This window comes from Hevea brasiliensis, chromosome 16 (genome assembly GCF_030052815.1).
Source record: "Hevea brasiliensis isolate MT/VB/25A 57/8 chromosome 16, ASM3005281v1, whole genome shotgun sequence".
NCBI classification, from domain to species: Eukaryota; Viridiplantae; Streptophyta; class Magnoliopsida; order Malpighiales; family Euphorbiaceae; genus Hevea; species Hevea brasiliensis.
In genome coordinates, this window is record NC_079508.1 from 58,805,886 (window position 1) to 58,876,182 (window position 70,297).

General features: G+C 32.5%; 8 protein-coding genes and 1 non-coding gene across 14 annotated transcripts; 4 read left to right on the plus strand and 5 right to left on the minus strand.

Annotated features, from left to right (window-relative positions):
• Positions 1–791: 791 nt before the first annotated feature.
• TRNAG-GCC (transfer RNA glycine (anticodon GCC)) lies at positions 792–862 on the minus strand. Its single transcript has one exon. It is a non-coding gene; the product is annotated as a tRNA-Gly (tRNA).
• Positions 863–2,526: 1,664 nt separating this feature from the next.
• On the minus strand, positions 2,527–4,254 carry LOC110668556 (receptor-like protein 53). The gene has a single exon (XM_021829859.2). It carries the CDS (start codon positions 3,871–3,873, stop codon positions 2,584–2,586), a length of 1,290 nt encoding a protein of 429 aa, XP_021685551.2. The 5' UTR covers positions 3,874–4,254; the 3' UTR covers positions 2,527–2,583.
• A 2,466-nt stretch (positions 4,255–6,720) lies between these two features.
• LOC110668508 (uncharacterized) lies at positions 6,721–10,983 on the minus strand. Of its 3 annotated transcripts, none has more exons than XM_021829775.2 (7): positions 10,701–10,982; positions 8,774–10,483; positions 8,611–8,665; positions 8,140–8,288; positions 7,855–7,941; positions 7,165–7,293; positions 6,721–6,994 (listed from the first exon to the last, which is right to left on the minus strand). In XM_021829775.2, the coding sequence occupies exons 1-7, from the start codon at positions 10,770–10,772 to the stop codon at positions 6,872–6,874; spliced, it is 2,325 nt and encodes a 774-aa protein (XP_021685467.2). In that variant the 5' UTR covers positions 10,773–10,982; the 3' UTR covers positions 6,721–6,871. The 3 variants fall into 3 exon arrangements, with proteins under 3 accessions (XP_021685467.2, XP_021685468.2, XP_057994278.1); XM_021829776.2 differs by having other exon boundaries at positions 6,864–7,008; positions 10,701–10,983; XM_058138295.1 differs by lacking the exon at positions 6,721–6,994 and having other exon boundaries at positions 7,800–7,941; positions 10,701–10,983.
• A 70-nt stretch (positions 10,984–11,053) lies between these two features.
• Positions 11,054–16,360, plus strand: LOC110668509 (uncharacterized). 2 transcript variants are annotated; one of them, XM_021829777.2, is made up of 8 exons: positions 11,054–11,309; positions 12,260–12,383; positions 12,556–12,983; positions 13,104–13,156; positions 13,514–13,551; positions 14,153–14,582; positions 15,257–15,544; positions 16,064–16,360. In XM_021829777.2, exons 2-7 carry the CDS (start codon positions 12,313–12,315, stop codon positions 15,473–15,475), a joined length of 1,239 nt encoding a protein of 412 aa, XP_021685469.2. In that variant the 5' UTR covers positions 11,054–11,309; positions 12,260–12,312; the 3' UTR covers positions 15,476–15,544; positions 16,064–16,360. The 2 variants fall into 2 exon arrangements, with proteins under 2 accessions (XP_021685469.2, XP_021685470.2); XM_021829778.2 differs by having other exon boundaries at positions 12,266–12,383.
• Positions 16,361–23,212: 6,852 nt separating this feature from the next.
• On the plus strand, positions 23,213–25,524 carry LOC110668539 (agamous-like MADS-box protein TM6). Of its 2 annotated transcripts, XM_021829841.2 has the most exons (7): positions 23,215–23,596; positions 23,718–23,784; positions 23,874–23,935; positions 24,033–24,132; positions 24,737–24,778; positions 24,882–24,926; positions 25,022–25,524. In XM_021829841.2, exons 1-7 carry the CDS (start codon positions 23,409–23,411, stop codon positions 25,199–25,201), a joined length of 684 nt encoding a protein of 227 aa, XP_021685533.1. In that variant the 5' UTR covers positions 23,215–23,408; the 3' UTR covers positions 25,202–25,524. The 2 variants fall into 2 exon arrangements, with proteins under 2 accessions (XP_057994567.1, XP_021685533.1); XM_058138584.1 differs by lacking the exon at positions 24,737–24,778 and having other exon boundaries at positions 23,213–23,596.
• A 2,470-nt stretch (positions 25,525–27,994) lies between these two features.
• Positions 27,995–31,576, plus strand: LOC110668501 (aldehyde dehydrogenase family 3 member F1). Its single transcript, XM_021829769.2, has 10 exons — positions 27,995–28,286; positions 28,360–28,428; positions 28,714–28,810; positions 29,021–29,227; positions 29,447–29,571; positions 29,666–29,770; positions 29,862–30,034; positions 30,115–30,205; positions 30,303–30,452; positions 31,146–31,576. The coding sequence occupies exons 1-10, from the start codon at positions 28,092–28,094 to the stop codon at positions 31,386–31,388; spliced, it is 1,455 nt and encodes a 484-aa protein (XP_021685461.2). The 5' UTR covers positions 27,995–28,091; the 3' UTR covers positions 31,389–31,576.
• A 3,302-nt stretch (positions 31,577–34,878) lies between these two features.
• Positions 34,879–36,953, plus strand: LOC110668504 (glutaredoxin-C3). The gene is made up of 4 exons (XM_021829771.2): positions 34,879–35,225; positions 36,001–36,074; positions 36,165–36,263; positions 36,404–36,953. Exons 1-4 carry the CDS (start codon positions 34,915–34,917, stop codon positions 36,457–36,459), a joined length of 540 nt encoding a protein of 179 aa, XP_021685463.2. The 5' UTR covers positions 34,879–34,914; the 3' UTR covers positions 36,460–36,953.
• Positions 36,954–36,962: 9 nt separating this feature from the next.
• Positions 36,963–41,193, minus strand: LOC110668538 (probable methyltransferase PMT27). The gene is made up of 8 exons (XM_021829840.2): positions 39,520–41,193; positions 39,120–39,269; positions 38,766–39,036; positions 38,563–38,673; positions 38,304–38,478; positions 37,965–38,237; positions 37,671–37,865; positions 36,963–37,571 (listed from the first exon to the last, which is right to left on the minus strand). Exons 1-8 carry the CDS (start codon positions 41,002–41,004, stop codon positions 37,355–37,357), a joined length of 2,877 nt encoding a protein of 958 aa, XP_021685532.2. The 5' UTR covers positions 41,005–41,193; the 3' UTR covers positions 36,963–37,354.
• A 9,532-nt stretch (positions 41,194–50,725) lies between these two features.
• On the minus strand, positions 50,726–53,402 carry LOC110668549 (protein SHI RELATED SEQUENCE 1). 2 transcript variants are annotated; one of them, XM_021829852.2, is made up of 2 exons: positions 52,042–53,402; positions 50,726–51,568 (listed from the first exon to the last, which is right to left on the minus strand). In XM_021829852.2, exons 1-2 carry the CDS (start codon positions 52,637–52,639, stop codon positions 51,192–51,194), a joined length of 975 nt encoding a protein of 324 aa, XP_021685544.2. In that variant the 5' UTR covers positions 52,640–53,402; the 3' UTR covers positions 50,726–51,191. The 2 variants fall into 2 exon arrangements, with proteins under 2 accessions (XP_021685544.2, XP_021685543.2); XM_021829851.2 differs by having other exon boundaries at positions 50,726–51,595.
• Between the last annotated feature and the right edge of the window lie 16,895 nt (positions 53,403–70,297).

The window sequence follows — 70,297 nt, forward strand, 5'->3', positions numbered from 1 at the left end:
TTAAATTTTTCTTAAAGATAAATTATTTTCTTTCTATTTTTTTCTTATTTTATTTTGATTAAAAGATTTATAAGAAAAATTAAAATATTTTTACAAATATAACTTAAATTTTGAATCAATAAAATTTTTCTCTAATTTTTTTTGTCTAAGCTACCCTTAAACCATTCCTAAACCGCTTTCAAACTGTTTTTCAAATTGTCTTGAACCGTTCTTTTTTGAATCGCTTTTCAAATCGTTTTAAACTGGAGCTCAAACCGGAATTGACGTCTCAGGAACCGTCTCCTGACGATTTAGTTAAGGTTCATGATTTTATTGAACCTAAACCGACGATTCAGGAACCGTAACCAGTGATTCCTGAAACATGGCCACCCCTAACCGTAGCTAATAATGAATTATACCAACATAATTAGCCAATAATCAAATTTAGCATTTATGCAATAGTCGGATAGCAACTTTGAATTCTAATTCAAGCTCTAAAAAAAAAAAAATCTCTATTTGGGTAAATATGTATTTGAAATGATTGGAGAGAATTTTCATTTTTTAAGTGAAAATTTGTTAATTTTTAATATAATATGAAATAAAAATATTTCCTCATTTGAAATTGACACTTATTTAAATTATGACAATAAATCTTAATTTATTAGTTTAAAAATAAAAATTCATTGATATTACAAAAACAACCTAAGCACATTTAAATATATATATATATATATATATTTTACAAAAACATAAATCCAATTATTAGCATTTTTCTTGGAAAAGAGAAGCTTTCAACCTCCAAAATGTACTGTTGCACCAGCCGGGAATCGAACCCGGGTCTGTACCGTGGCAGGGTACTATTCTACCACTAGACCACTGGTGCCACGCATTACATGCGTGGAAATTCAAAATTCTGTTTAGATTACGAGGTTGTCATGGAAAACGTGATTCGTCCATTACCCTAATATACTATTTCTTTAGCATTTTACAAGTAAATAGTGTCAGGAATATAGCTGGATAGTCCAATAGCGTGTGTGCGTGTGTGTGTTTAATTTAAAAAATTCACTTTCCCACATCAATATATAAAATATTCGAAAAAAAGTTAACTTTATATTTATTTCAATTATACCATTTCTCAGAATAAGTTAAAAATATTTTTATATTTAATTCATGTATTAATTAAGAATTACATTACAGGCATTAGTTACAAAGAGCCTATAACAAAGTTTACCTTAAATCTTTCCAACAAAGAGGAACGTAATCCGTAATCGCACAAACTAATTTTTAGTAGCTGTAAGTTTTTTTTTAATAAATTATTTATAATAAACTAATTTAATTAAATTTTTATATAATTATATTTAATTTTTATTTTTTAAAATGATTTTATTTTTAAATTATAAAAAATTAAATTATTTCATTTTAAACTGAATTCAATTCAATTCCTATAAAATTTTAATTTTTTAAAAAGGGGATAAAAATGTTTCTTCTGAGGGAGTGCTACAAAAGGGGTCAAAGTGTATTTTGTTGGGGATTATTATTAATTAGTGAGACTATAATATATTGATGCAAAAAAGTATTGATCTGATAGTGGGTGTTTTGTTGTTTGAATTAGTTAAATTACCATTTCATGCGTTGTTCTTATATCATCTGTGATGCTACACTTGCTGTGGTTATCGCAACTGTTGCTGATTGCTACGGAAAGTTGTAGTTTAATTGATTATTTTTATTCAATGCCACTTGTTTGTTCGTTTGTCTCAATGAACTGTCATTTGAAAAACCAAATATCTACAGGATGGAGAAAATTATTTTTTATAAATATTTTGGAGAAAATTCGATTGATGATGAGATATATGATTTATTTTTTTTTTCTTTCAATTTTTTGATTTATAATTAAATTTTCATCATAATAGGACATGTAAGTGCAAAACAAAAGATAATTGAGTTTTAATTTTTCTAGTAATCACAATTGCCTATGCTTTTGATATTGTAGGGTAGATCTTTTATTCACTTACAAGAACTTTTGGTTTGGCATAAAATTACTAAAGAGAGACACTTAGAAATTTACTACTAAAATTTTGAAAACTACTACTTGTTTTCAAGGTTTGGCATCGTTCAGCGGAAATGCTATGAATGTGTTTCATCGAAAATTTGTTTTTCATGAAAGCATTGAAGTGAAGATAATGAAGAAAAAAATAGAACACGTGAACAGCTTCGCATCTACCCAAAAAGTAAGGCGGACAGACAGTGGACCACCTACACCAACACTAACGGCGGTCTACGTTACTACGTACGACCACTTCATGCCTGTCTACCCCACGTCTACCATAAATTCACGTGGATAACCAGCATAGTTGTGTCAGAGTATGGGCCAAAAATATCCAGGACTGGATCACCTTAATCTAATTACATCTTCCTCATCATTATTAAACTTGTATTCCTCCACTAACTAATCCTGCTTTATATTATTATCAACCAAACCCTTTCTTCACATGGACGACGTTTCTTCAATTCTTTTTACATATTTATAAAATATTAAACTCACGTAGATCGAGCAATGGACATATTATATTATTTAAAAAAGCTACAGCGATTACATGGATTTGTTTAGGGAATAAAAGCGCTAAAGCTTTTACACTCCGTTAACGATTTCTGATCACCACCCTGACAGAAAAACAAAGTTACCGGGCACCGGTACAAGCAGTTATCGTTTAGTCTCACGTCCACCGACCCTTCTTTCAGCTCCCTTAACGGCACCGGTATCGGTCCAAACAAGTAGTTCCCTCCCAGCAATAGCCTCACAAACGGTGAGAATCCGGATCCTGGCACCGCTGTTTTAATGGCGAATTGGGTCGGTATCATCCCTGTCAATTTGTTGTTCTCTAGTGACAATGCAGACAACTTTGGCATAAAAGCCAGAAACGAGGGTAAAAATCCTTGAAGCTGGTTGTTGCTTAAATCGATGGCTATCAGTTCACTCTGGATGGTGGTTGAAGGAGCAATAGGTGCTGGTGATTGTATGGCTGTGAAGTAATTGAATGAGAGAGTTAGCTGTTGCAGAGATGGGTGGTTAAAGAGAAGGGAAGGGGCTGAGCCGCTCAGTTTATTGTGACTCAGATCCAGTACTTGTAAATAACCCAGGTTTTTGAAACTTTCTGGGATGGTTCCTTCCAAGCTGTTGTTTCTCATGGAGATTTGAACCAGAGATGATGAAAGTGTAGCTGGGACTTCACCAGCTATGGCATTGTCACTAGCATCTAAAAAGTAGAGGCTTTTCAGAGAACCCAACTCGGGAAACTCACCGTATAGCTTGTTCGACTGAATTTCGAGCCTTTTTAAGCTAATCAGACCATTGAAACTTGCAGGAATGGTGCCTTCAAGGATGTTGTTATCGAGGTATAGCTCCTCGAGGTTAGCGAGCGAGCCAAGCGACATGGGTATCTTGCCGGAAAACCAGTTTCTTGAAAGGGCGAGCCGACTCAGACGAGTGAGATTGGAAAAGGACTCGGGAATTTGGCCATAGAAATTATTACTTGACAGGTCGACATTCTGCAGATAAGGGAGGTTCCAAGAAATGTTTGCAAGTGAACCAGAGTAACCGGCCTGATCAAGATTGAGTTCGGTGACTCGACTCGTGCCGGAGACAAAAAGGTCGCATCTGAACCCACAAGTGAAACGCTCACTGAACAAGTTATCGCAAGGATCAACGGAGAAGTCCCAAGAGCTTAAGCAGGAGCCAGGAGTGACAGAGGTTGGCTCAATCCCATTTTTAAGCGCTCTCAAAACTTCAACATCTTGCCAATAGGTCTTTGATTCTACTCTTATCAGGAATAAACTCGTCACTGTAAGCAGCAGCAGAAGCAGAGAAGACAAGGAAAAATGGATGAGATCACCCATTTGGTGGATTTCAGAGAGAGACTTGAATGTGGCCGGGTGAGGTGAAGATAAAAGAAACAAGAAACAATAGCAAGAAATGGGTAAGGAGTGAAGACAGAAGAGGAAGAAAAGATCAGGACCGTTGAATAGGAGAATCAGAAATGTGATTGGAAGTACAAAGTGGGACTAACAAAGAAGACAAGAGAGAGAGATCAGATGGGTTACTCTTTTCGCTGAGTGATATTTCCTCTCCCCTGTGAGTGTGGGTGGTTCCTCCAAGGGGTGCTTGTCAGAGCCATTCTCTAAATGCTCGTATTTAAAGATTTCTATGCGTGAGCTTTGCTTTGGTTGGAGTCTTTAGCGTTAATATTACAAAATTTAAATTTAATTAAAAATTAAAAAAAATTTGTGTAGATGAATCTTTGGATAGAGAGAAAAGGAGAGATTGCTTTGGTGGAGAGAAAGACAGGATTAGTGATTAATATAATGACGTGTGTTTAGCTAAATTTAGTTCTTTCTGTTGAGTAGGCTTTAGTTGCCATCATTTCTTCCATTTAATCATATTAAAAATTATTGGGACGTCGGATTCTAATTCATCATTGTAAAAATTAGTGATATTTGAATCTACCTGTATTTCATAGTTAACTTATTAACGGAGTCAAAAAATTTATAATTTATTATAAATTTAATTAAATTAATTATGAGTTTCTCCGATATTTATACGTAAAGAAGCAATTATATTCTAAAATTTCTCGCAAAAAAGGATTAGCATCGGGGCAACCCTACAAATTAAAGCTAAAAAGCTAAAGCCAAATGATAAAATAAATATTCAAATGTAAAATTAATTATCGAGTTAATGATGCAAAATATCATAACACACAACACTTATAATAATTGCTAATAATATGTTAAATGTTTTAAGAGATGGTAGAGAAGGTAGTTGTTGGGTATTAGTATCAAAAGCCAGCATGTTATATGATATTATACAGTTGTTAATTAAGTTGATGGGTGAGCATTTGGAGCATATGCTTAATGCTAATGGTCCCTGATTTAAAATGATGGTTATAAAGTGTTAGCTGTTCTTCTAACTAACTTTGAATTCTAATATTCCTCTCTAAATATAATAAATAATTCAATACGATTAATTCAATTATTTAAATAAAATTATTTTGATTGTAAATAAAAAATAAAAAAACAAATTCATTATAGCGTCTAAATGTTGATTAGTTATAATAAAACAAATACAAAAGAAAACATTTACACTTTTAAGTAAGAGTTTAGACTTTAAATTGAAAACTGAAGAAAGTTTTGAGTGAATTATAAGAATCCTTTTGAAACCTTTTTTTTTTTTTTTTTTTTCCTTTTGGTAGAAAAGCCTTTTTTTTATTTCTTCAATTCCCAAGTTCCCCCACCTCAATAATCCAATGATGGATTCTGGTGGGATTCTTTTTATAATTCATAGGACATGATTGTTGGCACTCATTTAGCTTTGGACAAATGTGAAATTTATTCAATTTTAATTTTTATAAAATAAAATTTTAAATAATTTAATAAAATCTAATTTAAAAATATAAATATAAATGAAATAATCGTTATTTTAGTGCAATAATGAAATAAAACATGAGAAAAGGGACAGAACTACTGAAATACCTCACCATCATATTCTCAATTAACTTTTTTTTTTCTTTATAATTTGAAAAAAAAAAGTTTATTTAGGAGCGTTTTAGAGCTTTAGTAGGTAAACTACACTAAATCATCACCTAAAGTTTTACAAATTCGTACCAATTCTTGCAAAATTATATTTTTTTTATATGACTTCATTTTTTAAATAATTTAATTTTCACCTTAAAAAATAAATTCCAATGACTATGTATTTTCTAAATAAAAATTAATTGAATTTGGTTCTTGTTCAATTCCTTTATTTTTCTTTTTTATTTAATTTTCCCCCTTCTTTAAACAAAAATTTTCTTCGTTCCGTTGGCGGTTGCAGCATTTGGATAAAAGACGTTATCTTTATCCATTCTGCTCTTAGACCGCGTAGCTCATCCCCTCCAAGCTTGGTTAGAAGAAACAAGCCCTACTTTATATTAACCATTTACAATGCTTTTTTACAAGCAAGAATCAATTGAAAAATCATTTTGACTGTGCAGTTAACAAGAACAAGTTGAAAAACTGAAACCCCCAATTTTAAAATCTTCCCATGTAAACAAGCAGCTAATAGAGTGTACTATCAACATTCTATACACTAGAAACTTTCAAGATTTTTCTGCGTATCCAGAGCTGTAAATGTACAAAATCTATATCTATTGCAGTGGATATTGCATAGGGTTCTTTTCCACTTAGCTACACAAGTCTGGTGAAGTCAAGTATCACCAAAGTCTGGACCAAAGATGGGTAAAAAGTCCACAATGAGTAAACTGATATTTGATACCAGTTTTTTAACACCTCATTCATTTGTCTCTATCCTATAATTGATTTCTGCACCATTTATCATCAAGAGGACAGATACTGCAAGTTTCCTATTAAGTGCGTGCCAATTACCAGACAATCACAAGCACATTCATTATGGTCCATTTCTTTTTCTGTCCCCTTGGTCCCTGGATGTTTCTAGTAGTGGAGTGCAAGAAGTTGATGCATATGAGATCATGGTGGAAGTAACAGAAAATGAAATGGAAAATTACTGACACAATATCCAAATTAAAAATAAAAGTGGGAAAATAAAATTACTGTATTAAACCAATTGTCACTAGATATGATCAGCTATATCCTTCCTTGCTACTTATATTTATTCTTCCTCTCTTTATAAAATGGGATGAATGGCCAACTATATTTCATATACATAATATGTATTGCCATAAACACAATTACTGTCTAAGAAATCAAATTTTTTGTATTATATATATATATATAGTTGGACTGTGTGCATCCAACGCAAGGGTACACAACTACAACATTCACTTTTGTTCACCTAGGAAGCTTAATATAAAAGATAAAAGAAACAGTTGATGGCTTTCTTTACTCATGAAATTCCTTCTGACCATTCAAATTTGATGTTGTTTTGTTGGCAGATTTTTGAGGCATTTGCCAGGTGCTGCCCTACAGATTTGCTGTTAATTTCAAACACAAATGCCATTCCCCCAATCTGCAGATTCAATACTGGCGATAATATTAATTCTCTAGTTACAGCACAACAAATCAGTGCAAGCAATATAATTATCACAAAGGAAGAGCATAAATAAGATAGAAGACAGCAAAACCAATCTAAAACAGTTTAAAGCTTATCAAACAGGAAGATTATTGGAAAGTACATACCTCAATCAAACTATTTGAACCCAGACTCATACTCTGTCCAGTAGCAACTTCTTTGCCATTCAAAAATACTAGACTCTTACCAAGATTCTTCAAGAAGAAGGAACCATCTGCTTCCATCTTTACAAGTGCCTAGCAACACAGGCAACAACCAGTCACTATTCCATAAAATTAGAGGCCATGCAGGATGTCAATAAACTAAAAATGGGTATTTGATTGACATGGGTGGAGTGTTAATGTGACATAGTAGAATCTGAATGGAACAATCCTACGTAGAGCGGTTTATATAGTTACACAGAAAAGTTTACTCTGAACTACAGACAAAAGTGAGGAAACAATGTCAGGGCCTTGGGTTGAACTCAACAATCCTAGAATATTCAAATTCAATCCGTAAAGGGGGCAAAAAAAAAACCCCAATAAGTACTTTTTTCACCCTTAGTTCCTTCTTCTTTCTTAAGCTCTTTATATTATTTCTAATTCCTTATGTCTGCATCAGTTTTACAGTAACATGATCATAGACAATGACAATACGTCAGAAAGTGCAACTCCTTGGAGTCTCCATTAAAAAATTAAAGAGAAAATTTTCATCTAACATTAAACAAAAGAAAAAGGAAATAAAATTGATCTGCTCAACCAACTTTAAATGCAAATCTGAATAACAATTCCATCAGAAGACGCTGAAACAAATGCCACCTGCCGTCTTGATATTTTGTTGGCAGGTCCTTCTCTTCCCAAGTCAATATCGACTTCCATATCATTTGTTGCTCTGCCAAGTATGACCTACAAGGTAGGAGGAGGTCACATACAAAAAGGAAAACAATATTGCATGAACACTAGTAATAAGCAAAAGCTAAGAGATTAATCACAGCCATAAGCACAAACTAATAGATTAATCTTAAATGAAAATCAATTAAGAGTAAAACAATCCCAGTTATGCTATTGGGAAAAAGAAAAAGGCCAAACATTAGTTTAACACACCTCAGTTTTCCTTATATAATGCTTCAAATGGCGCCCATAAAAGACAGCAAGTGCACCTCGAGATGCAATGGCTCTTTGTACAGATGATCCAGCACATTGTTCCAATCTCATAATTATCCTTCTGGTATCCTCATTTTGATACCTTGAGACTGAAAAAGAAAAAGCTCAAAACCATTTATCTTGAGATAACTACAGTTGATTTATCTCAACTTAATGGCCACAGGAATTAAAATATTTCTCTTATTAAATAATTAATTGGCTCCCTTCACTAGGGAATATTAATTAGTAACCACCAGGAGATATTAAACATAATTTGAAAGGCAAGTATCATCTAAACACAAATAATAATAGCATAGGCAACAACTAAATTTGTGACTATTAGAGCAGCAGACTTTGCAACACATAGTTTCAAGGATAAACACAGCATGTAGAATGGAAAAATGTACCAAAAAAGAAACATTGATTAGTTACCTTCCCTATTGCCATAAGAATCTGCATCACCTGGGCACAAGTCCATATCAAGTATCTGAAAGTAAGAACCAAAAATTTAACCAGAGAGAACTTTGAAACAAGTTAAAATGAAACAGAGTTTAAGATGAATCCCCCCTATTAGCCTACATGTAGACAGATTTACCATGGCTTCGATGTCAGAATAGGATGGAATATCATTATCATCATCAATCTCAGATTCTTCCTCATTTAATGTTAAGGGTTTGGCTTCTGGTACTGAAGTAACTTGTTTAGGAGAGCATGGTTTTGCATACAATGGCAAACCCATGGCATTACATGCAAGTAATGCCTCTGCCTTTAGTAGTCCAACTGGACCAGAATTTAGAGTTGCCCGTGCTGCTGTGCATTGATTGGTACATCTGTAAGCATTGCTAGCCTGTCCGGACGCCACATCATCAGGAGATTCACATTTGATTCCACAGCCGATGAGTTGGTTGCCTGGGCTGGTTACTGGCAACATGTCCAGTCTTGTCATCTGGCAAGCAATATGAGATTGTGCAGGATTTGCTTCTTTCTTCATCAAGCTTTGCTTTTGTTTGTCATCCTTTAAATTAGCATATGAAAAAGATGAGTAACCAGCTTCCTTAGATTTTGTTCTCATCATAGAAGCAGCAAATTCTTTAGGAAAGAAAACATCATCATTGGATGGGATATCAGGGTCTTCACTGTTTAAAGTACACTCCATCTCTCCATCACATTGCTCTGCAGAGCATGTATGTGTTGCTGATGTAGATGATGGTAAGTTGATTTCTGAACACAGATGACCATGCTGCTCAACATCACTAGAAAGCGACCTTTCAACAATAGGCTCTAATTCTGCAGTGCATGCATTGGCAGGAATTTCAAGGCTTTTATCTGAAACTATCGTCTTTGATTCTTCAAAATTTGGTGCTCTAATATCATTAGGACAATTCACCAAAGCGCCATCGTAACAAATTTTATCTACTGTGTCTTTCCCATCTATATCCACTAAAAGCAGCTCATCTTCATTTGCAAAGTTTAAGAGCGACTCTGACAGGTCTGCATAATCACATTCTGAGATTGCATTTGAATTATTTAGTACATCAACATCATGTTTGTCTTGCAATATTGCCCCCGAATGGACAACATTCATTCCTGATAAGCTTATTTTATTACTATCCAATTCCATACCATCACGATGCGTCAATGCTTCTTGTTGGCCTTTATCTTCAATGCTTATACTAATTGGCATTGCAGGAGCAGAAATTTCCTCTATTGTTTCCCATATTGCTGGTGGAGAGGGAAGTCCCTGAGCATGAAACAAAGTGCTACTTTCTGGCAACGGACGTGCCAATGCCATTTCGTGAACTCTCTCACTACTCAGAAAGTCTACTAATCTGTCTCTTGCATTACACGGAATACTTTTGCATCCACTATCTTTCTCAAAAGAGGGAAACTCCATGGTAAGTTCATTATCTTTCCCAACAAACTCAAAAGGGTTTTGATCATAGTCTCCAAACATACAACTTCCACCTTGTGGCTGACTATCAAATGCTATGTTGTCTCCACAACTAGCCTCAGCTGCACCAAGAAAACTGATGCTAGGAGAGCTATCAGGTCGGGCACAAGTTTTCTTCCTCTTCATGGCATAGTACATCCGTTGAACACTATCAACTTTTCTTTTAGCAGAAAGATCAGAGCCAACTCTAGAATTGGGGAAAGAAAGTTCAAATTCGACCATACGAGAAGAAGCTTCAGCTGAAATTACAGGGTCATAGAGCAGAGAATACCATCTATCTCGCAATTCTCCAACTGTAAATTTTCGCGAGAATCTGACTGCTCCCTTAGCGAGTGCTTCCAAAGAAGCGCCTGCCTGCAATAACAACAAAAACAAAACAAAATAAAATAAACTAAAATAAAATAAAATTCGCATATTTTCTTCCACAAACCGATTACAAATTTCATTTGCTGAAAGTTACCTAGGGTTTCAAATTAGAAGGAAAACAAAAGCACATATAAAGTACAAATTTCAAGAACATGGGAAAGTTGGACACCCAAAAGAATCGAGCAAAATGAGAAGGGAATTATACCTCAACGGCGTTCTTCAATAACAGGTCATCTTCAGGGATCCATGGAGCAACTGAAGCAGCAAGAGCTGTCATTTCTAATATAATTGTATCTTTATATCTAAGAAAACTGCATATTATGGTCCAATTAAGGAAAAAATTGAGCTTTTGAACTAATGAATTTTCATGGAAAATGAACAGAAAATTACGGTTCAAAATTGATTCGTGGGAGTTGGGAGTACTTTTGAGAGACTGCTTTAGCTTTCCCAAAACGCGGGTAATGCTTCGTGGATATTGGCAATTATAATGTTTCATTTATTTAAAATATAATATTTTTTATTAAAAACATTTAAATAATTTTTTGAATTATTTTTCCAAATAGTAGGGCACCGTTTATCTTCTACGGTTTAGCCACCGCATTCTCCAGTCTCTCAAGCCTCAGTGTAACGGACTCCCATCTCCTTCCACTTTTTATCTTATCTTCCTAACACACGGTACCGTTTAGTTTGTACCCTATCGCCGTTCTCCGCTTCCAGCCGTCGAACTACAGCTTCGCTACTACCTCAACGGCGACCGAATCACTACTCCAGCCTCCTTCATCTCCTTCATTACTCCCCGCTCTCCACTGCAGAGGTTAACCCTTTCCTAACTTCTCTCTTTTCCTATTCTCTTTTCCTACTCAGCTCGATCTTGAGCAATGTAGCTTAAGCTCTTCTTATTTAAATTTTGTTAAATTCGAATAGTATTCTGATTGGGTTTGTCTTCACCTTGCTTCTGGTCGAGTTTGAGCTCATTTCATTCGATTAGACAAGTCAAATTCATAATTATTTCAAAACATTAGAAAATTTAATACAGAAATTTCTATAAATTGGACAATTTTAGTAGTCATTTACTTATGAAGTAGTCTGTTTAGTTATGTTGTGCGTAATAGCATTTGTAATCTTGGAAACCATATTATAAATGATTGGGTTAGCTTACTAATACAGTTTACGGTATTAAAAAAGGACGAAAAAAAAGCAAGTTAATCAAGTGTAGTATAAATGATCTGAAGTAACTTTATCTATTAATTTCTGTAAAGAAATGTATAAAGCAAACTTCACAATGAAAATATCGGTTTGGTAAGTGTATGAATCAATTTATTTACTAGCTTCCAATGCCTGTTCAATAGCCTATCGACAATCTAGATCATGAGTCTGTTGATGAGTTAGCTTATGAATCTATAAATGAGTTGGTAAGGTTAAACGAGATGACTAACAATTAGCTCAATTTGCTTCTGTATAAGACTGTTAGAAATAGACTTGAGCTTGTGTCATTAAACATAATGAATGAGTTCAAATGAGCATTTACAAATAGGTTCAAGCAAGCGACTTGATTTTGGCTTATTAGCCTTAACAAACAAGGTTAGCAAACCTTTGTTGAGCTATGCTCTAAGTAGCTGACAAGCTGCTCAGACTATTTGCAGTTTTTAGTGAACCTTGATTTGTTATGTTTTAGTGAAGTCCTTGGGAAATGGGAACAGGTAGTTGTATTTTTCCTTTGAATTTGTTGTTCTTTTTGGTTTATATAATTCATCAACTTCTCAGGTACAGAAAACTGTGGATTTATTAGTATCATCTGTATTCAAAGAACAGTTCAGATGATGGTCTATCCAGTTTGTTCATTTCACTTACAAAATTGTTTGGAGGGCTTCACTCAATTGACATTCTGGTGAGTTAGAGCACAGAAAGAAAATGAAGTTATTTACATAGGCTTGCAGTAAGGATAATTACAGATGCTTGTAATACACAGTTTGAAAGAATTCTTCCAATTAAGAAAATGGTTATGAAATCTGGATCTTTCTGTAAAAATTATGAACAAAGTTTATGTCACCATTTGTCAGGCGATTGTCTGTTACATATCCATCCAGCAAGCATGTTCCAAACACTGTTTTCTTGCCAACTCTGGGTTATGTGGTGGAATACGCAAATTTCCAAGCAAATATGGTACGGTCAAATTATCAAACATCTGTTACAAAAAGAGTATGTCCCTCTTATGCTTCTTTCAATTCCTTATCAAGAGTTCACCATCGTGGAGCATTGCAAATCAGTGTTAATGCTGAGGAAGCATCAAGTTTTGGCAAGCATTGCCGGTTAAAACTTAGTCAGGATTCTGCTGAGACTGAAACTTTGAATGAGGAGCTTCTGCTGGACAATTACTGTGACTGTTCCAAAAATCCCAGTGACAATAATGAAAGGAAAAAATGCAGAAAGAGAAAACATGGTAATAAGGGGAAGGTACCGTGGAACAAAGGCAGAAAACATACTGCAGGTAACTCCCTTTTGAATGTAAATTAATTAATAATCCACTTGTATTAGTTATATGGCCGATTAATTCTATTTGTAATTTCTATTTGTGTATTATATGGATTTAATTTTCAATATTTTGTAGAGACTCGTGCACTTATCAAGCGGAGAACAATAGAGGCCTTGAGAGATCCCCAGGTGAAGTCATGTAAGAACTCGTTAGTTTTTTGGCATAATGAAGGTTTTAGGTAGGCATTTTTAGAATGGTGAGGGTTCATACCATCTGGCATAACTGCACATTTTTTTTTTTCCATATTTAAAGTCTTCATTGATGTATATGGTCGATGTTTATAGGAGCTTTTGGAATAGTAAGTGAAAATTCATGTACTTACCAGAGAAAATACAAACCTTTCATGTCATTTTCCTGCTTTAATAAATCTTTACTTGCCATGGATTCATAAACACTGCCTATAGATATCCTACTCTTTTTTTAACTCTTCTTTTCCCTCCTCTAAAATCTTCATTATTTCCTTCCTGTACAACTTTCACTTTCAGGTTAGAAAGAAGATGTCAGAACATCCTCGTGCCCATAGGTAATCTTTAAATGATCTAGTCACTCCCTTCAAAGTTCTGTCAAATAGAATATTATTAAGTTTAGTATATGGATTATGGAAAAATAGTATTATGAAACACACAGGATTATTATTAAGCATTCAAATTTCAAATCTTTAATCATAGTTGGGATCAGTCATGCAGTAGTTTTACCACCAAGCATAAAATAATTATATTCAAGTATATAAGCACATTGTGTCAACATATGCTAGGAAGATACAGAGATAAAGGCCACGACATGAATCTTAGAATAATGACTGTAAGTAGGGAAATAACTGGCTATTTGTCATGCAAGATTCACTCAGTTGAAGTTGTTTACAATACAATGGTTTGTTTTAGATTAAATCAACTGATAATGATCATCAGCAAATAATTTCATGTGACCTGCTCTTATGATTGTTAAGCATATTAGTCAGCAAACATTTCTTCTGGTTAATAGAGGATAAATTTTTTAAATATCAGGCATCTTAGCTATAAGTTTTTAGGTCTTTAGCCTGAATATTTGAGTTGCTACAGTCATACTAATATGTCATAATTTATTTAGACGATGAAAATCACAATTCAAAACATATTCTATTGCAGTGATGAGATCAAGGAAAAAATAGGTTTTTCACTTAGACGGCTTTGGGGCAAGCGTTTGAAATGGAAGAAACTAAGAGAGAAGTTCTTCCTGTCATGGACTAAAAGCATAGCAGAAGAAGCTCGGAAAGGAGGCATTGACCAAAAGGAGCTAGATTGGGATAGCTATGACAAGATAAAAGAAGAAATAACTCTACAACAGCTTCAGTGTGCCGAGGACAAGGAAAAGGCAAGGGAGCTAGCAAAGATAACAGCTGAGAGAGCAGCACAGGCAAAAGCAGAAAAGTTAGCAAGGCTTGCTCAGAAGAGAAAAGAGCGAGAAGAGAAAAAAAAAGAAAGAGAAACAAAGAAAAAGGCTTCCAGAAAATCAAAGAAGAAAGCAAATAAGCTGTCAGTTGTCCAGGAGTTGACACTTCAACAGAGATTAACAAAGGTAACTTAAAGGATAACACAAATATAAACCCCATCATTTTAACAAATACTACAGATCATTGATTCAAGAGTGTTAAGTGATTGAAAATGAGTTTTGATTTCTAATAACTATCTATGAAATCAAAACTGGAAGTTAAATTTTATTCAGTTTTGAGCAGATTTTTCAAGGTCCATTTTGCAATAACATACTCTGTTACACGTTAGTATTGATTTAACTAGCATAAGATGGCTTTATGTTTTAAAAAAAGAAGAAGAAGAAGAAGACTAGTGATGTTCTGTTCTTAAGCCAATCAGGCAATTTTCTCTTCTTAATGATTCTTTTTTTCTTTCTGCAGTAGCTTAATTTTAAAGAAGCAATGGTGGGAATCTGACAAGATGGATTCTTATCTTGGAGCTAGTTCTTGTCAGATCTTTAATAAAACAAACTATCATCATAACCACCCTGTTAATTTCTTGTCTTTAACCCTCTGGTGTATCCTGCTGAAAATAAATGGTTCAAGAAAGTCTAATGATCCGATGATATTTTCTTTCTTGGTATGTTTGAAATGAATGAAGCATTTCATGCATGACAAAGCTATGCTCAATAAATCTGCACATCTATCAGGTTTCATATAAATTTCATTCTTATCCAATGTTGTTTTGTTGTAACAATGCCTTAAATTGTCTTTTACATAGATTCGCAAAAAGAAACCCATAAAGGTGATTACTCAAGGAGAGGCATCGATTTCCCATAGTCCAGCTTGGAAGAAATTGGATGTGGCACTTGTGAAGAGAGAAAAAGTTCAAAGAGAAGTTTCACTCGCAGATCAGATCCAAGCTGCCAAAAACAAAAGAACTGAACCCATGGCAAGGGAAGCATTGGCAGAATCATCTACTGATCATTTTTTCCCATGAAGATCACTAGAGTATTCCTGAATTGCATTATTTGCGGCAACATCAAACATGACTGGTATTGACTGAAAGGTGTGAATTACTGGCTAGCCAACCTTACTATGATCACTTGTGCAATTGAACAAATTTTAGATGACGTGCAGTGACTTGAAATGGATGAAATCTTGGACTACACAAAATATCGACTGAAATATATATAGATTCCAATTTCTTTAAATAGTGTTTATCAGTCTCTTGCTCTCTCTTATGAGTTTTTCAATTTTGGGAATTTGGTAGACATTCAAATGGACTTTCACATCTAAAAAATTTGTTGGAATTTTTGGGTTCTGAGAAATGCTCAGTCAATGAGCTTTTCAAAATTGTGAATTTGGGATTTATGCATATGTTGATATAGCTGCTGAATAGGCACCATGTTTTCCATCTGCTTCTGTTAGAACTTAATTTTAATAAGTTGAAATTTCATTTTCAACCTGGAAATCAGTGCAGATTTTACTGAAACTTCATTAGTCTGTTTATAAATTTTCAATTAGTTTGTTACTTACTAAGTTCTATATATTGTCTTAATTGTGGAACTGTCACATCTAATTGCAGGCAAAACAAGGTCAGTCGGGCAACATACCCATTATGAAATTAGATTCCAAGTGCCAACAAAGTTCATTAACCACTTTAGAAGAAAAATATTTGAAGAAACAATTTTCCAGCAGTGTCTGATCACCTAGTGCCTGCAGGGATGAATTATTGAACATGTCCGAGACATTGCAGGGAGAGTGGTTTTTTGGGACTGGGGGATGATTTCATATTCGTATACAGTCAAGTTAGTGTAACAGGGTACCATGCAATGGTTCCTTTTTATTATTATTATTATTATTATTATTATTATTATTATTATTATTATTATTAAGTTGTGTAACACCTTTGCTCTGCTTGGTTTCCGTCTTGATAGATTTTCACAGCTTTCCTGGAAATTTTCAAGCTTTGTAGTGTGCTACCCCTTTGCATGATTTCAGTCTCGATAGATGTTCATGGTTTTCCTGGAAATTATTACATTTTCACTTGCTAGGCGTCAAATGGTAAAGACTCTGAAAATGACTTTAAATTGGAGAACTCTAAAGGCAGGGACAATAGAAGTCGTGGAATTTGGAAGATTATCATCTGCTTTTAGTGCACAAGAAAATAATGCTCCCAACATACATACGTGTGGATCTTCCATAAATTATAGAAAATGGACTTTACATTTATGTGAATAAAAGAGTTTCTATCGAGTGCATGTAGCTTGAAACGGCTTCATCATCTGCATGTCCATTTTTTTTCATGTACTTGGAAGAACAAACATTAATGGTGTTGGGAGAATAGGAAAATCAGATATAGGGAGCAGAGAGGATTTGGAAACCCGACAATTTTTGTCTTCTGGATTTGCAAACTCTCTCTATGGACTCAATTTTTCTTATTTTTAATTAATATAAGTTTTCATTTTAATTTTAAAGACAGTTTTTTTTCCCTCCGATAGATGCTTTATTCATATTAATGATAATACATGACCCAGACACAAGAGCCTGAAATAAGGCCTAATCAGCGGGCATAAAATTACTGGAGCCCAAGCTCACATAACAACACCAAGCCCATGAAAAAAAATAAAAAAAGAGCCCACACCCTTCACATCGAAGATGAGCGGCCGCTGGTAAGGAGAAGCGTTGCCACCAACGCCAGTAAGCCATCATCAGGGATCTAAAAGCACTGAGGAGAACTGAAAATCCAAGCCAGGCAGTATTTGGAATAAAGGAACCTTAGAAAAATCATCCCCAGTCAGTGAGCCAAACTGTTAGAATTATGAGTCAAACTGTTAGAATTATGACTCAAAATTCTAGTGGGATTTGAAAAGATATTTTCCTAATTTGAGTTAAAAAAATATTCCTCAATTGGATATTTTCTATATTGAGTAGAACTCTTATTTTGATGTTATTTCTAAATTAAGTGAGACTCCTAATCAGAGTAAGATTGAGAGAATTAACACTATAAATAGAACAATGGTGGAAAAGGTTATTTGGCTTTCAGCTTATGGAGTGAGGCTATTGCCCATTGTAGAGAGGGGTTTTGCTAATTGCTGAGGATTTGGCTCTGCCCATTACAGTGGAGAGAGGCTTCGGTCTAAGGTAGAGTAAGGACATATAATTCAAGAGTAAGAGGGCTCTTGCCCATATAGTTGAAGGCACTTTTGTGGTGTAGTGTTGTAATAGTAAATATATTGGGTTATGTCTAGAGAAGACTGAGAGAGACTAACTAATATATTTAGTATGAGTAGTTTGATATTATATAAGTTCTCTTGGGTGTAATTGGGTTGATGGATAGTATAGCTATGAGCTTGTAATGATAATTTATTTATTGATGATAGTGGAAGATAGCATGCTCGTGTATGTAGCCCTATATTGAGAGAGTGAATTAAGTAAATATTTTTGTTTTGTGTGTTCGCTTTATTTCTTTGCAGTTTACACGCTTCTACAGTGCACAACAAATTAGTATTAGAGCATGGGGATGATCTTTGTAAGTTTAGTTGAAGCTGGAGCTGCTGCAACATGTAGAACGTCGCACATGCAATAATGTTGATAGTGGAGAGTTGAATTTAAGGTCAAGCTCTTAATGCAAATTGGTATCAGAGCATGGGATTGAAGAGATTGATGATTTGAAGGGTTCAAGTTCAAGTGTAGAGATATGATAATTGAAGATACTCAAGAATTCGAGGTATGCAATGGTTGATGGATTTTGAGTCAAGGTAGAAATTGTTAGAATTATAACTCAAAATCCTAGTGGGATTTGGAGAGATATTTTCCTAATTTGAGTTGAAGAAATATTCTTAATTGGGTGGATGTATATTTCCTATATTGAGTAGAACTCTTATTTTAGTATTATTTCTAAATTAAGCGAGACTCCTAATTAGATTAAGATTGAGAGAATTAACACTATAAATAGAATAATGGTGGAAAAGGTTACTTGGCTTTCAGCTCATGGAGTAAGGCTATTGCCCATTGTAGAGAGGAGCATTGCCAGGATTTGGCTCTGCCCATTGATGAGGGGCACTTGCCTATTGCAGTAGAGAGATGCGTAAGAAATTCTTATCCATTGGTGACAGGTAGTGGAGAGCAATTTTCCGTAATCGAAAAATCGAACCAAACCGATTCAATTATGTTCAATTAGTTCGATTTTAAAATTCAATCGGTTCGGTTCGGTTTATAATTTTGATAATTTCGATTAATCGGTTCGGTTCGGTTATTTTCATAAAAAAATCAAAAAAATCAAAACGAACCGAAATTATTAATATATATAGGAAATCAAAGAAGATCGAACCAAACCGAATCGAACCGAATTGAAATCAAAGAAAATCGAACAGAACCTTAAGATTTTTTTAGTTTTGATTTCTATTTTTTTTTGGTTTTTATGTTTTATTATTTAGATTTAATGTTAAAAATATGAAATTTTATAAATTTCTGTTTGATCGGTTTAAAATCGAACCGATATTTATCGGTTCGATTCGCTTCGATTTTATCTTATTAATCGGTTTGGTTAGGTTTTTAAATTTTTTTGTTTTCAATTTTATCGGTTCGGTTCGGTTCGAAATCGAACCGACCATTAACACACTCCTAATGAGAGGATTCTTGCTCATATAGTTGAATACACCATTTGTGATGTAGTGTTGTAATAATAAATATATTTATTTATATCTAAAGGAGATTGAGAGGGACTAACTAATATATTTACTATGAGTATTTTGATGTTATATAGGTTCTCTTGGGTGTAATTGGATTGATGGATAGTATAGCTATGAGCTTGTAATGATGATTTATTTATTAATGATAATGAAAGATGACATACTCGTATATATAGCCCTATGTTAAGAGGGTGAATCACGTAAATATTATTATTTTATATATTTACTTCATTTTTTTTTTCAGTTTACACGTTTTTATAATACAGGATACAAACCTTGAGCCCCATCAGACTAAAAGGAACGCACCAAGCCGTGGAGGTGCCAGGGATTCGAAAAAGGAGGAGCTGACGTAGAGATCTTAGGCATTCATTTTGGCTTTTAAGAGTCAACCACTGCAATGATGGGTGGGGACTTCAGAGATTTTGCCAACAATGAACCCTCCAAAGGCAAACAAAAGAAAGAAATAAAACAAATCAAGATTTTCTCTGTCTAGTAAAACTAGAGAGAGAGAAAAAAAAAAAGAATAAGAGAAGTTTTTTCATTGTGAGGAGCATATATTTATGATTGGGCATAATTTTATTTTTTTATCAAGTAAAGTCAATATATATCCGAATTTTAAAAATATATGATTAAAAAAAAAACTCATGTTTTTACTCATAAAATTTTCAATTTTAACTAAATTTTTAGGGTTATATCAATATTAAACTCAAACGATCATTTATTTTTGTAAAATGATTGTATTTGCATTGATTTGGATAAATTAAATTTAATTGCTATAATTTAAAAATAAAAAAAAGTGGTTAAAATAAAATTCCAAGGTCTATAAATGATTTTTTTTTCCCGAAAACCTTTTTCTTATGTATAATTTAGCCAAAAGAGAAAAAGCTTGAAGCCTCGAACTTGATTTGATGGTATCTATGCAAGGGAAAATACTGGAAAAGCTGATGGCAAAATCTTGACAAGATCATATTAATAAGATGTCAGAAGTAGCTAGTCCAAGTGGTAAGAGAGAGATGGGACAGCACCAAAGCTAAACAACGTTAATGTCTTCGAACTCATCACTCTCAAGATCATTGACAAGCAACTAGTTAATTACTTGCACCAACATGCAAAGGCTAAGCTTTAGCTGCTACTTAACACTACCTCCTTATAATGCTTGTCTAGCTATCTGTCGACAGGTCTGCATTGGTAATTTCATTGCTTGCCTTAAAAAAGCCTTGAGTAGATGCAGATGAGTGATCGCAAAGCCTTTGTGAGTTTCACATGAGATCTTCAAGCGTATCACAATCTTTTCTCTATTTTATTTGTTGTCAAAATTCATTTCATTAATGAGAATCATAAAAATACAACAGAAATTTTGCCCTCTACCTAAATAGAGATGTAGCCGCATAACAATTAAATATGAAAAAAATAAAATAAAATAAAATAAAAAATAAATATTTAAACATACAAAAAGTTTACACATAAATAATTTCATTAATAATCTCTCAATTTAAGTGATTATATTAGTATTATCTCTAAATTTCAATTTGAATAAAAAAAATTCTTAAATTTCAATTTCATTGTCACTAAAATCCTTGTGACTTGTTATTAAAGTTTAAAGTTAAATTTTACTCATCATTTGTCAACTTAAATAGATTTATTGTAATCGTCTCTCAATTTTATGACTAATTTAAAATTCTAAATCTTCATTTATTTTTGATTAATTGAAAATAAAATCATACTTTTAGAAATAGATTAATATTTTTATACATATTTACAATTAATTGTTTAATTTATTATATAAAAATATTATTTTTACATATATTTTTTTAAGTCGGTTTTAGGTTGATATCTAAAAGATTTACGTCTAATTTATCTTAATTGTTTTAGTTTTATTTTAATGTAAGAAAAAAAATTAATAACGTATAATTATTTTACTTTATTTTTAAAATATTTAAACTCTAATTAAGTATGAATGATTTTTTTGATATAGGTTGACATTGTATATAGTTTTTGTCTTTATTTCTTAAATTAGCAAAATAATATATCTAATCTTAATTATTATTTAGTACAATTATATAAAAAATATTTATTTATTAAATTAAAGTTTACAAATTTTTATAAGAAAAATTAAAATTGAAAGATGTGTGTGATATATTTATCGAAGTTGAGGAATGATAAGTAAAATTTAATAATAAGTTAACCTGGAAACCCATAATCAGTGTTATTAAATTCGGCTCCGAGATTGACTCAGTAAAGGAACTTGGGTGAATGGGTCAGTGGGTCAATGGTCCAACAAGTGAGTCATTAAAAAGTAATTAAATATATAAAATAATTAAAATTAATTAAATATAACACCTATTAATATAAAATAAATATAATTAATTGAATTTTAATTATTTAAAATAAAATTTTAACATTTATTAAGTTATATTTAATAAATTTTAATAGTGTTTTTAAATTTTATATAAAAGTATCTAAGTAATATAATGCATGAAAATTTTTATAAATATATAATTCTCTTTTCAATATTTATGAAATATTAAATTTATATTAAAAAATGAATACATTAAAATAAAAAACACATAGTTACGAAGTTAACTCTATTGATTTTAATTTTAAAGATTTTTTATGATATTTTGAGTTTGATTTTTTATATCAAAAATAAAAATAAAAAATAAAAAAGAGATATTTTATTGAATAATTGAACTTGTTGGATCAATCAGGTCACACCGATTCACCGGTTCAACTGTTAAGTCAATCGGGTCATGTCAGGTTGCTTCCTTATCTAGTTTAATTACAAATTCAGACAGGTTTGAGAACTGGTTTAATGGTTCAATTTGGCCAATTCATTCAAAGTTTAATAACTATGCCCGTAATAACATATTACAGGAATGATACTCAAATTGAAACTCAGGGATTTGTATGATTCATTCAAAGTTTAATAACTATGCCCGTAATAACATATTACAGGAATGATACTCAAATTGAAACTCAGGGATTTGTATGATTCAAATTAAAGTTGAGAGTTGAGGTACTACAAGTGAAATTAACTTGAAAGAAAGAATAATAAAGACTCTCTCCTGGACAAAAGGAATCTGCCTTAAGCTTTCATGCTTGCATACCCAGCTTCTACTACCATTGTCATGGTTGGAGTTGTGCATCACACATCTATTCTCCACCGACCACGGGTGGAGCTTTCCATCTTAGATTTACATTTCATAAGCTTTTGCAAGACTCCTCCATCCCTTAAAAGCCAAAGATCTTCAATAGAACCACAGTTGATGAAAAAAAAAAAAGCTCAAAAGTCTATGAGATGAAAAATAATCTCACCTAAAACACTAGAAGAGCAGAATTTCAGATCTAGTCTAAAATCCAGAGGGAGGACAAAATCAAAATGAAATAGGGAGAAAGTGGAAGAAAAAATGTAAGGAGAAAAGGCAAAATAAAATGAAAGGAGAAAAAAATTTTAGCTAATTATATGCTAAGAAGAGCTTTGATTTTTAGTACTCTATAAGATATAACTGTTTACCTTTCTATATTTAAAAAGAGTGAGATTCATAATTTTATATAAAAGGAGCATGTGCTCAAAGAGCACATAATAATTCTTTAAAAATCTTAAAGAGAAACGGAGGAGGGGCTGTTAGCACTCGGCAAGGGATACCTTGCCCCTCTCCTTAGATCTTCTTTTCTTGAGAGTAGCAGATAAAAGACATGTGGGTTAGAGGCTTATTAGAGATTTAAAAACAAAAAAAAGCATACAATCTTATAATAATAAGAAAAATGTCATTTCAAGCTTTGCACTAATAGGATTTTTTCCCTTTAATTATGTGATATTTTGCTCAAATTAAAGGTTATACTAAGAATTATTGGCTCAAAATTGCTTCCAGTATCCATAACATTACACACTTAAAGACAGGTTTAAGGAAAGGCCTTATCAATCGTAAACAGTAAATTGTATTTATGTCCTGTCGTGTTCAGTGCACTTCTCAACGTGACACGTTAACGCCACTAGCCTATGTTCAAACTCTCCATTTGACAAATTTAGCTACCACTCTTAGTTACAAAACAATCCACTTTTGCTCTCCCTCTACCGATATAGAAACCTCTCCTCTTCTTCCTCTTTTTCTTTTCATCTTCTATTCTCTTTCCCCTTCAACAAGGTCTATGCACTTCCACCCTTGTCTCAGATCAGATCTCATCATTTTGTCCAGTGTGTAACTGGAGTTTCATATCAACGGGAAGAAAGAAAACATGGGTCGTGGAAAGATCGAGATCAAGAGGATTGAGAACCCTACTAACAGGCAGGTCACCTACTCCAAGCGAAGAAATGGTCTTTTCAAGAAAGCGCGAGAGCTCACTGTTCTTTGTGATGCTAAAGTTTCTCTTATCATGTTCTCCAATACTGGAAAATTCCATGAGTTCATTAGCCCTACCACAACGTACGTAAATAGATCAAGTTTCCTTAATTTTTTTTTTTTTTGTGTATGTGTGTTTGAGATTATATGGTTTGCAAACTAAATCCTAATGGAGTTTGTGGGCTTTGTGGTTGATAACCTGAAGGACAAAGAATGTGTTTGATCAATACCAGAAGGCTTTGGGGATAGATCTGTGGAAAACGCATTATGAGGTTGAATCTCTGTTTTATTTGCTTGATCTACGAGCTTTATAAAGTTGCTAAATATGGATTATGTGCTCAATGATGAGGATAATTTGCAGAGAATGCAAGAGCACCTAAGAAAGCTAAGAGAGAAGAATAATAAACTGAGAAGAGAGATTAGGTAATCAACTTCTAAATAAAAGCAAGATATTTTCTTCTTCTTTTGTTCTTTATTTATTTTTTCTTTTTGGCCTCTTTTACAATTGTTGTCCTACCAGGCAAAGGATGGGTGAGGATTTAAATGATCTGAGCATGGATGAGCTGCACGGTCTTGAGCAAAGAATGGCTTCTGCATTGGAGGTAGTACGTGAAAGGAAGGTTAGAATTTAACATATAAATATTTTTCTTTTTTAGATCTCTGGTTTTGGTATTTTCTATTACTTTAACTTAATTATAATGATTAGGGTGCATTGGACTTCTGAAGTTTTAATAATTAGCTGTTTTTAGATTTATTTGTTTTTTTAACATATTCTTGAATTTTTTTGAAGTCAAAAGGTTATTAATGGTGTAAAGAGTAAAAAAGAATAAAAAGAAATCTAGAATGAAATTAATTGGTGAATTGTTCCGTTTAACTTAATTTTGTATAGCACAGCCTTTTCTACTTTTTTTTTTTTTTAATGGCTGATTGATTACTTTAAGTACTTGCATTAATAAGATCAAATCAAGAAATTAAAGGGATTCATATCTTCAGTTAAAAAGCTCAACAGTAAAGCATACGTATATTAACTGTACATGATCATCTTATAGTTTAATTGAGCCTAGCCAATATTATTTTGTTGTTTGGCTTGTGCATTGACATTTATTGAGGTTGCATCATTGCAAAGGATCCCAAATATGGTTCTTAATCTCTTGGATCCTCAATGTTTTTATTGATTATTATTAAGCCAATTAATTATAATAATTTCAAGTTTGTTATGCCCAGTACCATGTGATCAAAACACAGACAGACACCCACAAGAAGAAGGTTAGTGTACAAATCATTACATATAAGATACTTACATCCTTAAACTTGTAATAAATTCTAATGAATTAGCTTTCGGGTTTTTTTTTTTTTTTTTTTTTTGCAGGTTAAAAATTTAGAGGAAAGACATGGAGACCTCGTGCTAGAATATGTAAGAATCTAAATTCCTTTAATAACACATGTATTTTTTTGGTGAAATAAAGGTTTGTAATATTTTCTTCCTTTTTTTTCCATTTGAGATATAAGGAGGCAAAATGTGAGGATCCGCACTGTGGTTTAGTGGATAATGACGGAGATTATGAGTCTGCAATTGCACTTGCAAATGCGGCATCCAACCTCTATGCTTTCCGGCTGCACCACGGCCATCTGGGGACTAACCTTCACCATGGAGGAGGGTTTGGATCCCATGAACTCCGCCTAGCTTAAATGGCTGTATATAGAAGCCATTTAATAATTTCCCTCAATAGACATCTACGTAAACTAATCTAATCTAATATAAAATCTGTTCTACGAAACGCAATATCTAATTGAATAAGATCTTAGCATTCAACTTCAATATACTTTGCTACATATATATGACCTGTATTTGGCCTGAAAGTAGAAATTGCGTTTCAGGGCATGCCCTCTTTGTCTGTGATATATTTAGTTGAAATATTTTTCTTATTATCGTCTCTGATATTTGGAACTTAATGTATTTGGAGAAAGTAATTAATGTCATTTTCAGAATACAAGTTCTCTTGCTTCTTGAATTTAATCTGCAATTGTTGTTGAAAGTCTTTACTGCTATTGATGATGTGGCGGAGAATGAGATGCACACATTAATATATTTAATATAAATAATTAATAGTTTGGCATATCTAATGTGTAATAGGATTAATGCGTAGAATAAGATTTTGAGTTTATTTATGTATTACTCCCTTCGCGCGGTATAAATGGTAATTATATTTAAAATTTTCATGAGAATTAAAAAAATGGTTGAATAATCTCATTTTTATAAAAAGATATTAATAATTTGTTTAATTATCCTTTCTTAGAAGTATGAAAAAATAAATATTAATATGATAAATAATTGGTTTAATTAAGAAGATAGTGATAATATTAATTCTATAAAATTATATAAATATTTATTATATTTTATAAAAATAAAGGATAAAATTAAAAAAAGTTAATTTTTTTAATTTTTTAAATATAATAAATAATTTTAAATAAAATAAAAAATTAAATATAATTATTATTTATGAATGAAAAAAGTAATTTATACTGTGTGATTTGAAATATGATATGCCTATGTAAGTAAATTTGTTTCGTTTTTTTTTTATCATAAAATAAAGTAAAATTTTCTTTTACCCTTTCCATGTTTCGGAAAATGGTATAATAGATGATGGGTAATAACTCTACCGTAAATTTTTTTAGTTGGATGGTAAAATAGAATAGAATGAAATATGAAATTTACGAAAATATCCTTACTTGGTGTTTAATATTATTTGAATAATTAAGTTCTATTTTATTCATGAATAATACTTTGTTGTGACCCACGCGAATAACGTTGATTGACATAAGGCCACTCCATAATAAATTCACTAACTCTCAATGTGTTGCTAACGCGGGCCCTGCACACGGCACCACACTTCGGGCTTATTTTATAATTGAAACGGTGGTTGTGAAAATTATTTTTTTAAATATATTAATTAAAAATATTAAAAAATAATTTAAAATTAAATTTAATAAATTTTAATTTTAAAAATATTAAAATTAATTTTTGAAATTAATTTTTTAATAATATTTAAAATAATATTTTTATTAAAAAAATAATTTTATACCTTAAAACGCGGTACCAACCACTCACTTCCTCATAAGGCAACTAGCGCTCTTTCTATAGTTCATGCGATAAACATGGGTAGGCGACATTAGTCCACTTATTCTTTGGACTTTAAAAAAAAAAAAAGAAGAATCATTTTGTATTTTAAGCACCGAATCCTCCTTTTTATTTATTTATTATTAAACTTTCTAATATAATTTTAATAACTAAACCTCCTTTTTAATATTAATTCAATTCCTAATTCCATTTGTTCTTGAATTAATTTCCAAAATATTTATTTTAAAGTGTATATATTAAAAAAATGTTTGATGAAGTTTTATATATTCTACTATTATCATATAGTGTATATGCATTTTATATATTATTTTAAAAGGTTTTGAGGAGGTTTGAAAATATAAATATATATATATATATATATATTATAAAATAAATTAAAATTAAATAAATGAGAATATAGCTAAAACGTTGCATTTAGTGAACACTTTAAATATTTGATTAGACTACATTCATCATAGATAGGGTTAGAGGAATGGGGACCAAAGGTAGCCTAGCCCACTAGCCCTTTTATAATTTTCTTTTATATATATATATATATATATATAACTAGCCCTTTTAAAATTTTCTTATATATATATAATTATTTTATTTTAATTATTAACTCTAAAAAAATAATTTATATTGTATTATTATGGTGTATGTGATATAAAATATTATAACTATTTATTTCTCATTATATATTTAATAAATTTTTACATTATTCACATCCTTAAAATACTTTTTAGTTTACCAAACCTCTATTATGGTAATTTTGGATTATGTAGTGTTGCTCCTCTCAAATTATATAAACAATGATAGTATTGTTGATATTTTTGGAATCAATTATACATGTACTGTATGAATACATTATTAAGTTTTTCCATTATTTACTGATGGGTCCAATATTTAGACTATAGGTGTATACGCGTCAAATTAGTTGTGAGCTTTGAACGCAAGTAATTAAAGCTCGGCAAGAAAGCGGGCACTCGAATTTGATGGCATTTAATGGTGTTATCAATTATCAAGTAAATATGATACAGACTCCAGATAAGGCCATATATTTGTTGATATTCTTTTTTTTTTTTCTTTAAGGTGTTTAAATATATTAATTATATTTTTTTAAATCAATGTAAAAATATAAATAAATTTATCTGTATAGCACGGAGAAAATAACAATTTAAATTTTAAAAAATAAAAATTAAAAAATATACGTATAAAAGCAGAAGCATTTAAACTAGTTTTTAGAACAAATTGGTTGAGAGCTTTAAATGCTAACCAAGTGGAGCACGGCAATCGAGACTACGCGCACATGCATTTGATGGCATTTAATGGTGTTATCGCCCATCACCTGGCGTGGTGCAGACTACAGAGAAGATAAGGATAGTAGAGCTATAAATAACCACGTGCATTGCCTAGTTTTGTAGAGATTTTTCGTCTGTTGATTGTGCAAACCAGCCGGTAATGGATCAGATCAAAGTTGAAAAAGGTATGGCTGAGCTTAAAGAAACATTTTCAAGTGGTAAAACCAGAAGCGCTGTGTGGAGGAAAACCCAGCTCAGAGCCTTGATTGAGCTTGTCCATGAAAACGAAGAGGAAATTTTTAAAGCACTTCATCAAGATCTAGGGAAGCACCCTGTGGAAGCTTACAGGGATGAGGTAAGTGTGTGTATATGCATTGAAAGAATCTATGACTATGAATTTCCCATGCTTTGATATGTTTCTGTTGCAGGTTGGAGTGATACTAAAATCAGCCGACTATTCTTTGAGCCGTGTGGAGAAATGGATGGCTCCTAAGAAGGTATGCATCTTTGTTTTTTTGTCGATCTTGTTCATACTGAGAGACAAGCAAGAAGCAATAAAGAAATCAACACTTTTTCTTTGATAAAATTGAGAATCAAGTGAGATGATTTTACATAAGCTGTACGAGAATAGAAAAACTCACTCTCTCTTGATCCGATAAGAGCACGCAAGAACATTTGTGTGTGTTAATAACCCACCCATGAAAGTCGAAATCTGCTACGGATGGCTTCAAACCGTGGAATCAACGTTTTGTTATTTATGATAATATGTGGACTTTGGGCAGGGTCATATACCTCTGCTTTTCTTCCCTGCAAATGGAGAAGTGATGCCAGAACCATTTGGCGTAGTCCTGATTTTCGCTTCTTGGAATTTCCCTATATGTGAGTCCAATCAATTTCTTGCCACCACTCTCGTGATTTTTTTCCCCTAGTTAATAGGTCAAAAAATGGATGCAATTCTTATGCTCTGTGTATAGAGTCAGGGGTATTATGTATGCAGAGAAAAAGAATAGGTAATTTATTGTAAGCATAAAAGCTATATGAACAAGCAGTGGAAGATATTACACTGATGCAGTGATCTTTTGATTGCAGCACTGGCATTGGACCCATTAATAGGAGCAATATCTGCTGGAAACACTGTGGTTTTGAAACCTTCAGATATGTCCCCAAAGTGCTCCTCTTTTCTGGCTAATGCCATCCCAAAGTACTTGGATCCTAAAGCTATTAAGGTTGTTGAGGGTGGAGCAGATGTTTGTGAACAGCTTCTGCAGCAGAAGTGGGACAAGATTTTCTTTACTGGTATCTCTTTCTAACTTTCCCCAATTACATGTGATATATATGCACTTTTTTTTTTTTTTAAAGATAATGCTATATATTCTAGTGCCTAAAAAAATATATATATGTGCAACGGGAATAAATTTTTTTATACTTCAGAAATTTCTTAAGAGGGATGGAGGAGGTTACCGGCCCAATGGCACAAAAGGATTTTTTTTTTTCCTAAGTGCAATGCATTTTCAGGTAGTCAACGTATAGGCCGCGTTGTAATGACAGCAGCTGCAAAGCATTTAACCCCAGTTACTCTCGAGATGGGTGGAAAAAGTCCTGCAATCCTGGACGTCACGTCCACTTCCTCTAATATGAAGGTTACTTGATTTATTAAACTGTAAATGTTCTGAAGGCTTGAAATATTCGAGACTGTATTTGGCTTGTCCTGATCACATGCATTTTGGATTTAAGGTAGTAGCTAAAAGAATTGTAGGAGGGAAGTGGGGGCCCTGCTGTGGACAGGCTTGTATTGGTATAGATTATGTGCTTGTAGAAGACGAGCATTCTTCTTTTCTGGTAACAAAAAAAAATGTTCCTTTGATAGATTTTTAACATATATTTATACTGAAATCTGTTGGTCTGACAAATAGTTGTTGGTCACTTACAGATAGGCTCATTGAGGAGGATTATCAGAGAATTTTATGGTGAAAACCCGGAAGAATCGATAAGCCTTAGCAGAATTGGGAACAAGAACAACTTTGACAGGTTATCCAGACTTATTAAAGATCCTCTTGTTGCAGCTTCCATCGTTCATGGCGGTTCAACAGATGAAGAAAAATTGTAAGTTTCTTCATATTTCTTTTGATGACCCAACGATATACTCGAAGAAATATCTGATTCTCTCAACTAAAATCTTGCAGGTTCATCGAGCCAACAATCTTGTTAAATCCTCCACTAGATTCAGAGATAATGACAGAAGAAATCTTTGGCCCCTTGCTTCCAATTATCACTGTAATTAAGAATCACTCCAATACTTTCTCTCTGACTTCAGAATTTAGTGAACTCTTTTACTCTTACCTGAAGACAACACTTTTATAAATACCTGCAGTTGAATAACATTCAAGAAAGCATCGAATTTATGAACTCCAGGCCAAAACCTCTGGTCATTTATGCCTTCACCAAGGATGAAACATTCAAGAAACAAATTTTAACGCATACATCCTCTGGAGGCGTGGTTTTCAACGACACGATGGTTCAAGTAATGCACTAATTCCATTATATATATATATATATATATATATATATATATATATATATTTTTTTTTTTTTTTTATATTTTTTTTATTTAAGGAGGTAGGGTTGAATTATAACTCTGAGCTACACAGCAGTTTTCTTCCTTTCTTTAACATAAAAGTAAATGACCCAATAATAATAATTCAGGAGACTTTCAAGAAAATATGTTGGTCTAATTCATCTCGGAAGCTAGCTCAAAGAGGGAGGAGTGTCCAAAGTCATATAAGAGTAAATTATTCCTATCTCAAATCATTGTAGGATTTTAGCACACTCTTCTCACATTTATAATTAAATACCTAGAATGTAAAATGCTTACGAAATGCCAACATTGATTAGGAGGTGTTTATACCATGGTTTAATTCACTCAAAAATTAACTCTAGGAGGAAGCGATGAAGGCGGTGCAAAAGACATATTACTCTTATCACAAACAAACATGGGATCATTATAACAGCGACTTAAATTTGATATCTTTTTACTTTCTGCACCTTGTCATTTTCCGCACCTGTATCTTTTTCACTTCCTGCACGTTAAAGGGTGGAGAAAAATAATTAGACATCTTTCAAGTAATACACTATTTCTATAATATTTCCTATTTGCTTGCTCATTCATCAACCAAAAACAGAGTTTTCATTTCAATTTATTTTCTACCCTGGCAAGTTTATATGTGATGATTTGCCGTTTGGAGGTGTTGGGCACAGTGGATTTGGAAGGTACCACGGGAAGTATTCTTTTGACACTTTCAGCCATGAAAAAGCAGTTATGCACAGAGGTTTCTACCCTGAGATTGAGCCAAGGTATCCTCCATGGAATAGTTTCAAGCTTCAATTTCTCAGATTGGCTTACAGCTTTAACTATCTTGGACTATTGTTGCTGCTGCTGGGACTGAAAAAGAAATATTAGCGCTGCATTTGCATTGCTTTTTTTCTACTTCATTAATCACATAGACTGAAATTTAAGGAAGAAAACTTTCAAGGAAAAAAAAAAGATAATAATGTATTTGTAGTGACCGACATTGTTCGGTTTGAGAATTTGTATTGTATTATCATTATCATCATTATTAAAAGCTTAAAATCTCGAATTCTTATTCATATATTACATTACATTTTAGCGTTTATTTTTAAAATTAAATGATGAAAAAGAATTTATATAATTAATTTTAATTAATTTAAAATTAAGATTTAATTATTATTGTGTTGTTATTTTATTTTAAAAAAAGTGAAAATTGAAGTATTAAAATAGTATTTTAAAACTTCATAATTAATTATAATATTTTAAAAGTAATTAAATATAATATTTTAATTGAAAGGTTGAAGTTAAAAAAAAAAAAATTGCCTGGCAATAATAAGTTTGTGGGACTCTTATGCACATACATATTAATCTCTTATTGGTTAACTATCTTCATGTAAACTATTAAGCGATGTAGCATTTTGAGGACGAGAAACATCTATGTGGACAAACGGCAACGCATCGTTGTCATCCCATCGTTATCATCGTTTTAAAGAGAACCCCAAAAATTCTCCAATCTAAGCTGGCTTGGCAAAATCAATGAGATCTGAGTCTCGTACGAATATCGATAAAATAATCCGTACTAATATTAGATTCTAAATTCTAAAATTCTTCGCTGTTAGCTTTCAAGAACATAATCAATCGCGCTGCAAGATAAGATGAATAAGAAAGAAGAAGAAAAAGGCAAGCATACCGCAGGAGAAGTCGGAACTTGGCAATTGTTATGGAAGCGGATGCGTGAAGTAAGTGTGGATGTGTATTAAGAGGAGCTTGAAAATATGACACAAGCTTTGTAATTTCGATTCCAATCTCTCTACTTCTAAGCACCCTTGATTTGATTACAATTTCTTTTATTGCAGATTTGATTATGATTTTAGCAGATTGTGTTGTAAGAATTGGTATTGCGTGATAATAATTTGTTGACGAGGGATTTTTTTTTTTCAACTTTTTATATATGATTTTGTAAGCTAAATTTTATTTATTGTAGTTCTTGACTTTGTTTAGTTTGGATAATACAAGTCTATATATTTCTCAAAATAAAAATTCTATATTTTCTATGTGGAATGTGAATTGTTATAATTGGGAGCGTAACATTCCACTATGATTTGTAGCTTTGGCGATGATATGACTTCTTTGTACTCGTAATCTAACTCCTAGAAAACACTGAAATTATGATTTACGCTGCATGATTGTGATCATAATCAGTGACATATCCAGAAATAATTTTTTCTAGAATCAATATATAAAAAAAATATATATATATATATTATTAAAAATTAATAAAAAAATTATTTATTAATTTATTATACATACAATTGTATCATTTTATTTTAATGATATTTATTATTAAAAAATTACAAATAAAATTTTAAAAGTAAATAAATTTTTAAATGCATAACATTTAATTAATTTTAAATTTTATTAAAAATTGGACTTAATAATTAAATTTAGGTTTATTGGAAAAAAATTTAAAATTTTTACGCTTTCATGATTTTAGCTATTTTTTTAATATATCTTATAATCAAAACTTAATTAGTTATCACAATTGTAGCAAAGGGACTAAATTAAATTTGAGAAGATACAAATAAATTATAATATCGTATTTGAAGTTTTATTTTATTAACAAAATAGTCTATTAATTTAAATTTTATATGTAATTATTTTTATTTATAATATAAAATATATTTTACATTATTTTTAATTGAAATTTCATATTAAAAAACACTTTTATTGATTAAAATATATTTTATATAATAAATAATTCAAAGATTACATAATAATAAATAAATACAAACTAATTACACTGTAAATTTCTGTTCTAGTTGTCAATTATGTGAAGTAATTACATTTTAATAAAAAAACTATTTTTTTATATAATAATAGAGTTCATTGATTTCAACTATAAATTTTTTTACCAATTGTTAGCACATAAATTTTTTTCTAGTCTTTAATTTATTGTCTGGTGTATTATTCTTTCTAGACTATTGAGTCATTAATACGATTTTAGAAAAATTAATTGTTATTTTTATTTACAAAATTATGGACCATTTTTTATTATGATTCTATGGCCTATACTCGATTTGTAATTTTAATGGTTATTTTAATATAATGTGATTACCTTGCAAAAAAAAAAATTTACAGTGGTTATTTTGTGATTACTCTATTATCATGTAATTTTCGAATTGTTTATTATATTAAAATATATTTTAATCAATAAAATTAATTTTTTAGTATAAAATTTTAATTAAAAATAAATATAAAATATATTTTATATTATAAATATATTTTACATAATAAATAAAAAATTAGGATATAAAGTTTAAATAAGTGAATTGTTTTGTTAGTTAAATAAAACTTTAGGAACTATATTGCAATTTTTTGTTACCTTCTCAAATTTAATTTAGTCTCTTTGGCTAAATTTGTGACAATTAATTAAGTTTCGATTATAAGACAAAAAAAAAAAAAAAGTTTAGTGAAAAACTTAAAAATTTATTTATTTTTAATCTAATAGGCATTAAATTTATGAAGGGTTAATATATATAATTACATATAAATATAAATGTAAAAATTAAAAAAAAATAATTGACTTTTTTTTTATCCTAAATCTGTCCTTGAGCGTAATAGGTTTTATTATATCCTTTTAAAAATCACGTACAATATGTTATGCTGCTACTCGAATCGAGATGCTCTAGCTCTGATTCTTAAGAGCATCGTATCTACCGATTTTATCATAGCAGCTTACTCAAAATCATAATAATAAATTATTATTTAATCATTAAGTTTAAAGAAATTAATTTAATGAATAATTATTACCCTTATAAATTTTAACTTCTTATTAATATTATTTAGATATTTTAAAGTAATTAGGTTAATTTTTTATCTTATTAATATTTATATTTTTTTAGAGATTAAATATTAATTTTGAGAACCTAAATTAATAATTACCATTTTTAAAACTTAAAGCTTACTACAAGGATAACACGCTGACTTTTCAATGCACATATTAAATGCCTAATATATATATGTAATAATACTCCCTTAAGTGCTTTTTTAAAAAAATCACTTGAGATGGACAGAGTGAATATCAATTTAGTGCTCAGTTTTTCATTTAATATTTTAAATTTTAGTTATTAATATTTTATAAATAGATGTGTGTGTTTCATTGTGTATTTAAGGTTAATTTCATCAATGACCATCAAGGTTAAACTTATTATTTTGTGGTTTCAATTGATTATAGTAAGATAACTTAAATTTTATTTAGCACAGTTTTTAAATAGATTTTTTTTAAAAAAAAAAAAAAAGACAAGCCTTTCTTCTTTTTTTTTTAACAATCAACGAATAAAAATCATATTACCAGCTCCAGCCTTCCAGGGTTGATGGGTTCCAGTATGGATAACCAAAAGGGCCTCCCACAATAGACATGGCATTCTGGGGCCTGGAGCTTGGGCCTTGTTTCTTCCCTGCAATTGCGTGGTTTTCACGCTGGAATTCGTTTCCTGACAATCCAAACCGCTTAGAGAGTCCATATGCAAACAGTGATAATTCCTGGCTGAAACTGAAGATGAAAATGCGTCTTCAAGGAGTTTCAGTTTCTTCGTTTGTGTTAGTATTGTCGTTGTTAGTATTGATAAATGAATCCAAAGGAGCCTATGCATCGAATTCAGCATCGGCTTTTGTACAGAATGTCATCCACTCCCAAAGGATTGTCATCTTCTCCAAATCCTACTGCCCGTATGCCCTAATTCTCTCCAATGTTCATCTTTATCTGTTCTCTCTTTTTATTGCACCGATTATTTCTTTTTTCCTTTTCTCCATGATTAAATTTCCTTTATTTTTTTTTTTTGAAGAAGTAGAAATTTATGGTTTTGGTGTTGATAATTTTGGGAATTACTGCCTCTTCTGGTACAATTGGATTGGAAATAAACTAATGGGAGACTTGTTCTGTTTCAATTATGGGTTAATAAGTTTGGAACCGAAATAGATTAAATTCCAGAATAGTGATCTTCTCTTTGTATTTTTCGCTACTTTATTCTCTGATTCCTATCAAAATTTGATCTATTACTGTTAGTGAACTATTTTCCTCTAGTTGCCCATTAATTCAGGCCTAGAAATATTTGTTCTACTATTCCATCTATGTATTGGATGATGCAAATGCAATCTGCATTCACCTTCCATTTCCAATTGTTGCATTTAATTTGTATTAGATCTGTTTTTCTTTTCATAATTTCTTTATCTCGATATATATATATTTTTTACTATCCAGGCTTCTCTGGCTAATAGTCACAGTATAAAATTGCAGTTACGTTTTCTTTGATTTGTGTAATTGTGCTATAGATGCAGTGGTCTTTTAAAGTTTTCTTACTGTTACTATCCAAGCCTTTCTGGCTAATAGTCATAGTATAAAAGCACCTTAAATTAGCTGATAGACAATTTGAAACGGAACAACTTAGATAATGATCGGGCGATGTGGAATGAGGAACTGTGCTTTGTTTTCCTTTGTCACTAGGTATTGCATGCGTGCCAAGCGCATATTCAGTGAACTACATGAGCAACCATATGTTGTGGAACTAGATCTTCGAGGTATCTGTTACCTGTTGTAGTTCTCATTAACTGATATGCTTCTAATATGAAAGTGTCTTAAGATGGCATTGTTCATATGAACATGTGCAGATGATGGGGCTCAAATTCAGTATGTTCTTCTGGATCTAGTAGGCCGACGCACTGTCCCACAAGTATTTGTGAATGGCAAGCATATTGGTGGCTCTGATGGTAAGCTACTCTAAGCTATGTTCTCTTTCCTAGTTAAAATTTCAACTTACTCCTCAAATTGCAAGCCACTTTCTTTCTGCTTGTAGTTCTTCTTTCGATTTTTGTGGTTTGATACTTTGATTAATGCATTTGTTATTCAGATCTCAAAGCTGCTGTCCAGAGTGGTCAATTGCAGAAACTTTTGGCTACGGATTGATGGGAGAAGTGGAAAGTTCAGAGACAATAGCTTTGAACTGAAGCTGCGGCTGGTGCTAAAAAAATACAATTAGAGCTCCAAGTAAAATCTGTGTTGAGAGTATGTCTCTGTAGGCTGTAGCTCCATGACACTAACAACTTATGTTGATGGAGAGTGTTAAGTTCATCAGTCCAAAAGTCTGAGGTTCAAGTCAAAGAGTAGATCACTTGTCTAGTTTTATCATCTAATCACTTGACAAGCTGAATCTGATTACGTTCTTTTTTGTGTTTAAAATTCATTAGGGGATAGATTCTTTACTAGATGTCTTAGCCATTTAGGATCGCTAGGTAATTTTTGCGTTTTATATGCATTACCAGGATACTTTAAGCATTGAAAATGTTTTTGTATTTGAAATGAGGCATGGAAAATTTTCTTCTAAGAAGGTGGGATGATCACCCGGTTTTCATGGGGTTATGCCGCATTGTTTGAATATACGCCAGATTGAGTTTTCTGCAGCTCGCATTTTAAACACGGCTGAATATGTAATCCATCTTTTATTAATTTGTTGCATTGGGACTTATTTCTGACAGAAAGTTGAGCATGCCACCTTTTTTTTTTTTAACTAAGATTCATTTATTCCACAAGAGAAGAAGAAACTACATGGACAAGATCCAAGAAGCTGTAACTGGCTAGAAGGATTTGTAACCAAAGATGAGATTGAGCATCTGCTCATATAAATCCATTAACTGGCCAATTATGGCACTTTTCATTGACTAAATTTATCCATGACAGTTTTACATGACCACAACAAATACATTTGCGTTGAAGCATAGCAGCAGAAAGAGTCAACGTGACAGGTCTACGAGCTTTCTTGGAGGGTCACACCACTAGATTAGGATCTAATGCACTGCGCTTATCAGGAAGAAGCTGCAATTATTTGTGGCCGCCAATCACCTTTCTGTGCGCTGAGCAAACCTTCTTGGTCTTTGGAGAAGGTTAGATGAACCTCCCATCGCAAGGACTTTAACAGGTTCTCAACTTCCCCTATTGCGCTGGACTCATCACGGACTATCAATTTACCTCCAGGTCTCACTATCCTATCAACCTCTGCCATAGCAGGAGCAAGATTGCACCTGCAAAAAACAGAAGTCCAATTTTGTCATCAGGCTCTAGAAATGGAAAGGTGAACAATAAATAGAATATATAGGCATTAATTCATTGGTTAATATTACCTTTTCTTCAGCTTTGAGAAGAGATGATCAGCATGGAGGAGGTCATAAGTTCGAGGGTAAGTGCTGAAGGATTCACACCAATCATGGTATATACCAAAAAGGCCTCTCTCATATATTATAGGAAGTGTATCTGGGGAGTCTACGTTCACAACATTTAAGACCCATACTTTAAGGTCCATCAGAGCTGCTGCAAAACTGGATGCATAAAGGGTAGCTTACATATTGTCAAAATGTGTCTTCGTAATTCTAATAATCAACAGAAACAACAATTAATAATGTAAAAAGGATCATTACCCTCCATAAACAGCTCTCATGTCCATAATATTTCTGACGTTGGACCAACTGATGCCCAGTCCCTTCATGTATGACTCGCGCACTACATGTTTCCAATGTTCATAATCTGTGGCAAAATCCTGAGGAGCTGGTTTGCCATATATCCCCATCTGAGAGCTGTTTAGCCAGTAAGGAGGTGTCTGTAGCCTAAAAGGCCAATTCTCCGGCCACCGAGAACCTCTCTCATTGTAATCGACAGGCACCTCATGCATGCACGCCTGCAGAGGTACATACCTGAAATATAGGATGTCATAGAGTTGCTAACTTGACTTCACCGAGACTGAGTGGAAGAAAACCTACCAGGCGGCACTTGGATCATCATCACTCTTACACACTGGAGGAACATTTTTCTTTCTTTGATTATAGCAATCATTGGAGGCAGGTTTGCGGTAGATTGCAGCACTAACAGAATTAAGTTTGTCCTTCTTGATTGTCACAAGCTCCCAACACATGGATACCGTCAATGCAGACATTGCTAGAAAACAAATAATAATGTAACAAGATGAACTTGGAGAAAGTTCAAGATGTGAATGGCATGTTTTAAAACAATCCTATATACCTTTCCATATCTCCACATCTTCTTCAAGCTTTTGGTACACAGGAGTTGCCGACCAAACAAAATATCCTCCAGGTCGCAGGACACGGTTCAATTCCAAAAGTAGCATACCGCCTGAACAATTTAGCATTCATGGAGATTAATAAGCAAAGCAAAATTAATGGACTGGCCTGTTATACGCATAGAATAAAGAGAAGGGTGAAGACCATCAGCGTGCCAAGGCACTCTACAGCGAGCACAGTGGATGAGATCGAAGACCATGCTTGGGAATGGGAGACGCTGAGAACCCATGACAGCGGATATGGCAGGTATTCCTCTTTCAAGTGCAAATTGGACTTGGGCTTCATGTTCATCCTTTGGTGCAAAAGACATTGTAAGAACATCCTTTTCGAAAAGGTAACCACCAAAGCTTGCAACCCCACACCCCACGTCCAAAATCACTCGAGTATGCTTCCCCCATTCTATATTGGGCACTGTCTGCACCCTTCAAACGAATCACAATCGACATCCTTCTAATTAGTAAAAAAAAAAAAAAAAAGAAAAATACAAAGTATCTTCACCTGTTGAAGAAATTCAATGTAGTGGAGAGCTCCATGTATGAATTGTGTGCCACCACCTGGGAAGGTCAACAGCTCACCTGTCACCTTAACCCAATTCTGGTGACCCTTCACCTCTGCCAATTTCGTATGAGGTACATTGTGATACCATATCTGCCATATCACAATAAAAAAAGAAAAAATCAAAACAAAACTTATTTCTGAAATTATTTAGTGTGGCCATAACAGCAATGCAGCAAGTTTATCTAATCCAATCATTCAACTGGCTTGTCTGTCTTGTAATGCAGAATGTCAGGGGTTGTTAGACCTCTCTGCTTATTCTTCAAGAACTTTCGATCCTTTTTTTTTTTTAATCTGATACACAATAATAATGCAAATAGCGAGTCCAAGATTTCAATGATACCTTGTCTCTGCTTCCAGGCCATGTGATGGGCCTTTTGTACCCCTCCGGAAGCGGGACCAAACAAGTGGGTCCCTCCTCAGGGCAATGCCTTTCCCGATGCTCAAAGTGCCTGGTAGTCCTTAATTGCTTGATTGCCTTCTCATTGTCCAAGCAGGGTATATAATCAGGACCTGCAGTGACGTTACAAAGCGGCCATGCATATCCAAAGATGCTTTCTTTACGATCTGATTCCTCTTTTCGTCTCTCTTTCTGGATCTCTGATTCGGCTGCCTGAGTTGACCAGGACTTCTTTGATTCCTTCGATTCTTTTCGTATTCCTGTAGTGCCACCACCAGGGAATGATGATTCGCCAGCTGGGTTCGCATCAATTGAATTATCTTCCATTGTTGTGTCCTGTTTTTTTTCTGGGATTGAGTTATTTTCAACCTGAGATTCTTGCTGGATTTGTTGATTCTCAGCTGGGGTTTTTATGTTCTCTGTTGCTTTTTCAGAATTTTTATCCTCGTTTTGTTTGATTACAGGGACTGTTACGTCTTCATATTTATGTTGTTGTTGTGTTTCATCACTAGAGGTGGAGTCTAGCTTTTGTTCTTGTTGCTGCTTCATTCTTTCTTTCTGATCTTCTTCTGATATCTCATTTGGAGATTCTCGAGAAGTCGTGTGGATTCCAGCGTCTTCTTGTCGTTGTCGTTGTTGCTGTTCTTCATATGATTTCGTATTTTGAAATTGCTGATTGTTTTCTGAGCTTTCAGTTTCTTTTTGCTGTTGTTGTTGTTGATCTGCATTTAATTCTCGGTTCTGCGAGTCCTGTGAATTCTTACCTGTATCAGCGTTTTCTTGTTGTTCCTGCTGTTGATCTTCATTTTGCTTTTGATTCTGATATTCCTGTGAATTTTCCCCATTTGCAGACGTTGTATTCTGCTCTCGATTCTCATTGCTCTCATTTCTTGTTTGATGGCTCTCCTGATCAGATTCAGAAATTTCTTTGTCGGTCTGATCAGCTTGCTGGTTTCGAGTCAGTGTGCTCTCCTCAGATACCTGAATCTGGCTTTCTTTCTGCTTCTCTTGCTCCTCACCTGATTCTTTACCCTTCAAACCCTGAGGGTTCTCTTCAACAACAGAACCCTGTTTCCCACTATCCTGTTTGTCATTATTAGTCTGCTCACTAATGGTTTTAAGATCATCAGATTTGATGGCATCAGCAGGAAGATCACCAGGATTGTCTTCAAAAGCAGGTTGATCCTTTTTGTTACTGGGTTCATTATTCTGAGCCTCATTGGTGGTGGCAACATCAGTATCATCCACAGTAGTGGTGATGGCAGTGACCTCGGCAGTCCGGGCGGTGGTCTGTGGGGGGACTATAGAGTTGGAGGCTAGCATCCACACACCTATAACGCATACTGCTATGAATGCTATGGTAGTAATAGTTGATGCATATGAAGAAGATGATGAGCTACGCCTACTACGAGACCTGCCTAGAGGCATTTTTTTGGAGGGTAAAAGAATAGAACAGATGTTTTTCAAGAGAGAATGCTTGATTAGAATGCAAAAGCCAAGGGAGAGGTTTCAGCTGTGCTTGTGGAGGAAGATGATCCAATGAGAGAACAAAAGTTGACAGAAAAGACAACCAAAGAAATTTTCCAATTTAGAATTTCTCAAAGATCCTGAGGAGTCGGAGGAGGAAATTCTTTACACCAACAATTGGGAAAAAAACTGAAGTCTTAAAGATTGCTATTTATGTGTCTTCCTAATCAAAGGTTACTACTTACTTGGTACTTACTAGTCCAGTGATTATCTAGCTCTATAGTACTGGAAGTTTGAAATTTCAAATAATAGTGTGATAGATTACAAAACTAAAAATCTACATTAAAGGTTTACGGTGTATTAGAGACGATTTTAATATCATTAAATTAATAAAACTCATTGATTACCATATTATGGAGCATCCTATAGAATTTTGAGTTACTTAAATTTTAAGAATTATTTGTGTAAAAAACTTTCAATTGTTAAATTGAATTAATATTTACTATGTGTGATTTATACAACTAAGTTTATATATATAATCATTCGGTTCAAATATTATAAAAATGAAAGTTAATGCATTTTAAATAATCTCAAAATCTTATGAACGGTAAAATTATAATTATAAAATATGTTTCACACTTAATCACAAACTTGGTATTCATGCTAAGGTAGGAAGATTAATTTTTCATTTTGAAGAAACATATAAGTTTGAAATTAAAATCTTAATATCTCTATATCTCGATTCATTGATATGAATTTAGAGATGGCAATTATATTATATGTATTTCAATGAAAAACTGTATCATATATAATTCAATGACAAATTGTATCTCATTCTTATTTTGGCAAAAAAAAATATAAATTATAAAATATATTAGAAATAGTGCTCATTCACTCACATAAATATAATATCACTTATCACAATTTATAAAGAGTGTATAAAATACTTTTAGATGCACCTATTAATTTCTCCAATCCTATCCTCAAAAAAATATATGATTCATAGGGCAAAAGGATATAGTATTGGTAGCCTAATGATACACTTAAAAACATTCCATCTCTAGATTAATGACATGTGGACACCGACAAATTGAGACATTTGTATAGACGGAGGAAGTTGTGTCCGTATGTGAGAAGCAGTATATGTAGACGAGCGCTTGATAAAGATCCTACGACCCAGGCTGACTAGATAACTGGCATTGAACCCCTAGAAAAGCTATTGAATAGCACTGGAACTCAATCCCTTGAAATAACACTCAGGAGGATAAGCACAAACCTTTAGCAAACGAAGAGTCATTAAACACTAACAAGACTCATGCATTAATGAGCCAAATAATTCTTGTAATGCCCCTGCTCCAACCATTAGAGAAATTGTCTACTTTGGCCCACCACATCTTGAGCCTCACGGTTTTATCCATAGGTGGAATGAAGAACTTTCTCAGGAGGTCACTGATCCTAAAATTATAATTATAAAATATGTTTCACACTTAATCACAAACTTGGTATTCATGCTAAGGTAGGAAGATTAATTTTTCATTTTGAAAAAACATATAAGTTTGAAATTAAAATCTTAATATCTCTATATCTCGATTCATTGATATGAATTTAGAGATGGCAATTATATTATATGTATTTCAATGAAAAACTGTATCATATATAATTCAATGACAAATTGTATCTCATTCTTATTTTGGCAAAAAAAATATAAATTATAAAATATATTAAAAATAGTACTCATTCACTCACATAAATATGATATCACTTATCACAATTTATAAAAAGTGTATAAAATACTAATATATAGTATTTTAGATGCACCTATTAATTTCTCCAATCCTATCCTTGAAAAAATATATGATTCATAGGGCAAAAGGATATAGTATTGGTAGCCTAATGGTACACTTAAAAACATTCCATCTCTAGATTAATGACATGTGGACACCGACAAATTGAGACATTTGTATAGACAGAGGAAGTTGTGTCTGTATGTGAGAAGCAGTATATGTAAACGAGCGCTTGATAAAGATCGTACGACCCAGGCTGACTAGATAATTGGTATTAAACCCTAAAAAAGCTATTGAATAGCACTGGAACTCAATCCCTTGAAATAACACTCAGGAGGATAAGCACAAACCTTTAGCAAACGAAGAGTCATTAAACGCTAACAAGACTCATGCATTAATAAGCCAAATAATTCTTGTAATACTGCTTCAACTACTAGAGTAATTGTCTACTTTGGCCCACCACATCCTGAGCCTCACGATTTTGTCCCATAGGTGTAATGGAAAACTTTTCCAAGAGGTCAATGATCCTAAGATTTCTCTCAAGCGAGCACACTTAGTCCCGGAATTCTTCCAACTCTCTATGTCATTCCAGCAAAAGATGCTTCTAGTGATTAGTTTTTCCCATTTCAATGTATGATTCGATTAATTCCTGTGCCCCGCATTCCACTACTCTAGGTAGCCTCGCCATCCTAGAAACCTGCTAAGAGTTTATTTTCTTATGTCACTCTCCGCCCTCATTGAACCTCTTTCCCGGGTCAGATCATCACAATTGTGTACGATATGTATGAAGGTTACCCTTACCTTTGACACAATAACCACCATTGCAGAAGTGACAGAGTACCAGTTGAACTACCAAGAGTCAAACTGCATAATAATTCGTTTTTGTCAAATGCAATACTCCAAACTTATGTTCCAACAATACTTGACATTCTCCTAATGACCAAATGGTCAGTATATAAGGCGTGGCCACCAAAGGTAATAAATTCAATTCTATCCCAACTCTTATACAACAACTCTTACATTCTCTTGGCTGCTATTCTTTTTTGCTTGCTCTCCTTTCTCAGTTGCTAACTTAATCATTAGAGTGCCAAGAGGGATATACCCCTTGGCCCTCTAACCTTTCAATGTCTTGCAGAAAAGAGTCAAGCGACTCATGGGACTGCTCAAATAAATCTCAAAATCACTTATATTCCATACCTAATACCATATACCTTCTAACACTATTTCACGCGTCAATCATCTGAGGTATCACTCGTATCACCTATTATCACCTAAGCATTCATTTTCTTTAATTATGCGCATATAATGTATGAGAATTTGACCCAAAAGGTTTATCCAAGATTAATTTGGTGAAAATTATGATAATTAGAGAGATGAAATCCAAATAAGAGAATCCTGAGATCCTATATAAATATAGTGGAAAAATTCTTGACATAAAATAATATGGTGCTCCATCTCCATTATTTAAGATTATCCCAATACGAGGGCTGCAGACTGAAATTTTTTGTTGGAGAAAGTGAAGACACATGTGGAGCTTGCGAGGCTCCAACATCAACATGGACCCTAGTGCAGGGCACCTTTCTTTATCCCCATTTTTGAGTTTAGATATGTCGGAAAATTAGGGTCAATAATAGAGGATCATACAGCATTTGGAATATGTTTTTTGCTCCTTACAGACAACATTATTGCATTCCAATTGTCCGCCTTCTCCAATTCCTAAGGCCAAGCCAGAAATGTCTTGTGTTTTTTCAATATTTTATAATTTCATAAAATATAAAAATTTTTATCAAAAGTGATCTTTAATTAAATACTTGAGATTTTCCTTTTTGCTTTACATCGACAGGGGAGAGGACTAAACCCTCAATTTTATAAATAGAAAATTGATTTTATAGGGACCAAACTATCCCTAAGAAACAGTCACTTGAGATTAATAAATGTATAATACAAAGGGCTATTTTCATTATCGAATTTACGTAAATTATAGAAGGGAGAGGATACTTAAATCAATAATTTATACATTAAAAATAAATAAAATTCAAAATATTTGAATAATATACAAATATTAATCTGCATGTGAGTGGAGGACCAAAATATATATATGCAGACGGGACCAGATTCAGGATGCATGATTTAAAATTAAAAAAAATAAAATAAAATAAATCAGGGTGCATGATCACATGAATCCATTTGGACATTTAATATTTTATTTTATGGAATGTGTGATTCTCGTTATTGCATTGTTTATATGCAATTAGCTCTTCTCATTAAAAACTTCCAGAGAAAAATAAAAGAAAGCATTACTAGATTTTAACCTAACTAATGATCACGTTCACCCATCTTTTTTCTACATATTTATATCAGAAATTGGGAATCGCTAAATACTTTTTTTTTTTTAAATCTTACTCGGTGTATTTATAATTTTTTCTATTAATTTATGAAAAATTAATTTTTTTTAATAAATATTTGATATATTATTTTTTAATATATCAAATGTATCTAAAAATTTATTAGAACAGAAAATTTTTCATGTCAATTAATTATCATTTTATCCTAATAAAAGAGAAGTCAATTGGCTTCTCTTTTTTCAAGAATTATTTTTATATTTTATTTATATTAACCCATTATAAAAATGAGTATTGAAACCTCGTTCTTAATAAAACATATTATAATTTTAGTTAATATATCATCTATTAATTGTTTAGATATATATATATATATATATATATATATATATATATATATATATATATATATATAAAAGCATGGTAAAGTATTACCTTTTTACAATTTTATTAATAGGAAGTCAATTCACCTGAATTTTTTTTTTTTTTTTTCTAAACCAGCTACCGACTTTATCATTGTTTTGCAGAAAGAATCGGAAAATGCCAATCTACACGGATCTCTAAAAGCCTAAAAAGGAACTTTCCCAATGTAAGATTTTAAGTGAAAACTAATAAAAATGAAATGATAAAAGCTTCTGAACACAAAAGCGACAAATTGCTTCTTCATTGGTTTTCTGCATAAAATCATACTCCAACTAATTCAACTCTCAAGCTCAACTCTTATTCTTTAGCAATAAAATTTATAACTATTATCATCAGATTTTATATTTAAATCCCATTTCATAAAATATAAGATGATTGAAAAACAAATAATTACCCTGTAGACAAGAGTATTAAAAGTGAACCCCAAATAGTTAATTTACTCAAAAAAATTCCGCCGAATGGTTTCTGATAAATGAAAACAAGTATGCGCCGAAAGAATATCACGATGATCGATGATTGAAGAGACAAATGAGAGTAATTAAGGGTGGAGCTAGCTTGCTACTTTTATTTTATGGCAATATGAAAGAAGCCAAACGTAGCTTAAAAACACCATGCACCACTACACTTGGCACTTGGCGCTAAGAAGTTGCAGCCTTGCAACTCTAAAACAAGGTTTTATTACCAATTTTCCCACAGAGAGAGAGGCTCTTAGATTTCAATTTTGTTGTTGTTTAGTGAAGGTCAATGCTTCCCAGCAGGTAATTCAGTCTGTCTCCTGCTTTCTCACAAGCGGAATAGGGCTCTCTTAACGGTAAAGTTTGAGAAAAGCCGAAGAATACTTTCAGTAATTGGACTGTTTTGTCTTTTGGGACCACACCAATTATGCCCACCAATACTAAATGCATTATGGTACCGTAGATTCCTATAAATCTGGCCTCACTCTACCTGCTGAAATTGCCTAAACCAAAACCCTATATTCAATAACAAACCCTAGTATTCTATCGTCTTGGTTCACACACAAAATTAATCTCTTTAAGATGCTTAATTTTTGCTTTGTGCCATGCTGCTGCCCTCTCTCTCTCTCTCTCTCTCTCTCTCTCTCTCTCTCTCTCCTCCACCTGTCTCTGACTGAGTTGCTCGATTGTGGATATCTTGTCCCTTTTTGGCATACTTCCAAATAAGAACCAGCCAAGAGCTATATACAGTAGCAACCCAATCCTTGTTCTTGCTTCTATTTTTGCTCATGTAAGTTCATAAACAGAAATGGCAGAGGCTGAAATCTGGCGAAGAAGCAACAATTCTTTGGGCTTCTGAAATGGCAGAGCATTTCTCCATTGCAAAGGTTGGTAATGTCGTCATTCCCTCCCTATCCTCGTGAATCTGGCCTAATTTTTAAGGCATGCTTCGTAAAATCTACTTCCATGAATTTGGATTATTTTTAAGAGGTATTAATATAAAGCAGGCAGTTTTGGGCTTCGCTTTACATTTGTTAGGTGCGTGCGTGTACATATAAAATAGAGATGGTATTTCTTTCCTTTTTGTTGCTCAAGAAAGCATGAGAATCTGAGAAAAGTGGAAGTTCCTGAGGAATAGGACATTCGTTATTTACATACGAGGTCATTCTCATAATCAACATCTCTGTGCAAGTTGTTTGAATACTTTTGGCATTGGGAATGGGATATGATACTCAAATCCTAGTGTTTGATTGGTTAGCTTTACTATATTGGATTTCAATTCTGGTTTGTGCTGCTAGGCTGCTGGTACATCTTCTACTCAAACAATAAGGGATCCAATTATCTACTTCTCAATCATTTTGAACCCAAAAAAAGGGGGAAACGTCACCTATCAAACATTCCTTATCTCTTCTCAGTCATTTTGAACCCAAAAAAAGGGGGAAACGTTACCTATCAAACATTCCTTATCTCCTATACTACACAACTCATCATCTCCACATGGTAATTTATTATCGCAATGTGAATCTTTCACACTTGTGGAAAAATGACTTGCACTGCAATATTGATTGAGACCTGCTGAAGGTTGAATTAGGTGAACCAACCTTTTGATTTGTACCTTAAATAAGGTTATAAAACATTTAAAAGATGGGATTAATGTTTCAATTGTAAGATTAAACGCAGTATGAAGTGAATTGTCAAACTTTTCTTGCAATCACTCACAAACCACATGCATTTAAGATTTAGTCCCAGAGCTTTAGTTTGAAACTCAGTGCTTAACTAGAAAGAAATTAAACTTCATGATCTTGTATGCACTAAAAAATGTAAACCATATATGTATTGATAATTAACTGAAGCAGTGGAATCAAATACTTCAAATTCAAACTCAGAGATGTAACCATGCTGCTTACTTCCAACTTCCAAGGATGTTAGCCTTTCACATGCATAGATATATAACACAGAAAAAAGCATTTACATTTTCTAGAAAGGTTTTCTCAAGAACATATGTTTGAGGTACTGAAGACTGTTATAGATACACTAAACCAAGCGGCATATATTAGAAACAGCTACAACAAGGACAATTATGCATATCAAGCTGAGGATAATATAGAAGGAAAAAAAAAAAAAAGAACTACCAATTACTAAATAATGCAAGCTCCAAAATGGAAGGAAAAAAATGGAACAATTATGCATTGTTATTGTGTGTTGCATAATTTCATCCCCTTGCTTTTGTAGCACTTAGTTTTCTTGAATAGCATGCCAAAAATTGAAGATGCATATATATATATATATATATATATATATATATATATATATATATATGCATGCCTATTTAATTCAAAGAGGATGATGTAGAAGATGCCTATTAACGCAAATAAACTATGCAATCAATAATTTTTCATATCTGACACTATTTGAACACTCAAGCCAAATATATATATATATATATATATATATATATATATATATATATATATATATTATTCCCTACAAAACAGTGAGAAACACTTCTAACTCAAATAACTCATAAAAATGAACACAGCTTCATAATCCATCTATTTGTTTTGATAGCGACATTAGATCTTATAGTAGCATAGGAAAGCTCAATCCATTTTTATGTAAAATTCCAACTCCCTGTCCATTACTTTCCCCTAAAATAAAAAATTTCATTCTCAGGTAGTCAGGCTCATTTTCCCTGATTTAAGAGAGAGAAAATATCATGTATAATTGTTGGTTTACATTTACCATTAATTGTGCATGCATTCATTTTCACAATATTCGTAGGGTACCATTGAAGTTATTGATTTAGACTGAATATTTTCTTGCAAGAATAAATCATTATATATTAAACTCGTATTGTAATGCAAAAAATACTTGTTTTTCCCCTAGGTAACTTCACTGTCACTCTCTTCACCAATACCATCTTCTTAACTGAAGGTTTTCAGCCTAAGTAGAACAGCAGAAATACTAATAGGCAATGTACTGTGCAAGTTGCAGACAAAACAACAACACTGCACTTTAAATACTTTACACAGCATCAACATTTAAGATAATAATTAGGTGCTTCCAGAGATTTTCCATAGAAAGTATGCTCCACTGAAATTCAAGCTTAGATTACACAGTTTACATAAGAGTATTACAAATTTCATTTCCAGTTACAGTATCCAGCCAAATAACTTGAAAGATATCTTAACTTTCCACACTGAGGGTAACAAAAAATTTCAAGCGAGCTTTTTTCTTTTGGTGTTTGTCCATAAAAACTTACCTTATAGACTCAAAAGGACAAAAACTGAACATTTAGCAGAAAATTCATAATCAACAGCTAGCATCTAAAGTATAACACCTTACTTCACATTTGGCATAAAAACAGTCTTCCATAGTTATCCATTTTTTTCCCAAGTTCACTCTTCAGAAGTCACATATATGATAGACGTGGCAATGAATTAACTAATACAAAACCACATCATGATTTTATTTTTAGAGGTTTGATCTTCAATAACTGTACTTACACTGATAATTAACATTTAAAATCACAAGCCCTTGCTCTGAAAACATGTGAAGAATAATTAAAGCAACTCTTTTCATTTAGACTTTCATAGGATTACACGCAAACAATGAACATAGTATATATATGTTAGATAAATTATTTATTCACTAAAACTGAATTGGAGATTATATATCAAAAAAAGATCCAACTGTTTTAATTCCTTCTGTTGATCTTGGGGGAAAAATTTTTATTATTGGTCTATAATAAAACAAGAAATCATAGGCTACCGAGGCTGCCATATGATTGTTAAATCAAAAGAAAATATCCATCTTGATTACAGGTAAACTTGTGGTTAATATTTGAACTCAGTTGATGTTGTAGTACAAGCCACTGCAATGTGACAAAGTTACATTTAATAGCAAAGATACAGAATGGATGTAGCTAGGCTCATTAGTTGTCGGCATTATTGAAAACAAACTGTTTACGTCCAAAAATAATGTAGTATAGGAAATAAGAAACCATTTTTCAAGAAACAAAGACTTTTTCTTATTGGAAAGAGAGAAATATTGGTGCAGAGATGCTATTATGTATGTATAGTAATAAAAAGAAGAGAACATGGTTTGGGTCAGATGGTTTTGTAGAATAAGGAAAGCTTCTCAATCTTACAGTTTCTTTCACTTGATCCAAATTTCCACTCATTGAGAAACAGTCTAAGTATTTATGTGTAAAAAATATATAACAGTAGGTGTATATATAAATACCTCCCTGCAGGTGCATTAAACAAGAGTAGTTGATAAGTAATATTTCCCATTTTATCATCAAAGTCACATCTATGCATGTCTATTCTAATTAAGGAGCTCGAGAGAAAAAGAAAAACAAAAAAATTAATAATATCACATGAGCATGTTATATATATATATATATATATATATATATATATATATATATATATATATACACACACACACACACATATAGATAGATAGATATTTATTCATTCCTCCAGCTTTTGAACTTGAATGTTCTCATGCATGGCTGGACACCGCCCATACCGCGTTAAGAAAAATGATGATGTCTTTCTAGTTTGTCCAACTATAGAAGAAACCATTTCAAACCGGCAAAGTTACGGGTAAACAGGGAAAAGGCAGCTTCCCAAGTTCAAAATGCTGCTACTAGTCACTAGTGCAATGCAAATTCAACACCAAGAAGACAAAAATAATATAATAATCAAGAACAAGAAACAAGCACATACACTACACTACACGCTACATGCTGCGGCTGCCCATCTTGTACCAACACAACTTTAGATTTTACGGGGAGAAGAAAGAAAAATGGAGAAATAAAGAGAGAAAGAAAGGGAAGAATAACTTAGGCATTCAAATTTGCACAAGAACAACAAAATCATGTTCCTGATTTCCTCTTAGTTTCGATCTCTCTTTAACTTTTTTTTTTCCTTGTTTTCTTCTCTCCTTTGCTTCCTTTTTTTTTTTTTTTTTTTCTCTTTTCTTCAGTTTAGGTAGTTCTACTTCAATGAACGTGTAAAATGAACTTCTCTACTACTGCATTTATCATCATCAATATCAAATACTTGCCAATAGACAGTGAAAAAGGTAGAAAAATGGAAGAGACAGAAAGACAACGAAATGTGGTGGTTTTCATTTCATGATCTTGGATTTGGGAAGAATGGCGTACCAGCAACGAAAGTGTTCAATGGAGTTGGGTATAGAGATGAAGGATCCATAAATGCTACCGCTGCACTTGATGAAGCAGACGTTACGCCACCGGTGGGAGAGATTGCAGCGGATGCGGTGGCAGTACCAGCTGTGATTAAGTTAGGCGGTTGAAATCCGCCACTAGCACCAGCGGAGGAGGTTTCAGCAGCAGGCATGTAGGTGCTTTCAGGGCCATGATCATAAAGAATACCTTTGAACAAATGGCCTCCAATGTTGACAGCCGTTTGATAAGCGTACTGATCATCATCATTTTCGTCAATTCCACTCACTCTTACGCAGCGAAAAACAGCGGGAGAGCTAACTTCTGCAGGGAAATTTCCCAGTTCCAACCCTAAACCGTTAGAAGAAAGATCAGCTCAGATTAAACAAGCATATAGAGACAAGAAATAGGATTTTTATTAAATTATTTTATGTGATATGAAATGGCACACAAAAAGCATATACACAGATATCCAGAAAAATACACACACTCGCACGCAAAGAGCAGGAGAAAATAGTTTTCTTCCCTGTCAATCCACTCGTCAGGAATATTACTAGAAAACAATATTAGGAAAAGGAAAAGGGAAGAAAAAGAAAAGAAAGCTGATGTGTTTACTATGGAGGTCGATTTCTTTACACGCAAAAGATATGATCTCTCTTTTCTTTCTAGATACTCTGTTGATGTGCCTCTAAATTCCTCTAAAGAGTCAATCACTGGAACTGTGAGTTGTTGGAAAAAGAAAAGATAAAAAAGAAAAAAATATATGAAGCAAACTTAAGTAGTGTAGATATCTGTACCTGAGGCGTTGGTGGGTAAGCGAGGGCAGGCGAGAGAGGAAGAGCTTGGATTCTCTCTAAGTCTTTTGGGATTCTCTCCCCGAAGTTGCAGTTGCTGTTGCTGCTGCTGGTGCGGCAAGGCATCGAGTTGTTGTTGCCTCTCTCGGCGTTTAGAAGCAGGAACCCATGTGCTTTTAACATGGGTTTGGCACTCAAATCCTCGGCTCTTGCAACAAGTCCTACACCGCATGTATATACAATCTTTCTTGGCTTGGTTGCCGCAATCTTGGCAGCTCATGCCTCCACTGCTGGACCTCATCATCACGAAGGCTGATCTCGACGAAGGCTCATCAGAGACGTTGATTGAGCTCCTGCTGGTGCCTACCCCTAACCCAGCAGCTGAAGAGTAAAGATCTTGCTGTTGATTTTGGTGGCGTTGTTGGAGAAATTCTTGCTGTTGCCATAGCTCAAAACCCTTGTAAGGAATATCTTCATTTTTGTACAAGAACCAGCTTTCTTGTGGGATTTCAGTTGGTGGGTTGTTATTTTGGTCGTCTTGGTTACTTCCTCTACCTCCTCCTCCTCCTCCTCCTCCACCTAGTGAGAACAGGCCAGCCATTGTTCCTTCTCTAAACCTGACCCAGTCGTCAATTGTGAGAGAAAATCCATATCAGAAGCTAGCTCTCTGGTTTTAGGCTTGTGAATAAAGCCCAGATATGAAATGGGTAGTCTCTTCTCTCAAATTTCTTGAATTTTGGGTTTTGAGTGGGAGAGAGAATTTTTCTTGCAATTTGTTTCCTCTTCGTATTTTGTGTTGTATACGTGTATTGTATCCGTGAGTGTCTGTTTCTCTCTCCTCACTTTATCTGGTCTCTAAACAACCGAGCAGTTGCTGATTAGTTTTGTTCTTGTTATTGTTCTTGGTAGCGGTGGTGGAGTGGTGGTTTCGAGGGTAATTGCGCCAGCCAACTAGTAGTAATTCGGCAGCTTTGAAGGATGGAGAAACTGAGGACCAGTATTAATCGGACCTTCAATTCCTTGCTCTACTTCTTTGTTTCCTTTGGGTTGGTTTCCTTTTAGTTGACAGTGTTGGAATTGAGTAGATTCATTTAATTCCAGGACACAGAATTACAGCTGCCGATGCTGCTTCTGCTGCTCTTCTTTCTCTCTCTTTCTCTGCAACGCCGCCATGGCCATTCTCTCTCCTCTGCTACGCCAATTTAATTCTCTCACACCCCATCTGCTTCTCTCTCTCTCTCTCTCTCTCTGTCTCTCTGATTTCTTGCAGTGCTGAGCTTCTCTGAGCAATGCCTCGTGTCTCTATAACAAAACTACTCTCTCTCTCTCTCTCTCTCTCTCTTCTCTCCTTCACTAAACTGAGTCCCTCTGTCCTGATTGGCTATGGACGTCATGATCTCATATCTCTCCCTCAATGAGACCGATCGATCTTGTGCTCATCTAACGGTTAATTCTCATTACACGTGGCGCCACTCCAGCTTTTTCCCCTTCTTTTTCACCGGAAAACCCGCTACTTTCTTCTTTTCTTGTGACCTGCCCTTTATATTTTCCCGTTTATTCTATTCATTTTTTCATGTGCCATTTTTTAACAAATTAAAAAACGTATATTATTTTCAATTTTCATGATGCATAATTATTTTTTTTAACGTTAATTAATGTCTAAAAAGGTCAAAATAATAGTAATAAGATTACCTGCAGGTGTAGCTGTAAAGCATAGTCTCGTCCATTGTCTGGAACCCATGTGTCTACCTTAGGGTCACTTTTGTCATTCTCTTCGCCATGCAAATTTATCCCACGCCAAATTCTATATATATATATATATATATTTTTTTTTTTTTTTTTTTATAGAGGCAGAGAGATTTGGGCAGTGAAAAAGAGGCCTATTTTTATCGATTTTTCAAAATTTTAATAATAATAATAATAATAATAATAACAATCACGCCTTAGATGGTCTTGTGCCTGTGCTGGGGGACACAGCGCCACCTCCTCGTACCTTTTAATATTCTTTTATTATTATTTTTATAAATGTAATAATAAAGATTTTTAATTAATTTTAGGGACATTTATTAAAATAAAAATATTACACAACACAAATTAAGTTAGTTCAAAATGTCATATTGATAATTAAATTAAAATTTATTATTATTTTATTTTTTTAATATATAAGTTATTTATGATAATTTATGAGTCATTTAATTCATTTATAAGCCATTTGACTATAAAATCTCTTCATTTAATATCTACTTATCAAACAATATTATTTAATGTCAAATTAAGATATTAGCAGCTGTTGAAATTTTAAAAATTAATGATATGGAAAATATATAAATTTAGATATATTATATACTATAAGTTATTACATATAATATATTTATTATAAGATAAGATATATTGATTTTTAATAATAAGTTATATTATAAATTATATTTATTTTTTTTTAACTTAAAATATGATATAAAATTGATATATGTTAATTGAAATGAAGTAAATAGTATTTCAAAAATAAAATTAAATATTATAACAATAAATATTGATATTAAAGTAAGTATCATATTAAAATTAGTTTGAAATTTGATAGTGGTGTTAGAGTGATAATGATGGCGGTGGTGAGTTAGTATAGGTAAGGGTGACGGTCAAACTAGTTATATTTATATTTTTTCAGTATATAAAATATTAAAATATGATATAAATTTCACTATATATATATATTAAATCATATATACTCCATAAATACTCAAATCATCACAGTTTACAATCACCACTATTATCGTTATTTAAATCATTTACTTACAAATTATATGAATATAGATAGATATAAATGTAAAAATAAATATTACTTGACATGATATACACTTTTAACAAATAAAATTTATATTTTCGAAGAAAAAAAAAATATATATATATATATATATATATACAAACACACACATTAGAGCTTGTATAATATATATATTTCATGCAATAAAATGTTGGATGAGGGTAAGTAGCTTGATTGGTATAGAAGCACACATCTCAGCATGGTTCAAGGTTCAAGCACTCTCTATGTTAGATGTTATTTTTTTCCATTTAGTATATATATATTTTCGTTGATTTAAAAAATGGATGAGGGCTAATAGCCCGATTGCATATGCTCTCAAGCATAGAATTCAGGGTTCGAATCTTTCATTTGCCCTTTTTTTTTCTTTATAATTCTTTATAATTCTTTTCATTAAAAAATATAATATTAAACTGTAATAATTGTAAGTATTTTTAATCCTAATTAACACTTTTCCTTAAAATTATAATATAAGAAATATTTAGATTTAAAATTATAAGATATATATAAATCATTTACTTATATACATCTAGTTTTATAGTATTAACATCATTTCGCTACTATTAGAATAATCACCTATACAACGATCAATAGTTAAATCAGCACTACCGCTATAATCACCACGTGTACAATATTATCACTATTATTATCATTAAATTATTGTTTTTAATTTAAATATAGAGAGAGATAGTCAAAGATACTTAGATAATGATATAAATAAAATGAATTATAGATAGAGATATTAAGATTATTATTATATATATAAAGATAAATAGAGGGAGAGAGAGAGAGAGAGAGAGATGTGGAGAGAGATATATAAAAATGCATAAATACTCTACCTTATGCTTGGGAGCATGTGCCAATTAGACTATTAGCTCTCATCCGATAAATTTTTGTATACACACACACACAAGAGTTATTTCAAAATCAACACATATTGATTTATATATTTCTATATATCTCTCTTCACATCTTTATCTCTCTCTTACTCTATTTATCTTTATATATACCATAATCTTAATGTCTCTGTCTATAGCTCTTTTTATTTATATCATTCTCTAAATATTTTTAACTAGCTCCCTCTATATTTAAATTAAAAACAATGACTTAATGATGATAATCGTGGTAATATTGTACACGTGGTGATTGTAGCAGTGATGTTGATTTAACAATTGGTCGTTATATAGGTAATTATTCTAATAGTAGTGAAGTGGTGTTAATACTGTAAAATTAGGTGTATATAAATAAATGATTTATATATAACTTATAATTTTAAATCTAAAAATTTTTTATATTATAATTTTAAGGAAAAATGTTAATTAAGATTTAAAAATACTTACAATCGTCACAATTTAATATTATATTTTTGAATGAAAATAATTATAAAGAACCACAAAATAAAAAAAAAAAAGGGACAAATGGAGGGATCGAACCCTAAAACCTTTATCTTATGCTTGGGAGCATGTAATAATCAGACTGTTAGCCCTCATCCACTTTTTAAATCAACGAAAATATATATATACATATATAAAGAATGTATTGTGTTAGGTGCGCTTATAAATAGAAAAAAATGACATAAGAAGGGTTCGAACCTAAACCATGCTGGAATGAATACTTCTATGCCAGTCGGGCTACTTACTTTCATTTAATATTTTATTACATGATATATATATATATATATATTATATAAGCTCTAATGTGTATATGTATTATTTTTTAAAAAAATATAAATTTTATTTGTTAAAATTATATATCATGTACAGTAATATTTATTTTTATATTTATATATAATTCTTCTTTGCAATCTAATTCATTATGCTAACTCATCACTGTTGCATATAATAGCTCATATGTGCATGCATTAATGTAATAGATACACTTCTCGAATCATCAGTTATTGAATGGTGTGCATCGCTGCAAGTAATAGTAGCTTGTTGCATGCACGCTTTCCTTTGCGTGAGTCATGAAATGAGTTATCTCATAAACTCTAAACTTTGAAGTTATTTTTAAGCTGTTTCCTTTCTTTTTTTTTTTTAAGAGTATAATAGTAAAACTATATATATTAATACCATTTGAGCTAGCTCAAATTGAGTTATTTAGTAGTGCTTTTATTAAAATTAATTTATTGGTACATAATATAAAGTCAAGAGGATGGAAGAAAGAGGAAAAAAGAATGGAGAGTAAGAGAGCTAAGGACGAATTCGTAAATAGAAAGAATGTGGTTTACATTCCATTATCATAAACAACGCAAAGAATGATCGACAATAAATAGAGTTACTGACCACGCCGACCTGCAGTTTTTTGGTGTGTTACTGTTTGCCCCTTTTCAGTTTTGTGTGTTACTGACCACACAGAATTATTAGTTTTTATCTGCTAAATTAACTCCTAATGAGAGCTGATTGAAATGATTCCACAACAGTCGCCCATTCACTCCAAATACTTTAGAGCTACAAAGGTTCTAGCAACGAAATATATGATCCATTTCCATCTCCCCTGCTCTTGGGGATGAAGAGAAAGTAGGAGAAAACGATGAAATAGCTCAAAGCCAAAAAAATAGACCCTTCAGTAGAATCACAAGTCAGGCAGACAAACCCAACTTACTCCTAAGAGTGAGCTCAGGAAACTTTGAATCCCTATGATCATTATTGACTGCTAAACTGGTGTGAAAATCTCAAGAATTCGTAGGGTATTGGCCCTCTTTATCCCACGTAAGCCTATCCACATCAAGTGGGACCTACATCATTGTGGGATCGGATGCATGTGACATGGCCAATGCTCTCTTGTTTGCCTTCATGGGGCCCTACCATTTGCCATTGAATCTCTCCCCATACATGAAATTTTCTATGAGAATTATTGGATTATTTGGATTCTCGCTTCTTCAATTTCATATTATTGTTTATATCATTAGTTTCCTTAGCTTTTTTTCTTTGAAATTAATTGCAAAGTTTTCCTTTAAAATAAATTTAAATTAATTCTTACATAATTATATTTGATTTATATTTTTTTAAATTATTTTTTAATAAATTAAAAATAATTAAAATCTTTATTTTTAATATTAAAAGTAATAAAAAAAATTAATTAAATTGAATTTTTATAAAATTATAATTTTTTAAATAAAGAACAAAAAAAAATCTAAGAAATTCATGGCAAATTAGAATAAGCAATAACTGAAAGAGGAAAGACCTGTTGGTCCGAAATAGAGAAAGAAAAATTATCCAACAATTGATTTGATGCTTCGACTTTCCTAGTGTAGATAATTTGTGCTATTTGATTTGATATCTTTAATTTTCACTCTACAATTACAAATGCAATTATTAGTCAAAAGAGTAGGTTTGTTCAAATTGTGTGGGTCGGTTTTAATTTTGGTTGTACATTTTTATTCAAACCTAATCAATACAATAATATGAAATATCAATTGGACAGGCCAAATTAATCAAATTTGTATTTTGTCTATAGGAAATGTACAATTGGTGAGCTACTTGTTTCAATCAATTGTTGGCAAAAATTCCATATCGTCGTATGAATCCAAGAAGCCCTATCACCTTCCTAGTCTAATTGCCTGAAATTAATTCATATATTATACTTATTTGCTTATATATATATATATAAAGGTATAGACCATAGAGTGGAAGTTCCTTTCATGAATAGTGAAAATGGCATGCCCTTTTAGTTGGGGATGAAGTGTTGAGACGCTACCATGCCTCTAAGTTCTAACTAGCATTTTGGCTTTCCAGTTGCCATTGCAAAAGAGAAGAAAAGTGGACCACCTTCTAGTAAGTCAGCATGTGGATTAATAGTGCTTTAATTTAATGGTACGTACTAAAAAAGTCAAATATTTAAACCAAATATCCTATGAATTTGTTGGGCCATCAAACCTACATTTGTTTAATAATTTTTATTCTAATTATAAAAATTCGTATCAATTACATCAATGAAATAAAATTTCAACTAATAAAATCTCATTCTTCACACTTTTAAATAATATAAAAATGTTAATTAATTTCATCTGAAACTTAAACTTAATGTTTTACTATTTTAAAGAAGATTTAAACATTATTGAATTAAAGTTTAAGTTTATCAATAGCATCTAATGAAATTCTGTAACGTATGAGAATGGGGTCATTTTTGGTTGATTTGTCATATGAAATAGTTATGGTTTGTTCGATAGATTGAAAGTGAAAGGATTATGCCATATGTGCTGTTATTTCGAGAGAAAGGGACTTCTGTACGTAGCGTCTACTAAAACAAAATAATGGAGCAAGGCCACAACAGAAATCAAACAGTAGGCTACCTAGACTTCTGTGGCTCAAAAAAGAAAACCAAAAAAAAAAAATTATTAATTTTTAATCACAGCAGAGAATCTTAGATGGATCTTGTTTGTAGCAGAAAACAAGGAAGAAATTTTTATTATTTGCAAATTCCTTATCCCTATTGAATTTTATTATTATTATTATTTTTTAAAAAAATGGAATGCTTTAGAGCTTGAGCAGAAGCTATAATGAAATAGCATGCACGATGTCATTCAACCCCTTATCTTATATGCTAACAACGTTATCAATAACCTTTTCCTTAAAAAAATAATAACATACGATATAATGATATTGAATATTAACCAACCATTACTACATGAAATATATAGAAGATATTTAAGTTACTTCACTTTTATTTTGAGAGGAAATTAAGTTATTTTATAGCTATTACTAAAATTTTGGAAAATAAAAAATAAAAAATAAAAGACCATTTCCTTTGTTGGGTTGTAGTTAAATAATAGGTGTGATTGTGAATGACAAGAAGTATCAAGTCACCAATTTACTTATCAAAATGACACGATTGTCCCTTTTTTAATATCTTAGTTAAATGGAAGCCAAAAATAAATAAGGTGTCCTTATCAAGTTTTCAAAGTTACAGCTAGCTTAATTGCATCATCAACTAATAAAGGCTTTTTACTACTTAGTAAACTCACATCTAAACCCACCTATGGATGTAATTCATTCTACTCTTCCATTGTATATTCAGATTCAATTCTTACCTAAGTAACTCATATGAAATAAAATTGTTTTAATTTAAATCAAACAAAAAGAAAGACTCATGTAAACTGTATAATTACTATTATTAAATTGATTGATCAACTATTAAAAATTTATTTAATTTGTGAAGACAAAATAGACTGAGTTAACTTTATTTTAAAAGTCAATTTAAGAAGATAAGGTTTACCCAATAACAAATGTCTCATATTGGTTTGGGATGAGATATTTAAACTATATATAGGTAAACTTCCTCCACTTTTAAGATAAAGTTAAGTTTAGTTCATTTTCTCTATAATTTAACTTAATTTAGTAATTAAAAGTATATTACTCACTTGATAGATTTTAAGCTCAAGTATCTATATGCTAATTTACTTATAAAAAAAAAATTAAAACTTTAAAAGTTGTTAATTGACTTAATGTAAAATTTTGTAAGTGTGGAGCATTCAATAGTTCAACTAGTTTGCAATAAATACTATCATCCCTCTATAATGTATTAGAAAAAAAAAATTGTAGCTTTACTTTGCTTCACTATTTCATTAATTGTGTAGGCAATTGATTAAAAACCTCACTAAATGAGGAGCCTAAAGTCAATATACATGTATTGGCATTTTTTTTAAGTCACCAATACAAAGAAATTCTTAGTTGGTAAATGGAATTTTTGTAAGCAAAACAAAAAATTGAAAACTACCAAGGAGATTGTCATATCCTTATTAGTTAACAAATTATGTAATATATATATATACTTATTTAAAAAAAATTAAATAAGTTATTTTAATTAATTACCCAAAAATTAATTGAAAAAAATACCACTAAAACATATAAAAATTTAAATTTAATTAATTAAGAAAAATTTTAATTAAAAATTAATTTAATAATAATATTAATAATTTATCATTATTTATAATATCAAATTAATTAAAAAAATTTAGATTATAATTAATATATTAAATTAAAAAATAAATATTATATATTATCTCCTTGCATAGCACGAAATTAGTTGGGTACATAAAGATGGAACCCTCTACTACATTGGAGTAATTAAAATATTAATAAAAATTTCAAATATTCTTATATCAACCATGGATGTATTTTTCATTTTTTTTTTAAATTTGAATAATTTATTAAAATTATTTAAAATTATTTAAAATTCACCATAATATATACTTGATTCTCACCGTTTCAACATTAATAAACTTTTCTTTCAAAAATAAAAAGTGTTTAACTGTGTTAATAATATTCCTAAACCTAATTATTAATGTTATTAAAAGCTTCTTTTATTGTAATGCTTATATTTTCATGAATTAAAAAATGTATTTCCTACTATTGCTTAAGAATTAAAGAATAATAGATAATTTTATAATTAATTATAAAAAATATAGAGTTTGCAATGAACAAATATTAAAAATAATTGAGAAATTTTTTTAGGATAGAGACCAAGTCATATATTCCTATAATACTAAATTAAAATCAAATTAATTTATTCTTTAAAATTTTAAAGAGACCAATGTTTTTAAAATTGTTAATTTTAGTAGTTCCCATTTATATTTAAAAGTTGTTAATTAAGTTTTTAAAATTGCTAATTTTAGTAGTTCCCACATATATTGATTTAAAAAAAAATCATCCATTTGATTGAAATTTTTAATATTTTATATAATAATTAATTACCTATACGTGTTATGCACATTCCAAGATCAAAGTAATTAATTTTCAATCAATTTATTTTGTTTATTATTTAAAAAAAAAAATCTTTCTATGAAGGACTTGAAAGGGATAGAAATTGAGAGAATACGAAATTTTAATTTTAATTAATTAAAAAAAAAATCTTTCCACGAGGGATTTGAAAGGGATAGAAATTGAGAGAATACGATTATTAAAAAAAGAAAAGAAAGATATTATATGGAAAAAAGAGAGAAGTGAATGATGTGTGCGAGTCCCAATAATTGACTCTCTCTGTCTTACATCTCGAGCCCTGTGTTTGTTCCCATGGTTGACTCACCACCTCTCTGCCTTTGTGCCTACTTTTTTAATTTCTCCCGCAAACGAATTCTTTTACATTGAAGAAAGATGCGAAGCCCTTTTCACTCATCTCTGCCGATAGTAATTGCTAATTAATACTTCTCTCCCTATTTAATAAATAGGTTGTTTTAAGTTTTTATATAGTAATTAAAGTAAATAATTATATTATTTAAATTATAATATTTTTTAATTTAATTAATTAATTTTATTTCATTTAATTAAAAAATAATTTAAAAAATTGCTTTTAAAATTAATTTGAAAAATTTTCGATTTAATAAAATTAAAATACAGAGAATAAATTATTAATTTTTGAAAATTAATAGAGATATGTATCAATTAACAAAACTCAAAAATTAAAATATAATTTAACTTAATTTTTTTTTTTTAGATTTTGCCCCTTAATAATGATTTTCTTTAATGCATTATATTTAAGTATATTTTCTTCCATTGAAATATATTACACAACAATTGTCATATATAATATGAAATTCATTTATTTTACTTTTGTTAAAAACATTAATATGCTGCTAAGTAACACTATCAATCAACTTGCACATATTTGATATTCATATTCTTAATTGTGTTGCGCTATGCATGATTCCATACAATAATATAAAATTACTGGACCATATGATTGCTTTCTTAGAAAGCAGTAGAGTGAATATTACATGTAAAAATGCATATAATAAGAAGAGGTATATAAAATATAGGACAAAACCCATAAATGAGAAAGCCACAAATCCCAAAGTTAACAAACTCGTTGGGGTTCAGAAGCAAAGCTATATAGGTAGCAATAAGCTGCTGCAATTTCATGTTATTATCAACTTCTATTTTGGGCAAACCCACATATGGAGCTTATATATAGGTGTCCCATCTCAGCTAGTGGAATTTTTTTTTTTTTATTTCTGGGTGCAGAGAGAAGAGCAGAGAAGGTGTTGGTGGTAACACAATTTTCTTCCTTCGTATTTGCTGGTAGTATTCCTTGTTTGCATTTGGGCATTTGGAGTAGGAGTCAAAAAAGAAAAAAGAAGAGGGGATTTGGGATTGGGAAGTGCGATGTGAAGAGGCCTGGGAGAGAGTTACTTTCTTACTCAAAGTCACAATCAAAACATTAAATGGGCAGCTGACGGCAACAAGGAAGCATGTGATATGGAAATGGTGGAAGCAAGTGAAAAAATAATGTGCAAAAGATTTGGCTTTTTTGCCCTCTGCTGATTCAAGCTCTGGCTTATAAATCTTTTTAAATTTAAGCCAGAGACCCAAAGAACCAAAACCTAATACAACATTCTTTCAACTGCTTCCACACACGCAGAGTAGTCGGAGGACTTGGATTATTGTGTGATAAGGAAATCCGCATTATCTGGGTACTTGGGGCCTGGAGGACTCCAAGAGAGGGAACCTCTCGCATGCATTCTTCTCCTGGCCCACCATTCCTCGTTTTATCTTGAATTTTTTTCCCTATGGTGGGACCCTTTCTAGTTTAGGTTTTGGTCTCATTCTCAATATTATTATGAGTTCTCCTCCATAAATTCTGATTCAAAAAGATTTCTTCTTGAATGACAATTTTTAATGGTTTGATCATCAAAATACTTTCCATATATTGACTTACGAAGTTCATCTTTATCTTATAGGCTTATTATTTACAGAAGTATTATATATAAATTTACAATGATGCAGTGTATTCAAAACATGATATGTGTCATGGTATTCATATAAAGTAATTAAATGGACATATTTACATTTTAAATTCATGATATATCAGATCTAGATATATTTTTTCTTTTAAAATATAATTTAAGTATGCATATAATGAATGAACTATCCAAATTATTAAATTAATAAGTTTAATGATAAAATATTTGTTTTATGTTAAATAAAATATAAAATCCAAATCTCTGTATTTATTTTTTATGAATATTTGAAATAACAACTTAAAAAATGAATTTCTTGTATAATTATCTTCATCATCTTTATTAAAATCAGTTTTGCTTCAAAGTGTGATCAAGAGGTCTCAAAATTTCTGTTATACAGCATGGTATGAGAATTAGTGAGCAAGTAATTAATCAAGGCAGTTCAACTTCAAAACAGACACTAATCAAGTACTAAAATTGTCAATAAAATCAAAGAAGCAGGAAGATGTGCATTTGAATGGGACAACATAGAGGTCTTCCTCCTCTATCTCCATATTAGTGGTGTTATCAGAGCATGAGAAACAATGGGGGAATTCTTTTCCATAATCATATAGAAAACAAGACGACAGAGAATTTATCAAAAATCCAGTCCAAGTTGCTAATGAACCGAATGAAAAATATAAAATCTGAAAATGACCTAATTCCTTTTTTAAAGAACAAATAAATTACTAAATAAAGAAAAAAAAAAAAAAGAAAATGACCCAACAAAAGTCCAGTTAAGGTCTAATTGGCAACCAGTGACAGATTCCATGATTTGAATAGGACTCCATCGACAAGACTGGAATATTACACTCTATCACTTCCTTTAGACCACAAACCATGCCAAAATTTTTGGTGCTGATTCAACGAATTCTACAGATATTCTTAACCTAATTAATTATAATTTTATACTATATGACATGACATAGATCTTTATATTTACAGTAATTAGTATTTATGTTAAATTTTTAACACAAAATTTTAATGTTGTTTATATAGTTGAAAACTTGCTATCATCAGTACAGGGTGATATTTTTTTCACGATTGCTCATTGATGAACATGATATTGAATGATTTGAAGTTTGAAGTGTTAAAAGAAACTTGCTCAAATGTGGGTTTGAAAAATGCCATAGGGTACCATTAATTAGATGAAGAAATATATCTACGGTTGCAAGTTCTCTCATCAAAGTGTCAAGATTGCTTTTGAGAAGTGGCTTCTCACTTTCTCTGCTGCCCCTACTATGGAATGGAGCTAAGCTAGGCAAAGGTGAGTGTATTAGGACCACCATTTTTTTAATAGATTTTTTTGCCTTTAGGCCTAGTTTTACTTAATGGGTTATGGTGGTCTACCCAATATCATGCCGTTTATGCATTTAATTACCTTGTTCATTAGTCAATGCAGACGTGTATGCGAGGTGGCTATTTTAATTAAGTTAAAGCCCTTTATTATGTGATTATACAAAGGATAGTTTGATACTTTAAGGTGGAAGGAGTAATAGATATGGAGTTTGAGTCTTCTCATCAATTTAAATTTATTCACCCTTTTGATGAGAAAAGAAGATGATTATTATTATTTTTTTTTTTGTAATTTATCAATTATTAATCGGTCAAAAAAGTAATTTAGTTGAGTTGCTCATAAAACCATCTACTAAATATTAACTTTAATTCAGTATATTTACTTATCAACAAATCAACCCTTAAAATAGTTGATACATAATAGTTGATGAAATATAACTAAGAAAAGGAGAGTAGAAGAGAGTAAAATAATATTTGCCACTCGTGTGATGTGGTGGGTTATGCTTTGACCACGGAGATGCGTTACAGCCATTGACTCTCAGGCATAACCCTCTTGAGCCAAAATTCTTTAGTGGGCAGACAATGCACACATGGACAGCCTCATATTGATGTGATTAATTAATAAGGAGAGATACACTTGAGAAATCAAAGATTTCTACACCTTGAATTCTTGTTCTCTTCATTTTATATCTTCTTTTTCTTATGTAAACAAGAAAAAAATAGGAACTAATAGTCAACAAAAGAATACTATCTTGTCTATTTCTAGTAGGCTTGATGTGCATGAATCATGACTCGTTGAATGTGCATTTAGAACTATATATAGATAAATGGTTCTTGGGTTCTCTTATATAGACTTCACATATTGTCAATATTTATAAGTTGGGAAATTTTCAGAATATGTTGGAAAGTCATGATTTCTATTTTTATCTTATTTTTGGGTAAGCTGGAAGCTACATCTTCTATATTTTTGAGCGACAGTCACTTCAACAAGCTAGTTACTTGGTGTGAGAGCATGACCTAGTGTAGTGTTGTTATATCTTCTCTTATCATCTCATCATGCGAGGATTGGTCTTTTAATTTAATCCATCCACACTCTATCTATAGTAGTATTCAAGCCTTAAAAAATAATGAATTAGGCTCATTGACTTGCTCATCTTTGATTCTTTTGTGCCTAATTCATTTAGGGCCAATATTATGGAGTAATTATGGTGATGTGGACAAGGGTGTGCATGTTTAGCGTTGAAATTAACCACTTTTTTCATTTAGCTAATATTTTGGCATCTCTGGACTGAATCACAAGTCATGTCCAAATCCAACATTTCTTAACCTTTATGATTAAATCAATTTTAACTAACTCATTTATTATTCAATCACAAGTCATTTCCAAATCAAGTTTTTTTTTTTTTAATATTCTAATTGAGTTTTATTTTGAAAGGGATTCTAATTGAGTTTTAATTAAACACAAATTTATGTTGGAAATAATCACTGTTAAAATTTTCAAATAGAAAAGAGATGAATGAGTAAATGATATATAAGTAAGAGATGGGAATAACTCATAAACCCATTTAAAAATCTTTTGGGTTAAATATAGTGTCAAGTCTATAAATCTATTATTTTGAGTTAAATATAATGTCAAGCCCCTTATCATCTTCTTTTGAGTTATACAAATCATTTTTATTTCCGAGCGTGTTAAACTACCTAAAGGTCCAACAATCTTATAACAAAACTAAAAACAAAATTGTAATACCCCGAAATTTTAATTTTTATGAGTATTTTGGTATTTTAATTTTATTTAAATTTTAGGAATTTTTTTGAGATTTTTCGGATTTTAAAAATCGGGTTCGATTTTCCGAAAATATAAACTTTGATGATTTTTAAAAATTAATTTAAAGACCACGTGGCAAAACTAAAAATATATTTGGAGTCTACGTATTTTTCTGAGTTTTCTGGAATTTTTTCGGAATTTTTGGACCTCGTTTTCGGTCCAGAGGCAGAGTAAAAATTCAAAATTTTGTATTCTGAATCGAACCGGCCGAATAGAACGGGACCGGATAGGACCGATCAAATCGGACCGGCCTTTTCCTTTTTCTTCTTCCCTTCCCCGCGCGCGCCGTCCCTCTCCCTTTTCTCTCTCGTTTCTCTCTCCTCTCCACCCCCACACGGCCAGCCCAGCCAATGACAGATCGGCCGCCACTATTTAGCTGGCCGGCCGCCCGAGCAGTGGAAAACGCACGCTGAAAGCCCCCTGGCGCGCGCCGACTTCCCGCCAACCGCCGATTCGCCACCAATTGGACCAGTCTTGTGTCCAAAATCATCTACTCGGCGAGCTTTCCATAGACACCAAGAACGCCAAATCCATCGAGCGGATTGTCCGATTTTTGCTCGGAAGATTTTAGCCCATTTCGACTTTTGGGCTAGATTTCTCAAAACCGTGAATTCCACGAAAACCGAGGCCACCAAAGACGCTCCATTCGCCGAGAGCTTCGCAACGACATAAATTTCAAAATTTTTCGACACCGCTTTTTCTGGGTCCCACGAACTTCGCAGTTGTTTTTCCGAGCATTTAATGAGCTTAGAAAATTCTGAAAAATTTATGCACTAACCCCGTGTTATGGGCTTCGTAGGTATCCTCGATTCGCGGAAATTCTACGATTGACCGGTTCGCAAATTTCGCCGCATGCACTGCACGGACAAGTCCCCGAATTGGATCGAGGTTTTGGCTAGCCCCCCATTGTCAGACGTCCCGAGCGCGTTCCCGAAGTCGGAATCGGCAAAGGTAAACCCGAACCTTGCTTTTTCGTAATTTTCTTGTGCTTAAATAGGATTAAAAATCCATAAAATATTCGTGGTAGCTTAGAAAATTACGATTCTTTTTGCAATAGCTTAGTAATATTGCTAAGGACCGCGGGGCAAAGTTTTATAATTTTTAGAGCTTGTTTGGGCAGTTTTTGCAAAAATGATCAATAATAAGGACTAAATTGAAATTTTGCGTATTGTGATGGGTGATTGATTTGATGGGCCCAGGAGGGGCTGTGTGATATGATTGAACTGTTGATATATGGATGGTGAATATAGAAGTGTGTTTTTAGCCCTTTTGCAGGTTGGGTAGGTCCTAGGTATAGGGGAGACTCTGTCGGATTCGCGGCACGACTTAGGACGTATTGGTCTTTTTCTTTGTTTGTATTGAGTCAGATTGTATTAAATAATTGTAATATAATTGTCAGGTGAGCCGGGACAGCCTTCTTCCTCCGCCCAGCCGCCTCAGTGACCATCGTCAAGTCTGTGAGTAAAATATTAATTTTAATTGTAATTTCGATATTATTATATGTTCAGCATGCCCATGCATCACTTATATGCATATATTTATGTAGTTAAACTCTAGGCACGATTTATGATGCATTGATAACTGTTAAAGTGCCATGATATTGTTGTGGTAATTTGGAGCAAAGCAGCGCGTTGGCGTGCGTGTGATGTGGTGTGGACTATGGATAGGACGGTAGTCACGCTTGAGTTCTTCATTGGGACCCGATCCTTCGAGGGGTAGTCACGGCTTGAGTTCTTCAGGGACCTCGATTTGGTTTATTAAGCAAAAATCCGCTTGAGTTCTTCACGGCACCAGTTGGATTTAAGAGAGTCAGATAGGGATCGGCTCCCATATGTTATGATTGATGCTACAGGTGTGTGAGTGCTCCAAATTACCTTTTGATGCTATGATGTGAATTTATTGTCGATGTTGCATTTCATTCCACAGGTTGCATGAGTTTTAGATAGTTATAGAGATTATGGTTAAAATTGATATTTTACTCTCTGAGTCGAACGCTCACTCCTGTTCAAAAATTTTTACAGGCCACAGGAGGATATTTTGTTCTGGGTTAACCTGCTTTTCTACTTCGCAGGTTGTTTATCAATATTTGTGTAATTTTATTTACTCCTAGAATTTCTGCATGTGTTAGCAGTAATTATTTGAATTTGGTCTGTAATATTATTATCATGTTGGACCTGTAAACTTAATATTCTATGTCTGTTTTGATGGATTGGATGAGGGAGCTGAGCTCCCGTTTATTATTATGTTGATGAGTATGTGGAGGGTGAGCTGAGCTCCCCAATGGATTGTTTATTGTGTTTACAGGTCGGGTGAGTCGAAAACTCCCCGTTGGAAAGTCCATTTTATGGCCGGACTCTGTCCGTTTGTTTTCTTGATATTGGGCCCAAATGGGCCTTAGAGTTGGGTTAATGAACAGTTAGGCTTACTACGGGCATCGGGGCTTTAAGTCGCCTGTGTCCTAGTGCCGGTCCGGCCCATAGGTTGGGTCGTGACAAATGTGGTATCAGAGCTTAGGCTCCAGATTCTTAGGGAAAAGTTGTCTAAAGTGTTGGGAAGAGTCTACTAGGTGTCACATGCGAAAAAATTAGGGTCCATATTCGTCTTGCATTGTCGTCTTTGCTTCTAGTTTCTGCTCCATATATTATGTATAAATATGAGTCTATAGAGCTGTATAATGTGCAGTTTTGAATTTTGTGGGCTAATACTGCTGAATTTCAGGAAAATGCGTAGAAGGTGAGAGCCGCCATCGCACTGTAACCAGATGTGCCCGACGAAGTGTCGGCACAGGATGAGGCGCCTGCCCCGAGGAGGCGGGGTAGGAGGCCTAGAGCTGCTCAAGTAGAGGAGCAGCCACCCCCAGTACAGGATCAGTCTTTTATGGCACAGGGTCCCATGGACCCCATGGCAGCTACTCTAGCTGGTTTGCAGAGGACCATTGATATGATGGCGCAGTATATGGTCCACCCTCCACAGCAGCAGCAGTCCACTGCACCAAAAGAGGAATCTTACAAACAAATCATAAATTTCAAGAAGTTGGTGCCTGGTACTTATGATGTGTCAGATGATGCATACCGGTTTTTGGATTCCTGCAGACAGGCAGGAACAGAATTACAGTTGATTGATAGAAGACTGATAGAGTGTGTGCAGCATGTCATGGGGCCTATGCCTGGACAATGGATGAATGACTACTTGTTACCTCGGATGGAGGGATTGACATGGGCTCAGTTTGTGGAACTTTTTATCAATCGGTTTGTGCCAGAAAGCTTCAGAGATCAGAAGCAGTGGGCCTTTGAGGCCTTAAGACAGAATGGCGTGTCCAGTAGATGAATATGCTGCATTTCTAGAATTGAGCGGATATGCCCCTACAAAGATTCTACAGAGACTATGAAGGTGAAAAGATTCCTAAAGGGGCTTGACAGAGGTATGCGAACTGGCCATGATGTCCGATCGATCTTTTGATGTGGTGGTTGATCGAGCCAGACAGATTGAGATTAGTTATGCTGTGGATGACAGCGGTAGAGCAAAGAAAAACAGAGCAGAGGGTTCTTCAGGTGTTCCCCACATGGGTACTACGGATAGTGGTGGCCAAACTACTTACAGAGGAAGAAGC

Bases quoted from the DNA above. Each gene is read 5' to 3' on its own strand.
- LOC110668539 (XM_021829841.2), top strand. From the start codon at position 23,409: ATGGGTCGTGGAAAGATCGAGATCAAGAGGATTGAGAACCCTACTAAC. The intron at 23,597-23,717 runs GTACGTAAATAG...GATAACCTGAAG, and splicing joins TTCATTAGCCCTACCACAAC to GACAAAGAATGTGTTTGATC. The intron at 24,133-24,736 runs GTTAGAATTTAA...TGTTATGCCCAG, and splicing joins AGGTAGTACGTGAAAGGAAG to TACCATGTGATCAAAACACA.
- LOC110668549 (XM_021829851.2), bottom strand. From the start codon at position 52,639: ATGGCTGGCCTGTTCTCACTAGGTGGAGGAGGAGGAGGAGGAGGAGGT. The intron at 51,596-52,041 runs GTACAGATATCT...CTAACGGTTTAG, and splicing joins CTTACCCACCAACGCCTCAG to GGTTGGAACTGGGAAATTTC.
- LOC110668509 (XM_021829777.2), top strand. From the start codon at position 12,313: ATGATGGTCTATCCAGTTTGTTCATTTCACTTACAAAATTGTTTGGAG. The intron at 12,384-12,555 runs GTGAGTTAGAGC...ACCATTTGTCAG, and splicing joins TTCACTCAATTGACATTCTG to GCGATTGTCTGTTACATATC. The intron at 13,157-13,513 runs GTGAAGTCATGT...TTTCACTTTCAG, and splicing joins AGGCCTTGAGAGATCCCCAG to GTTAGAAAGAAGATGTCAGA.
- LOC110668538 (XM_021829840.2), bottom strand. From the start codon at position 41,004: ATGCCTCTAGGCAGGTCTCGTAGTAGGCGTAGCTCATCATCTTCTTCA. The intron at 38,674-38,765 runs GTCTTCACCCTT...TAAATTGTTCAG, and splicing joins AGTGCCTTGGCACGCTGATG to GCGGTATGCTACTTTTGGAA. The intron at 37,866-37,964 runs GTAATGATCCTT...TTATGCATCCAG, and splicing joins ATGAGAGCTGTTTATGGAGG to TTTTGCAGCAGCTCTGATGG.
- LOC110668556 (XM_021829859.2), bottom strand. From the start codon at position 3,873: ATGGGTGATCTCATCCATTTTTCCTTGTCTTCTCTGCTTCTGCTGCTG.
- LOC110668504 (XM_021829771.2), top strand. From the start codon at position 34,915: ATGGCATTCTGGGGCCTGGAGCTTGGGCCTTGTTTCTTCCCTGCAATT. The intron at 36,075-36,164 runs GTATCTGTTACC...GAACATGTGCAG, and splicing joins TGTGGAACTAGATCTTCGAG to ATGATGGGGCTCAAATTCAG. The intron at 36,264-36,403 runs GTAAGCTACTCT...TTTGTTATTCAG, and splicing joins GCATATTGGTGGCTCTGATG to ATCTCAAAGCTGCTGTCCAG.
- LOC110668508 (XM_021829775.2), bottom strand. From the start codon at position 10,772: ATGACAGCTCTTGCTGCTTCAGTTGCTCCATGGATCCCTGAAGATGAC. The intron at 7,942-8,139 runs GTGTGTTAAACT...CCTACCTTGTAG, and splicing joins ATTATATAAGGAAAACTGAG to GTCATACTTGGCAGAGCAAC. The intron at 6,995-7,164 runs GTATGTACTTTC...TTGAATCTGCAG, and splicing joins GTTCAAATAGTTTGATTGAG to ATTGGGGGAATGGCATTTGT.
- LOC110668501 (XM_021829769.2), top strand. From the start codon at position 28,092: ATGGATCAGATCAAAGTTGAAAAAGGTATGGCTGAGCTTAAAGAAACA. The intron at 29,228-29,446 runs GTATCTCTTTCT...ATGCATTTTCAG, and splicing joins GGACAAGATTTTCTTTACTG to GTAGTCAACGTATAGGCCGC. The intron at 29,771-29,861 runs GTAACAAAAAAA...GGTCACTTACAG, and splicing joins ACGAGCATTCTTCTTTTCTG to ATAGGCTCATTGAGGAGGAT.